This window comes from Carya illinoinensis, chromosome 13 (assembly GCF_018687715.1).
Source record: "Carya illinoinensis cultivar Pawnee chromosome 13, C.illinoinensisPawnee_v1, whole genome shotgun sequence".
Classification (NCBI taxonomy): Eukaryota; Viridiplantae; Streptophyta; class Magnoliopsida; order Fagales; family Juglandaceae; genus Carya; species Carya illinoinensis.
Window position 1 is genome coordinate 6,383,406 of NC_056764.1, and position 60,948 is coordinate 6,444,353.

General features: G+C 34.5%; 6 protein-coding genes, 1 non-coding gene and 1 pseudogene across 23 annotated transcripts; 4 read left to right on the forward strand and 4 right to left on the reverse strand.

The window, feature by feature from the left end:
• Positions 1-13,890: 13,890 nt before the first annotated feature.
• Positions 13,891-16,784, forward strand: LOC122292276 (trans-cinnamate 4-monooxygenase-like). The gene is made up of 3 exons (XM_043100529.1): positions 13,891-14,762; positions 14,894-15,027; positions 15,999-16,784. Exons 1-3 carry the CDS (start codon positions 13,978-13,980, stop codon positions 16,595-16,597), a joined length of 1,518 nt encoding a protein of 505 aa, XP_042956463.1. The 5' UTR covers positions 13,891-13,977; the 3' UTR covers positions 16,598-16,784.
• A 2,696-nt stretch (positions 16,785-19,480) lies between these two features.
• On the reverse strand, positions 19,481-19,593 carry LOC122293079. The gene has a single exon (XR_006237136.1). It is a non-coding gene; the product is annotated as a small nucleolar RNA snoR100 (small nucleolar RNA).
• Positions 19,594-20,273: 680 nt separating this feature from the next.
• LOC122292492 lies at positions 20,274-28,173 on the forward strand. 14 transcript variants are annotated; one of them, XM_043100875.1, is made up of 20 exons: positions 20,274-20,421; positions 20,549-20,709; positions 20,929-20,951; positions 21,068-21,252; positions 21,873-21,989; positions 22,111-22,153; positions 22,484-22,569; positions 22,822-22,917; positions 23,078-23,132; positions 23,233-23,332; positions 23,583-23,796; positions 24,307-24,472; positions 24,560-24,597; positions 25,066-25,138; positions 25,211-25,315; positions 25,417-25,445; positions 25,561-26,491; positions 26,606-26,655; positions 26,796-26,959; positions 27,742-28,173. In XM_043100875.1, the coding sequence occupies exons 2-20, from the start codon at positions 20,668-20,670 to the stop codon at positions 27,808-27,810; spliced, it is 2,586 nt and encodes an 861-aa protein (XP_042956809.1). In that variant the 5' UTR covers positions 20,274-20,421; positions 20,549-20,667; the 3' UTR covers positions 27,811-28,173. The 14 variants fall into 14 exon arrangements, 6 of the variants coding, with proteins under 6 accessions (XP_042956809.1, XP_042956815.1, XP_042956808.1 ...); XM_043100874.1 differs by having other exon boundaries at positions 20,284-20,709; positions 27,742-27,813; positions 27,909-28,173; XR_006236941.1 differs by having other exon boundaries at positions 20,285-20,709; positions 27,653-27,813; positions 27,909-28,173.
• Positions 27,164-30,079, reverse strand: LOC122292495 (annotated as a pseudogene).
• A 1,844-nt stretch (positions 30,080-31,923) lies between these two features.
• Positions 31,924-35,994, reverse strand: LOC122292493. Its single transcript, XM_043100882.1, has 6 exons — positions 35,737-35,994; positions 34,362-35,390; positions 33,581-33,631; positions 33,281-33,489; positions 32,735-32,855; positions 31,924-32,288 (listed from the first exon to the last, which is right to left on the reverse strand). Exons 2-5 carry the CDS (start codon positions 35,236-35,238, stop codon positions 32,751-32,753), a joined length of 1,242 nt encoding a protein of 413 aa, XP_042956816.1. The 5' UTR covers positions 35,239-35,390; positions 35,737-35,994; the 3' UTR covers positions 31,924-32,288; positions 32,735-32,750.
• Positions 35,995-39,302: 3,308 nt separating this feature from the next.
• On the forward strand, positions 39,303-47,239 carry LOC122291564 (B3 domain-containing transcription repressor VAL1). Of its 4 annotated transcripts, none has more exons than XM_043099349.1 (13): positions 39,303-39,757; positions 39,839-39,992; positions 40,908-40,989; positions 41,087-41,188; positions 41,771-42,375; positions 42,482-42,578; positions 42,657-42,831; positions 43,720-43,796; positions 43,918-44,343; positions 44,476-44,525; positions 45,435-45,548; positions 45,653-45,720; positions 46,156-47,239. In XM_043099349.1, the coding sequence occupies exons 2-13, from the start codon at positions 39,880-39,882 to the stop codon at positions 46,857-46,859; spliced, it is 2,613 nt and encodes an 870-aa protein (XP_042955283.1). In that variant the 5' UTR covers positions 39,303-39,757; positions 39,839-39,879; the 3' UTR covers positions 46,860-47,239. The 4 variants fall into 4 exon arrangements, with proteins under 4 accessions (XP_042955283.1, XP_042955284.1, XP_042955285.1 ...); XM_043099350.1 differs by having other exon boundaries at positions 39,862-39,992; XM_043099351.1 differs by having other exon boundaries at positions 39,303-39,652; positions 39,862-39,992.
• A 6,019-nt stretch (positions 47,240-53,258) lies between these two features.
• On the forward strand, positions 53,259-56,864 carry LOC122291565 (transcription factor RF2b-like). Its single transcript, XM_043099352.1, has 4 exons — positions 53,259-53,961; positions 55,557-55,689; positions 55,908-55,992; positions 56,128-56,864. Exons 1-4 carry the CDS (start codon positions 53,405-53,407, stop codon positions 56,490-56,492), a joined length of 1,140 nt encoding a protein of 379 aa, XP_042955286.1. The 5' UTR covers positions 53,259-53,404; the 3' UTR covers positions 56,493-56,864.
• A 932-nt stretch (positions 56,865-57,796) lies between these two features.
• Positions 57,797-58,605, reverse strand: LOC122291566 (non-specific lipid-transfer protein 1-like). Its single transcript, XM_043099354.1, has 2 exons — positions 58,185-58,605; positions 57,797-58,078 (listed from the first exon to the last, which is right to left on the reverse strand). The coding sequence occupies exons 1-2, from the start codon at positions 58,526-58,528 to the stop codon at positions 58,069-58,071; spliced, it is 354 nt and encodes a 117-aa protein (XP_042955288.1). The 5' UTR covers positions 58,529-58,605; the 3' UTR covers positions 57,797-58,068.
• Positions 58,606-60,948: the final 2,343 nt, after the last annotated feature.

Below are 60,948 nucleotides of genomic sequence, written 5' to 3' on the forward strand. Positions count from 1 at the left end.
TTCAAACCTAATCTTTTACTTTTTGCATATGACAAAATGAGCACAATTTACTTTTCAAATATTTCAAACAAAATCATCTACCTTTTGCATAAGTCAAAAAAAGTATCAATCATTTTTAAAAATATTCAAACAAAACATGCACATGTGAAAGATGACAATTAATCATCTTTAATATTTTCAAAGTTCAACCCTTTAATCAAGGTATGCACATGTGAAAGATGACAATCAATCATCTTTCAAAATTTTCAAATTTAATTTTCAAAATATTCATGCACATGTGGAAAATGTATTTTAATGCTTTATGATAAAATATTAATTTTGAACATTAATCCTAATTTCAAATTTTGAAAAGATTTACAACATTACTCTATAACTTTAATGTGAACTTGTTCCCTTCTTGCTTATACTTGTTTCCTTAATGTGTTTGACTCCATTGTGTAGACAACTTAAGTTTGAGACTTCTTTATTCTTTGAATTCATTTGTTATCATCAAAATTCATGTGTAAATATATAATTACACAAAGTTGAAACCTTGGGTTCAACAATCTCCCCATTTTTTATGATGACAAATATTTGATAGAACCCGAAACCTGTATTGATACTTAAGCTCCCTCTGAGAATGTGCGTTAGTTTTTCAAGTAAAAGTATAAATATAATTTCAAGCATATATAATAAGTTTAGCAATTCAAACAATGTTAATGCTCTAATCTAACACTTCTCCCAATTTTGGCATCATTAAAAAGGATCCGCAACAAGAAATAGTGTAACAGCCCGCTAGAAATTCAATTGTGAAATTTCTATTAACTTTAGGAATTTCGTGAAAACCCCATAAGTTTTCACGAATCCATTAATCGTATAGGTTTTTGTCTAACTACATAGTTAGTGTTATTATTTACTATGGTATCAGAAATGTGTTTTTGATTATTGGAGATAGTTAGAAGTGTCAAAATGTATTATGGTTTGTGCCATTAGACTCGGAGGGCTATTTAAAGTCTTATGGCGCAATAACATTATTTTCATATTTTTGGACAAAACGTCTGTTCAAAACTGTAGATATTATTGGATAAAAAAAAATATCTTGAGGTAATTTTCATAAATATTATTGGGTAAAAATATTTTGAGTTGATTTTTATAGATATTATTAGATAAAAATATCTTAAGTTAATTTTTTGTAGATACTATTGGATAGAATATTATGAGATAATTTTTTATAGATATTTTGGGTAGGAGAAAACTACACTCAACTCTCAACTCCAGCCTCATCTCTTCCATATCTCATCCATAATTATCTCCAGCCATCTCTCCCCACGAAATTATCTTCATTTACACTTTCCATTGAAAGAATATCAAACACTCTCTCTCAAACAGCTTTTAGGAGGTATTTTGCACGCCAATTTCGAAGCTGTTGTAAGTGTTTTATCATAAAGTCTCCTTCATATAAGTTGTTCCTTTTTTAGTCTAGTTTACATGGATATCTTATTTGCCCCATTTGAAAATCATTTGGTCAGTCAAATATTGTATAAACTATAGAAAGGTCATTCTAGGAGGTAAACTGGAGAATATGTTATAGTTTGGAGTTTTTGACCAAGCTAATGGATAGATATTGGTCCGAAATTTTTATGGAGTATTTTTAACATGTATATATGACTATTGGTTGAGGATTTTTGCATGATTAAAGGTTTTGATGAAAGATTTTCTTAGATTTAGAAACTTAGAAACTAGAAGAGGAAAAACAGTTTCTGTTTTGAGAAAGTTTAACTCTTTGGTGGTCTAAACCTATTCTAATGACTTTGATAATTTTATTGGAGGATCCTAAATATCTTATATACATGTTATATTATTATTATGAAGATATTTTATGTTAGTTTCAAAGATATGAAATTTTATGCAAAGAGATATTCAGATAAGCCAAAGTGTGGATATTCTTGGCTAAATTTATGTTTTGATTAATTTCTAACCATGTGATCTTGAATTAGAAGCTTGTATATGTTTTAGGACATCTTTTTAAACCATGTAATGGTTTGGTTTGAAGATCATATATTTATAAGTCATAGATCAAGAGATTTATCAAAACTAGTTGAGGAAAAAGTTTCTGTTCTTGAAGATTTTTGAAATTCTTGGAGATGTTTTGATTTAAGGTCAAAACTTGTGATTCAAGTGCTTGGATCTTTTTACAAAAAAGTTTGGTGTTGATTATTAGCTTTTTCTAAATGAATGTTTTAAGTATGGTTTTGAACTTAGGATTGGAAGATGTTTGTTGCAAAATTTTGGTTTAAAAATGAGTTTTGAAGTTGGAAGGAATTGCAACAAAAATAAAGGGAAATGGCCTATGGATGTTTCAACCATAGTGTGTTCTTCATAGTTGTGTTTTGTTTTAAATTTTTCTGAGTTGATATTTAAGTTTAGGACAAAATTTACATGAGGAATGTAAATTTTAGAAACTTTTAGAGTTAGTATGCAAAATCCTTAAGTTATGGGTAACACGGTCATTTTTCCACATGTAGAGAGTAAAATGAAAATTTTACTCTTTAAGTTAGTATTTTCCATATTTCAAATATTTAGTGATTTAGTTCTAATTTTTAGAATCACTAATTACAGTTCCTCGTGGTCGCACTTGAAGTTTTATAAGAAACGCGGAGATCGAGGTAAGTTAGCTTTTAACTTACTAGCAGTCTACTGTGTATGTGTGCTAAGTAAAGGAACTACAGTGTATGTATGTATGTTATCATATATGTCATGCCATGCCAAGTTATCACGTAATTGTCTATTATACAGAATTTATTCTGTCGTCAATTTTTATCTGTTACATAATATATTCTGTCATGTATTACTGTACCTTACAAGTACGTCATGTTAAGTATGACATCTATTACATGTATGTCAAGTCATGTAATATTCACTGTTGCAAGTATGTCATGTTAAATATGTTGTCTATTATATGTTATGCAATGTTACGAAATATTTCTATCTCAAGTTGGTCATGTATTCCAAGTTATATTCAAGTCACGTTATGTTATGTCAGGACTTCAGTCATTTCGTATTTCAGTCACGTTTCAAATTGAGTTTGTGTAGAATACATAGGGCTATAACAACTGTGGAGTATGTATTTACACGTAGAATACATGGGGCCACAACAACTGTGGAGTATGTATTTTTCATGTTAAGTCAAGTTTGTGTAGAATACATGGGCCACAACAACTGTGGAGTATGTATTTACACGTAAAATACATGGGACCACAACAACTGTGGAGTATGTATTTACACGTAAAATACATGGGGCCACAACAACTGTGGAGTATGTATTTAAGCAGTTAAAAAATAAGTTTCCGTAGAATACATGGGGCCACAACAACTGTGGAGTATGTATTTACACGTAGAATACATGGGGCCACAACAACTGTGGAGTATGTATTTTTCATGTTAAGTCAAGTTTGTATAGAATACATGGGGCCACAACAACTGTGGAGTATGTATTTACACGTAAAATACATGGGGCCACAACAACTGTGGAGTATGTATTTTTCATGTTAAGTCAAGTTTCAGATCAAGTTCATGTCAAGTCAAGTTCAGTTCATGTTTCAATTTAAGTTATGTCAATTATGCTATGTTGTACGCCAAGTTATGTTTTAATTACTTATGAATTTGATTATGCATTTATACTTTTACTGTCATGCATGCATCATTAGCTTGTGTGGAAGTTTTTTTATTAACTTACTGAGATTTGTAATCAAATCTCACTTTGGTAGTCTCAACTACCATTTCCCCCGAATGGTAGATCTTGTTACAGGACCTGAAGGAGAATCAGGAGCTGATCAACTAGACACAGTTGACTAAGCAATGGTGCGACGTCAATGTTAATATAGTAGTTAACGTAAATTACTACTTGTACAATGGAGTTGCATCTTTAGTATTTTTTGGATCATAACCATTTTGGACTAGTGTTGTGATCTACTCAATGAGTCTTTATGTATGAAGTATGTTTTAAGCATTTGGGATATTTTCAATTTGGTGCATAGTATTGCTAAAGAAAAAAAATTATCCGCTGCGAATATTGCATAATGTTAGATGCATGTTAGGAACATTGCATCTTATATGTCATGAACGGGGGCAGGTAACCTTGTGTTGCATGTTTCGACGCTTCAAATGTCCGTCCGATCCCAAACGGAATTTGGGGACGTCACAAATAGACCTGAAGAAAACGGTGCGTTAGTAGACACTGTAGATAGTTGAAAAAAAAACAAATAAATAAATTTGATCCGTTCGTGACCCGACAAGTGTGGCTGGAGATTTGAAAAAATCGCCTGATGTTGTTGACAAACGAGATTGAAGGCTCCGAGTTTCTAAAAGATTTAAATTTCACCGATCGGAAAAAAAATCACATTGCTCTTTAACTTGGATGATAGCTCGTCTGGTTCTTTATGCTATCTCTATAAAATCAGTTTTAAAGTTAATCCAATCCGCATCAAGTTTTCTTCTCATCTCTATAACTCATCTGTATTCCTTCAACATTCTCATTTTAAACCTTCTATTATTTTCTCAATGGCTCATTCTTCTAACATTTCTCTAGATCCATCCATAAGGCATTCTGCAACTCAACCTCCTGTCCTTTCTGCAGCTGCCATTGGTGCCATGTTGCAGCAAGAAAATAATAATCTGACTAATAAGTCAGATTCTGATGCTATCTATGACTTGGTGAGTCTTGGGACTCGCTACTCTTCCTCTATTGTTACTTTTTTCCAACGGCTACAAGCCAAAAATCATGAAGTTGAAAAGTTCAAAGAACAAATTGTTGTACTTCAACGAATTGTTCAAAAGTCTCACACAAGGGAATGAATCATTCGGCAGAAGAATAAACAGTTGAAATCTTTATTAGATTCTTCATTCCTCTTTCCGGTTCTCATGGATAAGAATGACATGATATTATATGAAGAGAATGAGCGTCTCAAATATGAGGCTAAGAATCTCAAGTTTATGTAAAAGTATTTAAAAAATTTATCTCTATTTTTATTGACTCTGGTCTATTTTTTAAAAGATATTCATAACATGCATCATACCTATTTCTCTTCTAATCATACATAATCTATCTTCTGATAAAGGTTTTGTAAAAATATCTACTAACTAATCGTGTGTGTTTGTGAACTCTAGTACTATATTACCTTTCTGCACATGATCTCGAAGAAAATGATATCTGATTTCAATATGCTTAGTTCTAGAATGTTGTATTGAGTTCTTTGAAAGATTTATAGCACTTGTATTATCACATTTGATTGGAATGTGATTATACATGAGTTTAAAATCTTCAAGTTATTACTTCATGTAGAGAACTTGAGCACAACAACTACCCGCAGCAACATATTCTGCCTCAGCAGTAGATAGTGCATCAGAATTTTATTTTTTACTAAACCAGGAAACTAGTGCTTGAGCTAAGAAATGACATGCTCCAATAGTACTTTTTCGATCTATTTTACAGCCAGCATAATCTGCATCTATGTAGCTGATTAGATCGAAAGATGTGTGCTTAGGGTACCATAACTCTAAGTTAATTGTACCACTAAGATATTTAAGAATGCGCTTAACTGCAATTAAATATGATTCTTTTGGAGATGATTGAAAGCGTGCACATAAGCACACACTAAACATAATATCTGGTTTACTGGCTGTTAAATATAATAAGCTATCAATCATACCTCGATATATCTTCGAGTCAACTAGCTTACCGGATTCATCTTTATCAAGTTAGTTGATGGGCTCATTGGTGTTCCAATTTCCTTAGCATTTTCCATCTCAAACTTTTTCAGTAATTTCTTAATATATTTTGATTGATTGATGAATGTCCCACTTTTTACTTGCTTAATTTTCAATCCGAGAAAGAATGTAAGTTCTCCCATCATGCTCATCTCAAATTCTTCCTGCATGGTCTTAGCAAAAACTTGACACATATTTTCATTAGTAGCACCGAATATTATATCATCAACATAAATTTGAATCAAAAGAATACCATCATTTTCATATTTAATGAAAAGAGTTGTGTCGATTTTTCCTCTTGAAAAACCTTTTTCAATCAAGAAACCACTGAGTCTCTCGTACCAAGCTCTAGGAGCTTGTTTAAGTCCATATAGTGCTTTTGTGAATTTGAAAACATGATTTAGGGAAATATGATTTTCAAAACCTGGAGGTTGCTCAACATATACCTATTCATTTATAAAACCATTTAAGAAAACACTTTTAACATCCATTTGAAAAAGTTTGAAATTTTTATAACAAGCATATGCAAGTAGCATTCGAATAGTTTCTAATCTTGCGACTGGTGCATATGTCTCATCATAATCTATTCCTTCTTCTTGATTAAAACCTTGGGCTACAAGTCGAGCCTTATTTCTAGTAATGACTCCGAATTCATCTTTTTTGTTTCTAAAAATCCATTTTGTTCTAATAATAGTATAATTTTTGGGTCTAGGAACAAGTTTCCAAACATCATTTCTTTCAAATTGATTCAATTCTTCTTGCATAACTAGAATCCAATATTTATCAAGAAGTGCGTCATCAATATTTTTGGGTTCAATTTAAGATAGAAAAGTAGTATGATTACAAATATTTCTAAGAGATGATCGAGTACTTATACCTCGTGAAGGTTCTCCCAAAATTTGTTCCACTGGATGATCTTTCATAAATTTCCACTGTTTGGTTGCATCTTGTATTAAATTTTGATAATCTTTCCTGATGGTTCCATGTTGAACTTCCTCTATTATTTTCTCTTTGTTGAGATTGAGACTTTCCGTGTTATTTATACCTCCTATTTCTTCATCAATAGATTTCTTGGAGAATTGAGAATTAGATTAATCAAATACTACATGCATAAATTCTTGTACAGTCAAAGTCTTTTTATTGAATACTCTATAAGATTTACTATTAGTAGAATACCCGAGAAAGATACCTTCATCAGATTTTGCATCAAACTTGCCTAAATTATTCCTGTCATTCAAAATAAAACATTTGCATCCAAATACATGAAAGTAACAAATGTTGGACTTTTTCTCATTCCAAAGCTCATAGAGGGTTTTATCTAACTTAGACCTTAGCATAACTCTATTTATAACATAACATGCAGTACTTATCGCTTCGGCCCAAAAATAACTAAGCAAGTTGTTCTCATTGAGCATTGTTCTTGCCATCTCTTGAAGAGATCTATTTTTCCTTTCTACTACCCCATGTTGTTGAGGAGTTCGAGGAGCAGAAAAATTATGCACAAAATCATTTTCATCACAAAAAGTTTCAATATTTTTATTAACAAACTCTTTTCTCCTATCACTTCGGATACTTGAAATAGTATAACCTTTTTCATTTTGAATTCTCTTGCATAACTTGGTAAAGGGATTATGTGCCTCATCTTTATAAGTAAGAAAGATGACCCAAATATATCTAGAGAAATCATCAACAATAACAAATGCATAATATTTTCCTTCTAGACTTGCAACTCTATTTGGTCCAAAAAGATTCATGTGTATCAGTTGTAATGGTCTAGTAGTGAAAATATATTTATTAGTTTTAAAAGAAGTTTTTATTTGTTTACCAAATTGGCATACATCACAAATTTTGTCTTTAAGAAAATTTATTTTTGGTAAACCTCTCACAAGATCATATTTTGAAAGTTTGGAAATAAGTTCCATGTTGGCATGACCTAATTTTCTATGCCATAGCCAACTAGTTTCATTTTGAGCTGAAAAGCAAATAGCATCTTGTGAGGTAATTTCTTCAAAATCGATTGTATAAACAATATTATTTCTAAAAGCAATAAAACAAATATTACAATCATGATCATTCAAAATAATGCATTTATCCATTTTGAAAGTAACTGTAAATCCTTTATCACATAATTGACTTATGCTCAAAAGATTATGTTTTAGACCTTCAACAAGTAGAACATCTTCAATTATGAGAGAAGATTCATTACCAATTTTACCTATTCCCACGATCTTCCATTTCGAGTTGTCTCCAAATGTCACTTGTCCTTCTTCTTTAAATCTAAGATCAAAGAACTTAGCCTTGTCTCCCGTCATGTGTCTTGAACATCCACTATCTAAAAACCACTTATTTTTGCTTGTGGATGACTTCATGCATACCTATAAAAATAATTAAAATGATTTTTCTTGGTACCCAAGTTCTTTGGGTCTTTTATTTATTAGTATTAGAAGAAATAAGATTAAAATATTATAAAATTAAAATATTATTAAAATATAATTTTTTTTTTACAATTTTAAAAAAATAGTATGTTGAACCCAAGGTTTCAAATTTTGTATAATTATATATCTACACATAGATTTTGATGATAACAAATGAATTCAAAGAATAAAGGAGTTTCAAACTCAAGTTGTCTACACATTAATGGAATCAAGCACATCAAGAAAACAAGCATGAGCAAGAAGGGAATAACTTTACTTTAAAGCCATAGAGTAATGTTGTAAATCTCTTAAAAATTAGAAATTAGGATTAAGACTCAAAATTAATATTTTATCATAAAGCATTAAAATACATTTTCCACATGTGCATGAATATTTTGAAAATTTTGAAAGATGATTGATTGTCATTTTTCACATGTGCATACCTTGATTAAAGGGTTGAATTTTGAAAATATTAAAGATGATTGATTGTCATCTTTTATATGTGCATGTTTTATTTGAATATTTTTAAAAGTGATTGATACTTTTTTTGACTTATGCAAAAGGTATATGATTTTGTTTGAAATATTTGAAAAGTAAAGTGTGCTCCTTTTGTCATATGCAAAAAGTAAAATATTAGGTTTGAATTTTTTGAAAAGTAAAGTGTGCTCCTTTTGTCATATGTTAAAAGTAAAATATTAGGTTTGGAGTTTTTGAAAAATGAATGATGTTGTCTTTGACAATTGAAAAAGAAGAACATTTTATTTGAATTTTTTGAAAAAGTGAATGATATTGTTTTTGACATGTGAATCTTTTTAAATTTGAATATGAAGTCTTATATACATATAAATAGATGATTTGAAAACTTCACATTTACAACACCAAGAGCATACAACATTCATTCAAAACTTTCATTCTCTCTTCTCTAATCATTGAGTCTTAATCCTTATTCATTTTGAGAGATATAGTTTGCGCTGTATTGTTCTTATTTCACTCATTGATGAATGTTTTCTGATAACCTACCCACCATCAGCTCTTGTATCAGTAAAAATGTGTGTATAATCCTTGTGCGTGTAGAAAGTGTTCTACACAGGGAATAGTTGAATCACCACGTGTAAGGTGATTGCAAGTGTAGAGGGTGTTCTACACGGATCTTTTGTAGCGGTATTGTTCAAATGTGTAATAGGTTTCTATATCCACCTAAAGGAAGTTGAATAGTGAATTTGAAGATCCTCAAATGGTAGTTTGAGGCGAGGACGTAAGCGGTGGGGTCGAATCTCGTTAACATATTGAGTTTGCTTCTCTCTTACCCTTACTCTTTATATTTATTATTGTTTCGTATTTTTTTTATATTTTATATTATATATTTGATTTATAATTATTATTTTTTTTAAATACAACTCAATTCACCCTCCCTCTTGTGTTAGTCATCTGGACAACATATTATTATTTTTTGAATTTTATTTGAAAGTTTGAGAAAGTTGTAATGATTAGATCATAAAAAAGTTAAATATTTAAAATTAAAAAATATTTATATTTGAATAATATTTGAAATGGCAACTATATAAAAAATATTGAGATAAGATAAGATATAATCATCTCACTTCTCAAACAAGTCCTAAATATTTACCTAAATTATATTAAATGGCCTTTTCAGAAATATCATCAAGTTGATCATGACATCTAGCCCACAAGTCGTGACTTTATTTGTAAAATAACTAGCACCATGCAATTTGTCAAGTTTATTGTCAACCATAGGACTAATTGGCTAGAAAACGATATAATTCCTTGATATTCCCTCATCTAAATTAAGCCTGTAGTAAATGCAAAATTGCCATAACTCATCCTCCTATTTTAATAATGAAACTAGGAGAAGGTTACGAGAAAACTGTTTATTTATAGCTAGTTATTACTCGCAGAATTTGTTATTTTTTTTTTATTAAAATGAGTCTATTTTCTTCACAAATAGTTATTATCATCACAAATATTCATTTTTCTTGTAGTGAAAGTTCTATCCTTGAAAGGAATGCTATGGTGATATGTACTCCCCCTGCGACGGCGAATGGCAGCGATTAGGCTCTTCCAAAACAAGGGTAGAATATTTAGTTTTATACTCGACCAAAAAAATGAATGATATACAATAAATTAATCCAATTTGAGTATTGAGAACTCCAAGTCATGTTAATACACAAATTAAACAAACAACTCCCCCTTAATCGAGAAGAAATGAAATAGCCAACTCCCTTGAATCGAAGACTGAAATATTGATCTTGATCAATAGTTTTAAGAAAGACAAATATGATTTTCATCTTATTATATTACATTGTCAGTCATATTGATTCACGTGATACATTAGTCGTAGGAACGTAAATGCTAAGATTTAGAATGAAGACACTACAAAGAAAAAGCCCTGTTCCAACTCTTGAATTCTTTGGAATTCACCCCATAAAACGCAGCATCTGGCCTATACCAAAAATTCTGGGTTCGTTGCACAATGGACGCCTTAGTTTCATTGCAACTGCTGGAATTCAGCAGATGTCGTGAATCGTTGGAAAAACAGATATAAAACCATCATTTTATACTAATAGGAAAAATAGAGGAAGCCGCTGCAACTGCCATGGAGGAGTACCATTTGTAATCGCTGCAGCAAATTTTTTGGATCGATTAGTAACGTCGCAATACTGAAAGGAAGCCGTTGCAATATATCAGGTTTCTCAATGACTGACAAATTTATTTCGCTGTAAGTTCTACTGCACATCGGCAGCCCATCAACCACAAGTTATATTTCGTTCGCCAAACTCTGTCCTTTCTCAACGACTAAGAATAAATGTGTTTTTGGGTTTGTGGGCAAAAATGGGTTTCTGGGTTTGTGGGCGGCATTGAAGGGGAGGCGGTGAAGCTGCGCCGTGGAGGAAGGCAGCTGTGTGGCTTGTACACACGACTTGAGTGAGATCCGTGTGGGAGAGAGTAGATCAACGGGAGAGAGACGGAGAGCTTGGATCGGGGCTCTGGACCTTTCGTAGCTGGAGGTGGAGCACGGGGGTGGCGGTGGAGCTGCGCCGTGGAGAAAGGCAACGCAAGGCTTGTACACATGGCTTGAGTGAGATCCGTCGTTGGGAGAGTAGATCGACGTGGAGAGAGACGGAGAGCTTGGATCGGGGCTCTGGACCTGTCGTAGCTGGAGGTGGAGCATGGGGGTGGCGGTGGAGCTGTGCCATGGAGGAAGGCAGCGATTTGTGGGTTTGTGGGTGAAGAGAGAGGGAGATTACCTGGGATAGAGAGAAGCTGCGTGAGAGGGGCCAGCGACTGAGGAGGTGGACGGTGACGGTGGGTCGACGACGGCATTCAGTGGAGAGGAGATTGAGCGAGATCGAGAAGCAGAAGATGAGGGAGATCGAGAAGCCGCGTGAAGAAATTTCTGCAGATCGACCAACCAGAAAGTCACGGACTCACCCGGGGGGGGGGGAGGAAGAGAAATGGGAGAAAAAAAAGTGGGAAAAAGTGAGTATAAGAAAACGTGCTTTTTACTTCGAAATTTACATAGCTGCAAAAGGATTTCTTTTTATTGTAGCGATTGTTTTGTTACAACAAGTAAAAAATGAGCCGGAAAAAATATTTTGAATATTGCAACAAACTATAACTGTCGTAAAAAGTGGAAAATTGCTGCAAAAGACTAATTTCGAATTTTGATGTAAAAAACTTTACATCAACATATAAATTGCTGCAAATAAAAGTTTTTTGCAGCAATTTTATTTCCGTCAAACTTTAAATTACTGGAAAAAGGCTTTATTCTTGTAGTGAGAATAGTATAGATATTCTTTTGAAAAACAAAGGCAAACTCTACCACCTTGCACCATTTTTTCTAACTTGTCGTGAACAATAATTGGTTGTGTATGAGCTGAGATTTCAAAATCCTCGATTGATCTAGAACCATTGAAACAGTACCAAATTTGGGCATGAGTACCGTACCTAACTGCCACAAGGCATGCCCGAAATAACATCTACGTACCCAATTCATGGATACAGGCATACAGCAAGCCTCGAAGAGTCATTGGATACAGTCTACAGGCATACCAAAAAAAATAATTGAATCCATCATGAATTGAATCAATTTTAACAAATTTTTTGAATCGATCAGTGAATTGCATCAATCCATTTATTCTAAGCGATTTTAGATAGATTTGAACCGATTCCAGCCAGTTCAAAACTATGTTTATTTTTAAATTGCCTAACAATTAAGTTTACTTTTTTCTAATTTATTGTATAAAAATATGATAAAACTAAACATATACTAACCTTTTTTTTTTTTTTATCATCGTATTCATTAAAAATTGTAAGAAAATTGAAATACAAAAGATCATGTAGTTCTTTATTTTCTTTAGTTGGACAAAAGAACTAAGAGATGAATGAGTATTTTATATTAAATTTGTGGTTGTGCATAAAATTCTACATTTGCCATAGGTTTATAACTTAATGATATTTATCTTCTTCATATATAAGGAAAAAAAATGTCAACAATTGAGGTCCAATACATAAATTACATGTGTATTGAAATCATTTAAATTCATCTCATATTTTTATTGAAACAAGTCAATAAATCTATATTTTATATATAATCATTTATAAATAATATTAAATGCTTGAATTACATTATATATAATTTTTAATACTTTTTATCAATATTAAAATAATTGATTCGAAATTATTATAAATTGTCAGATTCATTAAATCGGTCAAATTTTTTGAACCTTGAGTAGGCTTCCCATAGTTACATAATTTTCCTTGCAAAACCCAACCAGCTCCCACCATTAGCATGAATTTTAACCACAAATTCGCCACTAATTAGTGCCCGATCGAGCAACTTCTTTTTGACCAAATGAATTGAATTATGCGTGGAGTGCCCACTGCAGTCCACTAGCTAACACTTCCACAATATTCTACTTTGTAATAATTCTGACCCTCAACTGTCACACACGTGTAGGTTTGGGCGCCAAACACCTGGGTCATATTGAAATAATATTCTAATGATTCCATCCACATGTTGGTAATACTTCTTATAAATTAAATTAAGACTTCGTTTGGATCTTAGATGAGTTCATCTCAATTGAGTTTTATTTTAAATCTATTTCAATATCCAACTACACAATTTTTAAATTTCTAAATATCACTCAACTAAAAGTATCTATATGTCATGTGACCTGCAATTTTTTTTTTTTAAATCAACATTTTTTTACATTTGAGACTTATAATATTTTTTAATTTTTTATAAATATATATAAACTCATCTTAATATTTAAACACATTTTAAATAAATTCCATAAAATTTATTCTACTATTCTAACTCATTACTATTCACAAAAAATTTCAACTCAACTCACTCACCGTTCAAACAGGGGCGTAAGAGTAAAGATTCAAACTCATCATGTCGTATTAAACTATCATGATCTATTCTACCATTCCCACGGAACCGATTTGAGGAGAAGTATTCGCCCATTTTTTAACATTTGTTTCGGCCACCAACTCCCGGTTCACCTACTACGTACGCCAAGTGCCTCCTGCCTTTTTGAACACTTGCAAGCGGACATTTCATCCAACGCCATTTAAGTCCATTCTCACCAACTCCCCGTAGAAGCGCGCGGTCACTTTCCCCACCTAACGTTTCCCAATGCCGTCATAAACTGTTAGATCCATTCCATGCTGGCTGGCTGTCTATCTGCATATAAATAACACCTATCCTCACCTCTAATCCTCAGCGTCTAAACCCAACATTACTGATCTGGTATCTTTCGTTCTAGATTATCCTCAATTTATACGCAGCCCAATGGATCTCCTCCTGTTGGAGAAGACCCTGTTATCCTTGTTCCTAACCGCGGTTGTGGCTATCACCATATCTAAACTTCGCGGCAAGAGGTTTAAGCTGCCTCCCGGACCGATTCCGGTGCCTGTGTTCGGCAACTGGCTCCAAGTCGGTGATGACTTGAACCACCGCAACCTCACCGACCTGGCCAAGAAATTCGGGGACATTTTCTTGCTCCGAATGGGCCAGCGTAACCTCGTGGTGGTGTCGTCGCCCGAGCTGGCCAAAGAGGTGTTGCATACGCAGGGGGTGGAGTTCGGGTCCAGGACCCGAAATGTTGTCTTCGATATCTTCACGGGGAAGGGACAGGACATGGTGTTCACGGTTTACGGCGAGCATTGGAGGAAGATGCGTCGGATCATGACCGTGCCTTTCTTCACCAACAAGGTAGTCCAGCAGCACAGGTCCGGTTGGGAAGAAGAGGCGGCATGCGTGGTGGAGGACGTGAAGAATAACCCAGAAGCGTCGAAGACTGGGATCGTCATAAGGAGGCGGTTGCAGCTGATGATGTACAACAACATGTACAGAATCATGTTCCATAGGAGGTTCGAGAGCTTGGATGATCCTTTGTTCTTGAAGCTCAGGACCCTGAACGGAGAAAGGAGTAGATTAGCTCAGAGCTTTGAATACAACTATGGCGACTTCATTCCCATTTTGAGACCCTTCTTGAGAGGCTACCTCAAGATCTGCAAGGAAGTCAAAGACACTAGGTTGAAGCTCTTCAAGGACTATTTCATCGACGACGGGAAGTAAGTTTTAACTCATTCCACTGAATTAATGGCATGAGATCAATGGAAGATTAAGAAATAAGATCAGCAGAACTAACAAACTGAATGAAATGCTAAATTTATTTATAATTTTTCGTTTTGACTGTTTGCAGGAATTTTGGGAGCACGAAGGCCACGGACAACGAAGGCTTGAAAAGTGCCATGGACCATATTCTGGACGCTCAGAAGAAAGGAGAGATCAACGAAGACAACGTACTTTACATTGTTGAGAACATTAACGTTGCCGGTAAGTTTCACGAGCTTCCTCTGTCACTAGCTCCTTTGTATAATTGCAACTCATAATTTAATATATGCCAAGCGACTAATGGACAATTAACAGAAATATCATGAAAAATTTTATAGCCACCACAGCACGGAATTACATAAGATAATTTTATAAATTAATATGATTTAACATGATTATATTATAAAATTATTTTTATTATAACATACATTTAACAAATAAAATGAAGTGACTTCAATTTATAAAATTCCTTTTTGTATACTTTTTCGTGGAGGTAGTCGTTACATCACCGTCCTAGTGGTAGACTGGTAGTACAAAGTGACAATTTTTCTGCGACAGTAGTTGTGTTTGGTTACAAAAAATTTTTATTTTAAATATAAAATTTTTATTTTATCATTATAATTTTCTTAAATTTCTATATAAAATATAATAAATAATTTAATTTTTTTTTAATTTTTTTAAATTTTAATATAATAATAATTAATCTTAAAACTTAAAATTCTTCAAAACAGAATTGTCAGCTGTGTGGTAATAGGTGGGATCGATTGACATATTCGACTAATTGGTTGAACCCCACCTACAATCCATCCCAGCTTGTTGGTGGGACATCATGTTCATAAGTCTTTATTATTAAATAAAATATTATTTTTTAATATTATTATTATAAAATTTGATAAAATTAAATTGTTTATTATTTTTTATATAAAATTTTAAAAAAATTATAATAATGAGATGAGATAAAATATTTCTTATATCTAAACAGGGTCTGAATGTTCTAGAAAGTTGTTTATTTAAAAAAAATAGGTCTTTTCCATGGATAATATTATATATTTTGATCTTCTTTAAAAAGAAAAATAAATTAATAATATTTGATTGAATATTTTGATACTTTTGTGAGTTTCCTTTTGCTTGTACTAGTGTTATAATCTAGTTAGTGGTTAACATATAAAATCTTTGTGTCGTGGACTATGCAGCAATTGAAACAACATTATGGTCAATTGAATGGGGGCTAGCGGAACTTGTGAACCATCCTGAAGTCCAAAAGAAAGTCCAACATGAACTTGATACGGTGCTTGGACCCGGGGTGCAAGTCACTGAGCCCGACCTCCAAAAGCTCCCATACCTTCAAGCTGTGGTCAAAGAGGTTCTGAGGCTCCGAATGGCAATTCCTCTGCTCGTTCCGCACATGAACCTCAATGAGGCAAAGCTTGGTGGTTATGATATCCCTGCTGAGAGCAAAGTCCTAGTGAATGCATGGTGGCTTGCCAACAATCCAGCCCACTGGAAAAACCCAGAAGAGTTTCGACCCGAGAGGTTCTTGGAAGAGGAGTCCAAGGTTGAGGCCAATGGCAATGACTTCCGATTCCTTCCCTTTGGCGTTGGAAGAAGGAGCTGCCCTGGAATTATTCTTGCATTGCCAATTCTTGGAATCACTTTGGGTCGTTTAGCACAGAATTTTGAGCTCTGTCCTCCTCCAGGACAGTCCAAGATCGATACCTCCGAGAAGGGTGGGCAATTCAGTTTGCACATTTTAAAGCACTCCACCATTGTCCTAAAGGAAAGATCGTTTTAAGTATGTATTGTAGATTTCTCTGTGTTTTTTCTTTCCTATAATTGATGATGCAATAGTCTCCAAAGAAGGACAAGGTTTTGAATGTTGAATTAAGTTGAAAATTGTCTTGCAAACGTTGTGTGTGGGACGTGGGATTTTATATATGTGAATTAAATCATCTGCAATTAATAAATTTGTTTATCTTTCATTACGAGTGTTGTATGTTTCTATTTTCTCTTTTATTCTTCATTTCTTTTCTTTAGATGTTGGAAGCCAAATCTGTTATCTATTCTATTGCCTACTGCCGCCATCACCACACTGCAGAAGTCTCCAATAGCTGCCTGTCTCCTCATGATCTTAGCTTAGCACCTCATTTGAGATGCCAGTGGAGTTCAAATTGCTTGAGTTTTGAGTTGCAAGTGAAGCAGTTTTTAGATGCAGAAGTGATCATCGGATTAGGGAGAATGTACCCTTTCGAAACAGAAAACCAAAGGCTCTTGCACATTAATTGATTATTCCTCTTTTTATGAGAATTTTGAGTTTTCTTCAATAAAAATGACTTCCCATTTGAAAACAGAATCCAAACATTTGAAGAAAATAATAAAACACTGTAAATCTTCTATATATAAAAAGTGTGTATGAAACGAAAAATCTTGTTTTAACAGTTTTTCTTGTTTTTCCGTTAAAGTTAACACAGTTTGTTTTAACGGTTTGGCACATAAAATGAAGACATAAATGTTGAGAGAGATAGTGTTGTTATATGATTTATTAATCTCAATAATTATAATACTTAATAGTTTATATAATAATAAGTAATTAAAGATTAGTTATTATATTTTTCTCTTTCTCCTTAACATATACACGTGTATTAGGTGCATAAGACGTGAATCCCTAAATATAATATACGTATATTATACGTTTCATTAACTCAGATTATTGAGTATTTTAAATTTAAAAATCTCATATAATATATAATACAAATGTGTTTAATCAAAGTGTTTTTTTTTTCCATGGTAGTAGGACGTAGCTTCCGCTAAGTCATATTTTATACGTGGGCTTGCTATGATAGGCACCTGACAAAGGCCGTGATCCTTGAGCTAATCAAGAAAGAGTAAATTCGGCCAACAATTTTAAAATATATTTTATGATTTATATATATGCTATATATAGAAAATATTATACCACAAATTTTATAAAAAGATTATGTTTTAACTTTATGTTGTCCCTGATCGACTCAACCAACAGCAAAATAAGAATTTTAATATTGTCTCTATTGATTGTCTACAGGATGACATAAATTGATGAATTATAATACAAACATCAAACGACACATATTTTGAACTACCGTCTGTGTTAGACTTTTATTAAATTTTTCGTATACATCTTTACTAAAATTATAGATGTTATAAACATGTATTGGATTATATGATATTTTGAACTAATTTTTTTATTTTCTCCAATATGCCTTAAATTATTAAGTGACATCAATAATTTTTATAAAATATATATTATTTTTTACAAATAATCATTTCATAAAATTAAACAAACGTGCTTTACACGTTACTCCCACTTAGTTATGATTAAATATGTCTATGAAATACAGAAATAGAATCTTCGCACTTTTTTCCTACTGTATTTATTAAATATTTAGTGATATTCAAATTTAAGTAAAGAAAATTAAATAAAATCTAGTATCTACCGTAGGATTAGCATGCTTAATTACTATTAATGAAGCAAGATGAAAATTTTGTATATATTAATTAAATAATTTATAAATAGTGGTGAAATAATTTAAATTAAAATTTTGTATTATATTTTAAGAAAGTAAGAGAAAGTATTAAATAAAAATTAAAAAATTATTTGAATATAACTTCTTGTTTCAAATTTTGAAAAAATTTTATTATTTTTTATGTTTTCTTTAAAAATTATAATAATTAAATAATAACTCAAAGAAAAAATCAAAAATTTTAAATTAAAAACTTTTTATATTTAGATAAAAAAATTATAAAAAATTTTGAGATAAATGGAAATAGGTTCGCAGTCGTAACAAAAATAAGCCACCCTGTCCCTTATTCAATTGCAGATCGATCCAATCACAAATACTTGAGTCAAGGAGGGGAGGTTAAAGGGCTGTTAGGAAATGAGTTTTAGTAAATTCTGACTTTTTTCCTATTAAATGAGAACATCGCTTTTGTCCAGATTTTTCCTCAAATTATTTTTCTCTCTTTCTTTTTCAGAATTCTCTAAATTATCTACTCCTTTATATAAATAAAAATTCTATATGTAATCATTTTATGAATTTTTTATTCACTTCAATACACTTCAAAATAATTAATTATATATTAAAAAATTTTAATCCATCTAATTATATCAATAAAATGTACAAAAAATAAATAAAAATAACAATACGCAACATTACTCTTTCATTGAATCCAAATCTCCTCTCATACTCAAATCGCCGGGTGCCAAAAATGCATCCCCTTTCTTCCATAATTAACTCCAATAAATTTCCAGGTTAACTCTGCAAATCTTACGTATGGGTCAAATCCTATTTATTAGGCCTTCTAAAATCAAGATCTTGGTTCATCAAACAATTTTTTAAGAAGGACAATGGCATCTCACCAAGTTTTATCATTTGAAGCCAAAACAGGTTGCAAATTATAGGTTTCAAAATCTATAAAATTATGTCATTTGCTTCAAGGAATCAGCAACCAAAAAGAGAACATTGCAAAAGACGTACTGAAAAAGATTTTTTTTTTTCTTTTAGGTCACCGTTTACAAATGATTGAGAATTTGTTAAAAGCATCGATTTTTAAATTGTAATCTTCTGGTTAAGAGAAAATCCAGAAGCAATAATGAAAATAAGGAAAGGAAAAACATTAGAAGAGGCAAGAGAAAGTAGAGAGATGTGGATCGCAACCAGGCCCCCAAATCAAAGCCGAGAAAGCATCAGAGAGAGCAGACATATTGATCCATAGAATTCAATATCCGTGCACATTACCATGCTTCCTTCATTACTTTGTAATCCAGAGCATCGGCTTATTGTACACGGAATACTCCATAACAGAGCATTCAAAAACCTTTCATATTCCAAAATCTTTTATTTGAAAATAGCACTAAATAAATAAACAAGAACGCAGAAAACCCAACATAGAACAAGCAGCAACCTAGAAACTGCGAAGACGGAGGATGGATGTCACCAGATGGAGTTCCTGCGGCAATGTTTACTTCTTTGCTCGTAGAACTCGTATTTATAGACGAAGGGAGAGTCCTCTTTAGGGTTTCTCTCTATCTCAAGCGTTCAATGGCCCTAGTATTTGGGTTGCAGGTGTGAACGAAGGCCTAATGTCTCCTTTTAAGATTGGGTTGCAAATGTGAATGAAGCCCAAAAGAGTGAAGTTGCAATCATAGCGAGCCTGGTGACCCAAAAGAAACGACAGTCTCGAGCCCACACTCTGGGCTCTGTCGCTTGATAATTAGAATATTTTGTTTTTTTTCTTTAAATAAAAGAAGAAGAAGAAAAAAAAGAGGCGACTCTTTCCGCCTTCGTACAATAATAATCGTACTTTTGGAGGCGACGTTTGTCCTGTCCTAAAATGGTTTCGTAACGTTGCGAAAGTCTGTCAATGAATATTGCGGCGTTTCGTCTTAGCGGACCTAAAAGTCGCTACTACAGATATTAAAAAGAAATCAATATTTTTGGAATTGTAGCTAATGACGATATCACCTGAATGACAGCAGATGCAGTTCATTCTTTTAATTGCAGACGGAGCTCTCAAACTAGTTCATCTTCTTCTATGTCGCTCGGATTCCGATCTAAGTCGCTCGGATTCCGATCTAAGTCGGTTGGAAAATGACTTTCTTTGTTTTGTCTTCATATAAGAAGTAGATTATAACATCGATAATTTTGCTACGTGTTGTTCTTGTCACACTGAGGGATTTTGACTTGTTTACCTTTCTGGAGTAATTTAGTGTATCCCAGTGGAAGAAAGAAATAGTCGAGATTCTTGTTCGACAGCTTCTACCTTCAGTTAGTCTTTCCTGAAACTTTTCCTTTTCTGGACTCGTTCTCCTTCAAAATACTCACAGCAATGTTGCAATGGATGGGAGGTTCCAGGCGGAAAGTGACGACTGTAAGTGTGACTGTCACTTTCAGAGACTGCAATTAGATTTATCACATAATGTATTGTAATCACCACACTCTAATCACGCACATTGTATTCGATTCAAAAATCGGTTATCATAATCTCATAAAAAATATGATTTTGGATTTTCTGTTCTGACATGTGAGCATTGCATATCTTTTGCATGATTTCCAATTGAATTGTGCTGGAATCGGCATAAATCTCCAGTCAAGGAAGTCTATGCACAAGAGGTATATCCAGCTTAATGCATTTTGATGTTTTGTGCTTTAGTTTATCCAGTAAACGAAAGATGATCGCCGTTAAACGCGGCAAATGTGCTTGTTATGAACTTTCTTAATAATTGAAGGCAAAAGCAATACTTTGAGCAAAAGAAAAGGCAGCAACAGCAGCAGGCAGCGGGGTCGGAGAGCTATACTGCTGATGGAATGAACCTGTGCGTCCAGCATCACAATGAACACCGATCACTGGATGTTCTCAATTTGCTAAACTTGTCGACGGCTTCTCAAGAATGCAAGTCTACTTGCCCTAGTGGTAAGTAACATACTATTCAACCAATTCAAAAGTCACCAGCGGAGTTTCTCTGATTTTGTTTGAAAAAATTTTAGCATCGAAACTAACTAGACACGATGGTGAACCTTCACAAGTGTTGCTCTTTTTTTAATCGAATCAGAAATTTAATCTGCTGAATTTCTACAGATAGAAATTGAACGTATCCAGCAAGCACAACCTCAAATTAAGCCTACTGTGACTTCAGAGGCTGTGACAGTACTGTGTCCATACCCCTGTTGTTCATTCGTGGGCTTTGAGCACTAATTTACTCTCCATAACTATCGGTTGAATTTTTTTTCCTTTCTGAAACTTGCTGTTGGTATTCTTTTAAGTTAACTATTGTAGCTCTATTGCTTCAATGAACATGGAGTTTGTATTCTGATTTCAGCTAATGATTCAGTTTGATTAATTGTGCTGATGAAAATCTGAAAGAGCAGTCATGTGGTTGTATTATGGATATAGCTTCCCCAGGGATGCCATGCCCTTTGAGATTTGTTCATAGATTGTAGCTGGTGCATTCTACATTCTTGCTTATGATCCTTGATTGGAATTTATGCTCTCCCCTTATCTATTCATTCTATTTCTTACGCATACCATTCAAGGAAAGGAAGATCTAGAGGTCAGTGGTTCAGAGGTAAAGTACTACATCAAAAAAGGACCATCAACAATTCTTAACCACACAGATGCTCCGGCCAACTCTGTTGAGTGTAAGAAAGAAAGTAAGTTTTGTAATGGATCTTCACTATCATTTGAACTTAGTCCTCTTTACTGACCACGGCTCTCTGGAATTTGCTAGTGGAAATAACATGTTTTAAATGTGATGGTTATATGCTGAAACAGGAAGTCCATCACATTGCCAAGAGGAAGTTGTATCTCCAAAGAAGTGAGTGACGGATGTTTGGATACAAAGATTTGCTGTCACAGTACACCCTCCTACTTTCTCAAAACATCTTTCTTAACTCCACTTCACGAGTACTTATTTGAATTTGTTAACAACTAAAAAGTCATAAGTTTCTGTAGTAGTGTAATTACTTGAGTCAAGTAGGAGTTTGGTTTGCACATATGGAATGGCTGTTCTTGAATTTTGTTGTGACTTCTGCAATGGCATGCATAGCTGTGCTCATTTCCATCTCATAACGTACTTGTATCCGTTGAATATTTGGAAGAGTGCATGTTGTCCTCATGAGGAGTTGATGTATCTTTTGCCTTACAGTCTACTTAGCGTCCACGATGATAATCACATTGTTCTGAACGGTGCTGGTTCTAAAGTTGATCTCTGGAAGACAGCACCTGAGCACCGTAAGTAGAAAATATTCATCATCAACAATTTTTAAGGTTTTCTACCTTCCTTGCATTTTCTTTGAAGCTCACGGCTTGTCGAAATAAAATTATTGATAGCTCTAGGAGCACTTCTGTTGGTGCAGCCCTAGTTTATGGACTACTTATTTCTACAACTATCTTATCATTAGAGGTCAATATATGTGTGACTGAAATTGCATCCCCCCCCCCCCCCCTCTCTTCCCCACGGGTCTCTGTTTGTATGTATCTCAGAGCTCTCTGTTCTTGATTTGGTTGGTGATGAGGAGCCAAATGGTAATAAGGAAAGTGGCCCGATGTATGAAGCTCACGCTGCATTTTCAGTTGAAGGTAAGGTGCTGGTTTTAGGTCTGGTGGCAGGTTTTATAGTTTTCAACTCAAACAGTTGCACCTTTGTATTCAGTTTACATTATTTGCAATGTCAATCTTGAGCAGAAGATTTGTCATCTGACACAAACTGTTATTTACTACTGCATCTCTTGCCCATCAGGTTTGGGTGAAGTGGGAACAGAGACACCAGTCCATTCACCGCCACAACCTGGCAGGTAATTGCTATGTGTTGTGTTCAGTCAGAAGTGTCTAGCTAGGAATAAGAATTGGACGTTCACATCAATGCCTTAACTTTTAATGGTTGTGTGATTATAGATATTTTTCTATTGGTCGCTCCTCACCTTTGAAGGCTACAAGGCAACTCAATATGTCGAAGAACCATAACTATCTGCTGGATGACCTTGAACTAGACGTGGTGAGGACTTTTTGGAATGCATCTTTATACAAATTAAGGTGCTGAATTGCTCTAGCTACAATGGTTTTCTGAACGCCCCAATTGATCAGCTCCTAGTATGGATTTGTTTTCCTTGAAACACTAGCCCTAGTACCGTAGCTTTTTGTCATTTATTGGTGTTCCTTGATTCTGCATCTCTTGTTATTTGGTTATGGTTTGAGACTAGACCAACTAAAAAATGAGACTAATTATTGAGGCATGCTAAATGCAGGATAAAATGATGAAAGATATCAATATGCCCCCGAGTGGAAGTTCTCTTGACTTTTCATCAGGCAAAATGCATTCATATAGCAATCCCAATCAGAAATTAGCTGCTGTCAGATACTGCATGCAACATGATGGTCATGGTAGTCAAATAAATAGTTTACTTGGTGAAAGAAGTATCTTTAATGACCTTGAAAACGGCAAAGAAGATATATGGGATGGTAGCTTACAGTTTACTTTCTATTCTCCATTCTCTCACCCTTTATTGCTATCCTTTGTTGTTGCTATAACAAGTTGAAAACGATTCTGAATTTTGAAGCATATTTCGTGACATATTGTCATTTGTTTTCTACGCAAAATTCTATGCTGATCAGCATCTTCATTCATCTTGTCTTTCAATTATTTCTTAGAAGAATATTTCCTAGATGATGAATCATTCCATTACAGCAAAACCTTTTCTCTTTCTTTTAACCTTACATGAAATATGATACTGGTGGTTTGAGATACACATGTTATGATCTGTTATGTATTTCACCTATCAAAATAATTATATTATGCACGTTTTTAATCATGTCCAGAGATGAGATAGAGATGGTGTTTTACAGAGTCTTTTCCATTGTACACTCTATTAGCCTCTTTTATGTTCCATTGTTCATTTATATCCATAATGGTTTAGATCAAAAGACGTGATCAGTCTCTTTTATTTGGTTTTTTTGTCAAATGTCCCCCAGCTAGGTCTTGCTTCCTAGCTGACAACTTGCTTGATGAGAGGGAATTTGATGCATCTAGGAAGAACTGGTCACCTGAAATAGATGGTAATTCTCTGGATTTTTGGAAATATGGGAACTCTGTGATGTCAGATTATGCTTTTGAAGGCCCCGATCTACTGAAGAAAAGGTATTCTACTAAGATTGATCTTTCATAGTCCCTTATTTGAGAAATGATACCGTCTAGCTCCTTCGTGAAGTTTTTATATCTGTACAGGGATGCTACAACGGCAATGGACAGATTCAACATCATAGGTACTGTCTCAGTTAAACAATGAAACAGAACCTCCATTAACATAGTTTTTCGGAAAAATATAGTTGCAAGCATAATTGTGCACTAATCTGTACACCAATTTGATGTGATTGGTCAAAAAATAGATTTTATTGAAAACAGTGTTAATTTAAATTTTAAATATAAATAAATCAGTATTGGTACACAGATTAGTGCGCGACTGCGCTTGTATGTAGCAAAACTCTTTTTTTTCAGGCACCTTCTTCCCTGCAATCACTATTGGTAAACCTAAGAAATCGGACGTAGGATTACTCTGATAGCAGTTTGATGAGATCCTGTTATTTTGCTACAGCTCTCCTGACAAGTAACATATATATATATATATATATAATGTTTTGTATGTAAAGGCTCGATGATTTTAGACTAAAGCGAATGTATGTTCAGTTTTTCTTGGTTCCTCTCCTCTGATGCTCGCTTTATTTCGTAATCAGAGCCACCTGCTTCATTTTACAAGCACCAAACAGCAGAAAATGATCTTGACTTCATGAATTACAATGGAGCAAGGTACGGCAAGTTTGAGAATATATTATAGCTGACTTGCATATACTCAAGATTGTACCTCATGTGTGATGATAGACGCCCTACACCAGGGAGAAAGTTTGGTTTTGGGGATGTAACCAAGCAATCGGATTGGTTTTGCTTTGCAACAGATGATGGAAGAGATAATATGTGCATGCTGAGGTAGTTTTACTTAGCTTCGTTTGTTTCAAAGTGACTAAATATGTTTTTTTTTTTTTTTTTCTAGTTTTATCTGATGTGCTTTATTACTCGTAAACTTTTAGCAGCGAAGAGTCCTGCTCATCCAGTGCAGGTTATATTCCTTGATTCTGAAAATTGCATTGACAACTCGTGTTATTTTTTTCTATATTCATTATGAACTTCTTAAAGATTACTGAAGTGATCTATTTTCCCCCAATTCATGACAGTGAGGGGCGAAGTAACCAATAATTCACAGTCGAATTCAGCAGCAAGACGGACTAGAAGACGCAGCAATGCCTGTATTAGCCCTCGAAAAAAGTATGGTGTGAACAGCATTTTTGGCAAAGAGACGGGACATAAAAGCAAGGATGAAATTGGACAAGGGAATGATGTGCGAGGGTCAGGAAAATTTCCGAATGTGTCAAAACTATCCCACTCTAACAATCCCCTCCAGAAAAATTTAGGGCCAAACGATAGTTGGTTATGTGATGAAGGCTATACTACTGGGAAAGTGAATTCAGGTTTCGGTCCTTTCTCTCGAGATTCAGAGACAAAAATTCCATCCTCAGGCTCCAAGTTTTGGACTGGAGATCCTCCCAGTGAATTTCCCATTCCTGGATCAGATATTGATGCGAGATCTTCATTATTTGGTAGATCTAAACTTGGAGGAAGTTTGGCATGCTCACGCTCTGGCAGTTTCATCGCTGAAAAGTTACCGGTTCACGATTCCCCTGTATTCTCGAAGTTTGAGTTTGGGCCAACGGTGCCAGATTTGTCTCCAGATTCTAAATTGGAAGGCACAACTCCAGAATCTTCCTTTGTGGCTGGATATCATGGTGAGAAACCCTTTCCTGATATATCAACAGATGAAAGTGCTAGCAAAGATGTGGAAAATAAAGCAAAAATCCAGCCACATGACCGTGAAGAATTGGAGCTCATGGGAGAAGTTCAAATTGGCAATGGCTTATTTTCAGAGAATGAAAAGGCAATAGATGCTGCAAGTTCCGGGGGCAACAATTGTGGATGCAAAAACGCGGAAGATGAAGCTCCAGAGCCGATGCAGAATTTAAAAACAACATATTCGCCTCACCATGCGGAGCAGGCATCAAGGTCTCTTATAATCTCTGACAAACTTGAAAGTATCGTAGAAGAACAGAAGTACGTTAAACAGACTAATAATTATTTTTATTATTATTATTTTTTCCGTTCCTTACTCATGAACATTCGTATATTAAGATCTTTATCATGCTAAAGTGGTCACACTGTTTCCAGACTCCATTGCCGTAATGAATCTACAATTCCTTGTCAGAATGGGGATAAAGGTGTAGATATCTTGGCCCCTTTTCATGAACTGTCCTTTGACTTGCATTTACAAATTCTAATGCTACGTTCAGTATTAAAAAAATTGTTCAGTAATTTTCTCCCTGACGGAGGAATCTATTATACTCAAACGTTGCCGCAGATATACAAGTTATGAGGCCTCAGGAAAGAAGGCTAATAAGAAAAACCGAGAGCAAATGCGACAACTCATCTTGTCAGGTGATGATGCTTGAAAGCTACGTTCTTCAGCTTCTTTCTGTGAAGAAGGTACCGATGCATGCATCTGCACAGGATACCACAAAGAAGGTACGGTTCCTTCACAGATGATAGATTTGGCCAATCTTTGGAAACTAATGTATGAAAAAAGAAAAATTTTATTTATAAGTCTAATACATCATTCACCATTTTTTTTTTAATTTTTTTCTCTTATTAAATATGTGATATATGAATGATTAGTAAAAGAATTAAATTATTTAAAAGAATAAAATTAAATAAAATTTTGAAAAATAAAAAAAATTATGTGTCATGTGATATGTGGTGAACGAGGGTTATGAATAGCAAATCTCATGAAAAAAAATAATTACATTGAGTTTGGTACAGCCCCACGGTTCGACAAATGGTTCAGAAGGTTGCTTGTAGCATCCTGCTGGAGATGGTGCTAGTCTAATAACCAAAAAATATTAGCCTGCTAAAAAAAACCGCACCGTACACCTAATGTACATGGACAGACAGAGAGATATGAATTATGAACAATAGGAATTGGAAAAAAAAAAAGGCAAGGAGTATAATGCCCCCAGAAAATCTAGCACAAACGCAAATTAGAAAGAGCAAAAGCAGTAGAAGGTACTTCTATATATAGAGCAAATGACATCAGATCAGTAACTGAATACTAAACTAATATCAGCTTTTCTAGATAGCTTGATGTGTTGATAGTTGCAATTTCCTTTCTCCTGCAGTTCTTGTTCTTTTTCTTACATATTCTTCTACTCTTCTTATAAGGTAGGTGCTCATCTTCCCATGCAAAGCATCCCTTTGTGAGGATTGCTGAACTTTGTTAACTGACATCTTAACTTCGTAACATCGGACAGCTGGAGAGGCTTCAGCATGAATTCTTGAGCTCCTTCATCCAGGCACCTGTTCAAGCAAAGAAAACATAAGAGGTAACAAAAAAATAATTTTTGGGAAACAAGAAAATTAAGAAAACACCAAATTTTATGGGTTTCTAGTAGTGGTTGTTACTTCTTAATTCGTGTAGGGACATTCTCGGATGACACTACCACCACTGGTATATGCTTCATGGAAGGTGACTCCTGCTTGCAGAGAAAGATCTGCTGGTTAGGCAGTTATATACATATGAATACTTACTCAGTTACTCTGCCATCAGCTCTATACATTCTTCTAATAATACTCTAATGCTTTTCACTGCTATGTAATGATTAATCGAGTGGGAAATCATGAATATCTGTAGAGACTGAGATCTGATGCAATCAAATACAAATATGATGAGAAGGGTTGTGTCACCTTAATTTTTTTAAGTAGCTCATACCCTGTCATTCCTGGCATACAATAATCAGTGATTATCAAGTTCACCTTACAAACCTGCAAACCGAATATGCCCAGTGAGTCAGTACTATTGAAATGACTAATAGGAAGAATCCTAATTTTTGGCAAGAACTTTAAACACTAAGAATGAAATGAATGAGTGTAAATGTTACTGAGTTTTTTTTTTTTTTAAAAAAACAAAAGAAGAAGAAGAAAGAAACTGGGCAGGAAGAGCTTGGAGTTGAAAAGGTTACTTTACATTGTTATTGAATGTGCGCTGCCCATCACCCAGGCCCAACAACTCCAGTGCCTTTTTCCCATTCTCTGCCGTAGTCACTGCAAGAAAATAACCCATATTATGCACCACTCTTTTTTTTCAAAAAATCATGACCATCTAATATTATAATGATTACTTTACACACGATTTAATATGGATAAAATGTGGCACGATAAATTATAGCTTTTTTCCCAAATTAGGGATTAGGTTAAAGGACTAATAATTCGGAGTTAAAATGTATTTCTTTCTTCTTCCTCCTCTTTTTTTAAATGTATTTTTTTTCCTTTCTGCCACAGCAGGTAACGTTATTACCCGCCTTTTGCTTCTTATCCTCCTATAGCTAATAGCATGTGTGCCTCGTGAAAAAATAAAACGCGCGCGCGGACATACTATACAGGAGAGGACCCACGAGGGATGGTATCATGATGGTACGAAGATGCAATCTGCAGAGAATCATAAACGGTATCGCTCTGACAATTTCCATCTAGTCTTATCCAGTTTATCCTATTGCTTCTGCCTATTTGAAATGGTCGAAATGAGATCCAAAAATAATGGAAAACAAATCAAAAGTAAGTAAAGAAAAAATCTGCGCACTAATATATATATATATTAATTTAATATAATTAGTTAAAAAATAAATTTTATTATAAACGATACTAAATTAAATTTTAAATTTAAAAAATTAATATTAATACATAAATTAATAAATAATTTTATTTATACATAATAAAACTCCTAAATAAAACATTTCATTCACGGCCTAATGATCCTGCAAAAAGGGGTTTAAAAAAGAAGTAGAAAGAAGAAATGGCACGTGTTTGTCCGGGCAAAAAGTGTTCCTAAAGAAGCACGAATGCAGGATGTGCATCGAGGAGTCATCTTGAACAATAAATAAACAATGGTACATATTCTTATCCTCAAAAGATACATCCAAAAATAAAGGAAAAGAAAAAAACAGAGGAAGCTTTCTTTTGGGATAGATTCCTTCCCCACCCCACCCCACCCCAACCCACCCATGAGAAAGGTATTAGGAAACAAAAATTTTATGTGCAGTTATTTTTATATATTTTTTTTATACATTTTAATAATATGATTAGTTGGATATTAAAAAAAATTAATCCAACCATATTAGTAAAGTGCACAGAGTACGCAAAAGTGACTGTATATAACATTGCTCTTTAAGAAATACTAATAAAACAAAAACGAAAAACAGAGAACGGATGAAGGCACGAGAAGAGAGACATGAAATGTGTATTATACAACCTTTACACGAAGACTTGGTGAGTAGCTTTTCAATGAGTTTTCGGTCCACCAAACTGTCATCAACCGCTAAAACATGAGGTTTCTCATCCCCCATTGACGCTGAAGAAGAAGAAGAAGAAGAAGAAGAAGAGGAGGAGGAGGAGGAGGAGGAAGAAGTAGCCATTTTCAAATCTCTCAGCCCAGAAATATCCCCACTACAGAACTTTAAAGAAAGTCAGCCGACAGCCAAAAGACTGCTTTTAACCAACAAACAGAGGGAGAGGGAAGGGAAAAAAACGTCTCTCTGACAACTTCTACAGAGGTACGAACCTATATGAAAATACAATGCTGTGGGTTTTGGTGGGGGCCTCTGCTCTTAATAGGATAAATATTTATGCACATAAATATATAGGAACAATGGCAGAAAAAGAAGAATAAGAAATGAATGACAGAATCAAAGGGTCACAGATATTTCGTGATCCTTTTGGGTACTTGGGATATTGATTACAGACGAAAAAACAGACCCCCCCACCTTGTCTTCCTAATCCTTTCGGATCCGCATCCAGCTCACCATTTCTTACACGCCTACTCCTATTCAATTATTCTTTTTCTTTTTCTATTTTTACAGAAAAAAAAAAAATCAATCATCATACTCTTATTTTATTTTTAAAAAATATTTTAATTATAAAAAAATACATAAAAATAAATCCATAAATTTATGTAACTTGATATAATGCGTCATATTATAAGGTTACTTTTATTAAAAAGTAACTCTAACGAATTATATGAAAAAATATCAATTTATAAATTTATTTTGTATAATCTATTTGTATCTATAGTAAACGGATTATATAAAATCACATCAATTTATAAATTTATTTTGTATAATCTCTTTATATCTATAACAATTTTCTTTATTTTTATCTTATTATTTAAGATGACATATTTATCACTATTAAATTATCTTTTATTAGAATATAATAAAAGAACAATTACATTCATCGTTTTCACATATTATATTTTTTTATTTTTTTTATTTTTACTAAATTTTCTGATAAATATAAAAACTCAATTAATTTAAGAAAAATAAAATTAAAAAAATATAAATATAAATAATATATAAATATAATAAGTAGCAAAGCTCATCACAAAATTGATATCCCCGTGTGTAATCCACACGTTGCCATATTCTTCCAACAGCTCCTAAACTACTATTCAGCATGGATTTCATTCTTTTGGTTGACAATTTCTTTTTAAGTTAAAAAGAAAAAAGACAAGTGCTATTCATAAGACAGATATAAAAAGTAAATAGCATATCATAATATCTATAATTGCTTGATTATATATTTTGAATAATATTTGTTAAATTTAATTATTAAAAATGAAATATTTAATTAAAACAAAAATAAAATGTGGATCGAGGATTCAAATATAAAAAGATTGTTTCAATATCATGTCAAATCACTCATTTTAAAAACTAAAGTTAATAAAGAAAAACTGAATTTAATTATTCAATTAATTTTTTTAATAATAAAATAAAAAAGGTATCTTTATCATCACGCTTAAGAGAAAATAAAATTTTCTACAATCCAATTTGTTTCCCGATATAAATATATATATATATATATACATATCTCTATATATGAATTTAAAAAATCAGAGAAATTAAATTTTCTTAGAAAAGGTAAATAACTCGTAAAGTGGATGACATATCTACTGCATGGACAGGTAGGCATGAGATAACAACTAGGATACGTTTAGACTTTTTCCACGATCTTTTCTTTTTTTTCTTTTTTGGATCATGCGGAGGAAAAAAATTAATGTTTTTGACATGATTTAGGATATAACACTAGATATCCAACTGCAATCATGTTTTTTTTTTTAAAAAAAAATAAAATTATTTAATAAAATTAAAATACCGTCCTTTATATTAAAAAAAAAAATCTTATTTAGGATAATCGAAAGATTTCGCTACCCAAGAGAATAGAAATTGATCATAGAAAAGACAACAGATTTCGTAAGATAACCGTGGGAGATTTGTCCATCAACAAAGAGCGTGTTGGCAAATTAATATTCAGTGAGATAATAATAATAATGTATATTCCTAGTTCATGACTATCCAACAATTATTCCTAATAATGAGTAGAATTAGCATTAATGAATAAATCATCACTAGAATGAAGAATCTGTACAGTATTTGAGTCTAAAATTGCATAAATAATAAGGCAAGGTGTAATTTTGAATAACATTATACTTGAAAGGTACTTTGAATACAGATCAATGAGATTACTACACCACAAAATACAAAGGGATGAAGTATGAAGCAATGCCATTGTGATTAGACTTGAGTAGTTATTCAAGTTAACCAGGATAGAAATCAAAAAAATGCAGGTCTTACCCAGAAGATGGCAACCTGTGAATGGGAAACTTTTTAAGGTGAGGTAAAACCTAGTCTAGTGTGCAATCGCCAAGACTTTACAAAGTGCAAAAATTGATTCCACCATTAACTTAATCACGTATATCTAAAGGCATCCCCAACCACTCACAAAAGGAACCAGATTTTTCCATTCCTCCCTGCACGTGATGAAAATTCACAGAATCTCATGAGAAATATGAATCAGTCCAAGAAGATGAAAACATATAGCATAAAACTAATGATCACTCCAATAAATGAACCGAGCGCTTGAAAACATAGACCTGAGCATCATACATTTGAAGCAAATAACAACCAAATCTATGCTCACACAAGTAGAATTAATCAAAGCACTTAGACATCCAATCAGAGAGGCAAATGGGACTTGAATTTCAAGGACACTTGATGAAAGAGTTGGTGGTAGTGCAGACAGACTTGCAATGTCGCACATGAGTACTTGTAAATGATTTAGATATGGGACATGATTCATTCTCGAGCATATGGCATACAATGTGCAGAATCTCAGTCGCTAAAACAAAATTATCGGGACATCAAGCAAAAAGTTTCAATGTTATAACAGTCAATTGCAATAATAAAATATAAATACCTGGTATTAAACTCTGCTATGCCTTCTTTCTGCTGATATCATGTCTTGAATACCAATCAGCATGAGTCACACGCTGCCCATGCAATAAGTGCACTTCTTCTACTTGGTTCAACCAGATCTCCTGAAATTAAATTCCAGGTGAAAAACTGCAAAGAACCTCAAAGAATTACAAGTTACAGAAAAAAAAGGAACCAGCAACTCCGATATAGTCTCCTTGAAGAATAATTTTTTTTTTTTTTTAATAACTAATCTCCTTGAAGAAGAAAAATCAGAAGCCTAAACTGTTGTCAGGGAATTGATACTCCTCCTATGCTTGTATGGAACTTTTTTCATGCACCTGGAAAAACATCAATGCAGGTGTTTGAAGACAAACACTTTACTATCAGCTTAAAACAACATTCAACCCTCATTGGTGCAAGTTTCATTTCATCACCATGGAAGTGTATCATGCCTACCAAACAAGTATACAACAATTCATAGTTCTGATAATCACAGAGGAACTATGATGTTCTCTTTGATCAGGCAATACAAGTCCTATCAACTTACAAGATGATTCATTTCTTCGTGAAGTACTTTATCCATCTGATCAAACAATGCAGTCCACCTCGCTTGATGCATGTGAAGAATTATGCTCAAGGAAGATTCGGGAGCAGAAAATTGTTCATTTTCTTTGATTGGTGAGAACTCTTCCGATATCAGTAAAGGCAGTTCCATCTGGAGTACATCCTTAACCCTCATCCTACTCTGTCTTAGTGCTGCAAAAAAAAAAAAAAGGTTGTTACATCATATGAAATATTATAGATTATCGACTAGAGTATGACCAAGCTCCAAGAAAGTGAAATGCACCTGAAAGGCGCCCTCTAATATCCCGGCAAAGGAGTCCCAACCATTGAGAAGCTAGATTGGCAATTCGGAAGCAAGAAGAAATACAAATCAGTTTAAGATGTTCTGTACCTTAAAATGATTATTATCATAAAGAGAATTTAGTTAAAACACTATCAACCAACATTTTTAACTATCAGCATGGAGAGGTTGTGGAATGGAGTACATGCACATTTAGAAACCAGCTAGCCAGCTGAACAACTTGGTTCATGCACACATACATGAATGGGTATGATACTGAGCTAATTTGTCACTGAATTTACTTATCAAAAAAAAAAAATTGTCACTGAATTTTGTCTTTGAATGAAATCATTACCATAAAGGGGGTTTGCAGAGGGAGATAACTACAGCTTGACAGCTGAGAAGTAAATTTTATACATGATATTTTGCATTTGAGTCCTGAATTTACAAATTTAAACCTTTAAAAGTGGGAAGCATGCCAAAGTGGTGGCAGTGCAATCCAAAAATCTATCCCAGTTTTGCATTCGCTATAAAATCTTCAACCCTGTTGATATGCCACCAAAGCTTGCTAAGATCCTTCCAAATCCTCTGGATGACCCCCTGCCTGGATGCATAGCTCATAAGAAAAGATGACTTCTGTTTAATGGCAATTTCAATCACCATGGGTATTGGTATCCCTTTTATGTAGGTTCTATTATCAATCAGCATTCACTGAGGTCAAATATAAGTGACTAATGAAAAGCAATAAGCATGAGAAACAATCTTCCATTAAATCACAACTAACCTTTGGGATCAAAAGGAGAAACCACTCCATTATCTTCTGACTCTTCCTGAGAGCTTATATTCTCTGTCAACATGGTTTCATCAGCAGAGTTTGCATCCTCTGAAACTGTAGTACCAGATGACCGCAACTTTACTTCTTCCTTATCATTCCCGTGATCTTGACTCTTTCTCAAAGCTACACTCAAATCATCGACCCCTACTTTCTTTTCTGAATTCATGTGGATAGGCCTAGTTGGGTACATGGGCCAGGGCCATCCACTGACTTGACTGCCACATGGTAGAGCATTTGAACCTTCATTCAGATCACAATCCTTAATTTCCTCTCTAAACAGCATATGCTGCTTGCTTTGAGTATTTTCTAACTCCACGCTTCTAACCAAGGCCTGAATTATTGAATAAACTTGTTTCCGGTTTCTTAAGCGGTTTATAATCCCCGGATTCAGTTCATCAAGCAACCCACTTGGTGCAGAAACCTTAGGGAACCCGTCAACATGTTCTATCTTTGCAACTTTCATTTTTCTACTGGGCATTTCAGTTTTAGCCATGTCATTTTTGCACTTCCGAACATGCTTTTTTATTGTTGGTTGAGATGCAGGTAGTGAGAGGAAACCATTCTTTTTCATTTCTTGCCAAACTTTCATAGGGTCCTTTTGCTCCAAGGGAGCATTACAACTCCCATTCTCTGAAGCACCACTTGATTTCTTAATAGCATAAATTTCACGAGTATTAGATGGGTCTCTTTCTTTTATGCTTAACAAGGCCTCCACATTAGGATGAGAGCCAAGACACCACGAGGTCACACAATTTGGTTCAAGAACTTTGTCTTTCGCCTGAAAACCTGTGTTGTCAGTGAGCTGGGCTTCAAGCATACTGCCCATAAATTGAAGAGCCAATCAACACATATCAAACAAGCAAGACCCAAGATTTCTCTTGTTTAATAAGGCAAACTTGGTGGGTGATCTTCCTGCGCATTAAATGTTGATGGTAACAACAGCTATATCCAATACCTTGAACATCTCACAACTTCAAACTACAACCAGCAAGCAAAAGAGGAGCTGCTCAAATAATTAAAATACTGACCCAGAATGAATGGGGGAAGTTATGCATATGATATTAAAAAAACGTGAATCTAAAACTTATAAATTTATAGCTTGTATATTCTTGAAGTAACATGTGCGATCATTTAACCACTGCACACTTAAAATTCAATTTTTGTTATGGAAATTAACGTAAAGAAAAACAAAACCCGAAAAAAGTGGGCATTCTCCATATAGCTTACACACACACATTATATGTATGGACTAGAAAATCCCATCTATTTCTCTCTGAGATGGACGAGGAATTCTAAAATAAAAAAGCAAACTTGTTGGACTGACCTGGTGATAAAAGCTCTGGTATACCGCATACAGCAGTATATTTGGAAACTTGTATGCGCTGGGTTTTAGGGTTCATAAAAAGAGATTAAATAAATAAAGAAAAAACGAAATGCTCCTGAAGCTGAAATCGGTAGATAGATGATTAGGAGGGAAAGACGATGAGGAGAGTGGTTTGGGTCTTTCGACCTATCTTTACTTATACATATGTGATCCCGCCCCCAAGCGCCTTTCTTTCCTATTTTTAAATTTTCCCGGGAAAATTTCCTGTTTTTGGCTTGAGTAGCGACTACTAATTACATTTTCGCATGGTAATCGCGAAAACTTTGAATTCTTTTTTTTTTTTTTTAATTTTAAGTACTTTCACATGTTTTACTTTCCGACAAATCTTAAACAAACAAAAAAAGGTGATCAAAGTTTAATACGTTTAGCTTGTTCCAATTAAATGTTGTTCCACATAAAACGTTGTTGGAATTGAACCCAAACTTAATCTAAGTTTAACCCGTTCGGATAATGAAAGTATTTCATCTTATTTTATCTCGTATTATTTTATTTTTATAATTTTTTCAAATTCTCACACAATATATAATAAATAATTTAATTTTTTTAAATTTTAAAATAATAATAATATTAAAAAATAATATCTAATAATATTTTATTCAATTTTAAACTCTCATCTCATCTCAACTTATTATCCAAACAACACATAATTCTTTTTTCTAATCTATAGGTCCTTGCGATTCATCGTGCGTTAGAATTCACAGTCGAGTGGGAATTCTTTATATGTCTACCTCATGTTTGGGATGTGAGATGAGTTAGAATAATCACAAGTATCATTTAAAGACTTCTTATGTATTTTTTTTTAAATTACTCAAACACAATATATTTTTTAATTTCTTCATTTTAAAACAAAATACAGAAAATAATACTATTTTTACAATTTTTAAAATAAAACTAATCTTAAAAAATTATATTCAAATAATTTTTGAACTTTATAATATTTTCATTTAATATTAAATAAAACATCTCAACTTAAATAATTTCACTAATATTCTCGAACAATTTTATTACTATTCATAACATTTTATTCTGACCTCATTATTCAAATATGCCCTTAGTCATATTATAACATAGTTATAGATACACAATTTTTTACATGTTTATTTACACAACCATATTTTAAAATGCGGATAGTTTTATAGAGTTTTATAAAATTGTAATACTTTTCTATGCTATTTTATAAAAATGCATGACATTGTATAAAATGTTGGGAAAACAATTGTATGTTTATTGTTTCATGACTAGAACTTGTTGTCATGTTTCTCAGCTGGTAATACTTAATAGGCTTTCAGATGCCACGATGCACCTACAATAACTAAGTAAAAAATGTTGTTACATTAATTTATCCTAAGTCCATGTTATTCGGCCTCGGCCTTCACACGTACTTTTGTTTTATATTCATGTGTCACGTGGTTCTATTAATTTATTTAAATTTTAAGATATAGGGATTGTTTGAAACTTTGGACAATGAGATAAAATGATATAATTTTAGATAAAAATTAAATAAAATAGTGTTAAAATATTATTTTTTACTATTATTATTATTTTAAAATTTGAAAATTTTGAATTGAGATTTGAAAAAATTGAATTATTTATTATATTTTGTATGAGAATTTAATAAAATTGTAACGATTAGATGAGATGATATGAAATTTGATGATTTCTCAATCTAAACAGCTCCATAATGTAAGGATCATACCCTTGCCAAATGATGTTTATTTTTTTAAAATCGTGAATGCTTTAGCCACAAAGATATTTTATAAAATTAAAATTTCAAATTAATGTGTCTTAATGCAATATATTAGATTATACAGTTATTTTATTATAAAGTAAATTTAACTTATCATGTGAAACCATGCAAATTTGTAAATTTATTTTTGTAAAAAAATAATAATAATAATATGATTGTATAACTTCTCATCTCATTATACCTATGTCAAATTGAGAAATGATATTTACAATTATGAGTGTACAAGTGTCATTCAATTACTTAAAAAAATGAATAAATATGGGACTCACATAAAAAAAAATTAAATTTTTAATAATGGACCCACTCTTTTTTTAAACGACTACACGAAACTCGTACTTGTTAACATTACTATGTCAAATTTAAGGCAAATTATGCTATTGTTGTCCATTCCCAAAATCATTGAAATCAAACACAACATAATTCCTGCGTACGAATTTATCTGAGTGTGCAAATTATGGAGATAAACAGAATCATTGGGGAGTGTCATAATTAAGAAAATTCAACACATGATTTTATATAATGAGGAGCTAGCCAAGCTAAGGATGCAAATGATATTGACTTTTTTGCATTAAGATGTACACTATGTGTTGCTTTATTTTACACAAAGTCAACTTAATATGATAATATATAGCAATGTCAAACACATAAAAGAATCCGATGCCAAACTATAATGGAAAAGTTAATCAAGGCTCTATATTCTCTATCACGCGATGGAAGGCATATTACATTCATCATAATGAATGTATAATGATGCTAATTATACATTAGCAAATTTGTTATAATTCATTTTGCAATCAATCAATGTAAGAATTGTGTGACATATAAAATCATGAGTAGCTAAGTTGGTCAGGTCTTGAATTGATTCCTCAATAATCACCAATTTGGGTCTCATTAAGTTCATTGGAGACTTACCTGACTGTTAATTTCAAGGCTCCATGAGATTAGTCAAGATGCGCTCATGCTAGTCTGGACACCCATATATATATAAAAAAGAATTATGCTACACATAAGTTAGTGTGTCTACATATCGTTTATAGTATGACCCACTATAATTCATAACTTTTAAAAAACTTAAAACACTGATAATTTTGTAGCACAGTTGATATGAAAATTTCTCACATAAGTAGTGTGCTGGGCATGTAAAAAATAAGACTTGTAAAAAAAATAAGACTTGTAAATAAATTTTCTTTCAATATAATCATATTACTTTAATAAAAATAAATGTTAATTTTATAAGATCAGTTTTCACTCTATATTAAAATAGTTGTAATTTGATATTTTTTGTATTATATAAGTAACCTTTATTAGACATATAGTTATAAAAAGTTATAAATTTATCATAAATTATAGGACTTTTTTTAAAAAAAAGGTGGGGTTCATTATTTAAAGAATAATTTTTTTAATATATGTCTCATATTTATTTATTTTTAAAAAAAGTATACGTGAAATTTATATATTTTAAAATTATAAATATTATATTTTTCATAATAATTAATGATTAAATTAGTACACGTGTCGAATTGAAACGAATATGATGGAAGGTTTTGAGTTATGAGGTATTTTTTCTTAGCAAATTCAACTGTGGGCCACTGCAAGGGTCTGCATAACCAAAACCTAAAGGAAAGGAAAAATGCGATTGGAAAGGTCACGCACCCCAACGAAACCAGCGGGTCATCGTATCAGTGTCCGAAAAGTAAGATAGGAAAGAAATTAGAGAGAAGCACGGAGAGAGAGCACGAGCGGTAGACTACTTGTCAAGCGGCGTGTCTTCAAGTGTCGTGCATGCATTTTATGCAATCTGTTTCCTTTGCATGCACTCTCTCTCCTCTCTCTGTCTCTCTCTCCCACAAATCCACGTTTTCTTGGGTAAAAGACTCCTAATTACCACCGCCGTAAGCGTAACGCTCTGCTGGAAGCGCCGCCATATCCGCCGAGTTGACCACTCCGTTGTTCTTCAGCTCGACTTTCGTAGACCAGTATTTTACTGCTACTGGTTGGGAAAATAGAGTGTTACGAGGATGAAAGATAAATGAGTTGGTTTTTGTTTTCGTTATATATCTGAATGGGAGGAGCACTTAGAGATTTGGGTTCTTCGAGGATTTGGACTTGGTTGGTGTCTTTCTTAGTTCTGTAGTTTGTACTGTTTCTTTAATCACTGTCGAATCTCAGAACGTTTGCGCGGATGTACGTGCGTGTGCGACGGCGAGTGTACATGTGTGTGTGCTTTGGTTGATGATGATTTGTTTGATTAAATTTTTGGTCCTGGCCAGAAGGGGTTTTAGGGTTCTGATTTAGATTTCTGTCTTGCTCTGTTCGAGGACTTTGATTTTGGCTTAATGGGGCCCAAGAGTTGCATGAATGCTTCGTGCGGAGCTACCTCCACGCACGAATGGAAGAGAGGCTGGCCTTTACGATCCGGTGGATTCTCCGATCTGTGTCACAACTGCGGGTAATTACCGTTTTCTTCTTATGCTTCTACTTTCGGAATTCAATTTGATTTTATCTGAGGCTGATTTGATTTTTGCAAAGGGCAATCGTGGGTTTTTGTGACGTGCTGAACTTGTGTGCTATTGGGCTTTTCTCAGACAAGTGATTTGACTCTCTGCGTTGATCTTGAAGCTGTTCTATTTTTGTTAGAAAGCTGTAATGTTCGCGTTTGTTGGATTTTCTACAAGGAGAAACTAATGCCGCTGTGATTAGGAAACCTATAATTAGACAATCAAACTGATCCTTACTCCATTGTGTCAAGTAGCCAAACTAGCTATGACTTGCTCAAAATTTCTATCTTATACTCCAAATCTATGCAAATTTATCAATGGGGAAGATGAAAATAAAAGAAAATCTGCAATTGCAGCTTATAGATTGTAACCACGGCTCATAATTTAACTGTAATCAATCAGCGGCTATGTCCACGAGTTTCCGGATTTATGTGTTCCATTAGTTGCTATATGCTGAACTTAGCTAATCAGATTAGCTGGGTTTTTAGGTCCGGAAATTTCTGTGGGCCAGCTTAATGAAAATCTGTTATATTTATCAGGATGATTATATCTAATGAATGCAATATTTTCCCAATGGAGAGTCTGCTCGTGGCAAAACTTTATATGGGTTCAAATGAATCGTTTGTTGAGTTAAATCAAGACTTATGTCATTTATTTTATTTCTACTCCGTGTAAATTCCATTTTCAAAATTCAACCTCTAATTTCCATGATGACAGAACTTAGATGGTCTCCAAACTTTGAACTGTTATATTTCTATTTTAGCTTGTGACATAAAGATTGACACTAGAATATAATATTTTGTTTTCTTCATTATGGTTTCAATATTTTCTGATTGGCTTATTCTTGATGTTGTCTCTTTACTTAGATCTGCCTATGAGGATCTGGTTTTCTGTGATATGTTCCACTTAGAGGAAACTGGTTGGAGGGAATGCAGTTTATGCAACAAGGTAAGGTTAAAGTGGTGCCTTTCCTTTTTGGGCTAAAGCTTTTATTTTATTTTATTTTTCTTGTTGAGATTTTGAATTGATTTACTTTACATGGCAGCGAATCCACTGTGGTTGTATAATATCCGAGCCTTCATATGAGTACCTTGATTTTGGGGGTGTCGGGTGCAATAACTGTGTGAAAAGCTCTGGAATTTATCCGGTATGACCTACCACAATTTATCACTGTAGTGCTCCATTCAATGATGTTTACATGGGTTAAACAGTTGCATTTTATCTCAATTATTGATGGCCTTGCTTTTGGCTTGTGTTGTGTCAATATGCCTATAGCTGCAAATATGATGATTTTTGTATATATGGTACTGGTAATTATTGATCTTTCTTTAGAATTCCTTCAAATTGACAGCGGGTTAAATATTTGATTGGCATACTATTCTTTTTTCTCGCCTCCTTCTCTCTTCACCTTCCCCTTTGCAGAAATGTAAGAGGATTTGTTTCTCAACAGTCATTCATGTTTAGGGTCATGGATGTGGTTAAAATGGTCATGGGAAGGACCTTTTGCTCCCTTTTGAATTTATTTCTAACTTGATGTTTTGCTAATTGTCTGACTTGCTTACATGTTGCTGATAATATCATTTGTTGACGATGCTAACCAGCAATGCCATTTGACTCACATTTTGTCATGTATAGGGTGTAAAAAGCATTTCAGAGTGCTAATAGACTAGTTGGTTTTATGACTGTCAGACTATATCTTTAACAGAGTTTGATTGTTGTTTTTATGCAGATCTGGAGGGGTGAACTTTCTAATGGATTTGGTTTATTAACGGTAAAGAATGCTGCTGATTCACTCTCCAGTCCTTTTGAAAAAAGATTGGTCAGTGAGGATGAGGGAAGACTTATGCAGTTGTGCAAAATCATGGAAGCTGATGAACCGAACCTCTTGCCTCAATCTGAGAGAGGTGAGGCAAATGCATCTCAAGTTGGCCTAGGCTTTTCGAATGTGACTCAACCATCCATTGGATCAGCCCCATTCACCAAAACAGACAATAGTAGACAAATATTGGAGGGCAAAGATATGCATGAGTCACTAGCTAAGCCATCTTTGAATATGACCTTGGGAACTCCAAATTTTGTGTTTCCCTTTTCTGGTGGCGTTGTAGATGGAAGGGAACAGAGCAAAACACCTTCTCCCATCCAACAAGGGCAAAGATCTCGCCCAATACTGCCCAAACCCACAAAAACTACCATCACTGTAAGTTCAGAGACAAATAAAAGTGTGGCACAGATGCGAATTGCTAGGCCTCCTGCTGAAGGACGGGGAAAAAACCAGTTACTTCCCCGATACTGGCCAAGAATTACTGACCAAGAGCTGGAGCAATTATCCGGAGAGTATCCATTATTTTTTACATCCTTTTATCCCTGTTTATGATATGTATTTTATTGTTTAGCCATCGATTCAAGTGTAGTGTTTCCCTTAAACTTATTATTTTCGAAGTTTGAATTCCACTATTGTGCCATTGTTCGAGAAAGTGCTCAGTGCCAGTGACGCTGGTCGGATTGGTCGTTTGGTTCTCCCAAAAGCATGTGCTGAAGTAAGTTTAGAAGTTTTTGCTTCCTTTACTTCTCCTTTCTTTTTCCTGGCCATGTATATAAACTGAAAGTCAATGCAGGCATATTTTCCTCATATTTCTCAATCAGAAGGCCTGCCTTTAAGGATTCAAGATGTGAAGGGGAATGACTGGACATTTCAGTTCAGATTTTGGCCCAATAACAACAGCAGGATGTATGTTTTAGAGGGTGTTACCCCTTGCATACAGTCTATGGAATTACGAGCGGGTGACACTGGTATGCTTCAGGATATTCTGGCAGAGAGGACTATGTTTAGTCCATGGATTTTTTATATATCTCATGCAATTATTTTATTCTTTCTGATTGTACACTAAGCTAATTGTGAGATGCTTGTACATCATTGTATTGGGATTCACTTTTGAAGTTGGTTGGTATGGAGAGGAAAGTTTTCAGCCACACCAATTTTTTTTTCCATAAAAATTAGATTTTTTAATCCCAAATCCTTAAATAATGCTTGCATAGAAGGCTGAAAGAAAGCACTTAAGGAACTAATTTGCTGTAGCGAGACATCCCAAAATTCAAGAAATAGTTCCTTTTTTTTTTTTTGGGGGGGGGGGGGGGGGGGGGTGGTGACGGTGGGATGGGGGAGCCATCCTAGAAATTTTGAACTATTGACCTTTTTCTAAGGCAATAAAGGACTACGGCCAGCTTAACCTATCTTCTTCCTTGGTAATTACTTTTTTTGTGGAAGGGTGTGTAGTGTTGATTTTTTTAATAGTTGTATGTTTAAATTCCTTTGCAATGTAATTTAAGCGTATCTATGTGGCCTTCTTTCACTGGTACATGGCGTTCTGCAATAGGATATGGTTCACAAGATATACAAATTGGTTTAGGCACAAGTTTGTTTTGACATTCATGTTTAAATTTTCATCTCAGCGATCAAGAGGTGCATTTGTCAAAGTTCTTATTTTAGTTCTATATTAACCTGACATTTTTTGGCCTATCTTAGGGAATTTTGAGAAACTGGTTCATTTTATTTAAATGGGTGTCATTTGTAAACTTAGTCTTTTGTAAAATAGAAAAGTAAGTGTTTCATTATTCTACTTCAAAAAAAAAAAAAAAAAAAAAACATTTGTTTCACTATTTTTCTTCATTTCTGCACAGTAACATTTAGTCGGATAGATCCTGGAGGCAAACTTGTCCTGGGGTTTCGAAAGGCATCAAACACTGCAGATTCACAGGTTAGCTTTGTAGCCGTATTGTACTTTCCCAACTACATCCTCTTACTTTCAGATAACATCTTAATTCTTTATGCGTCTTGGAAACTGACATATCATTTATACGTGATTATTCAATTGACAGGATGCCCAGATGTCTGCCCTTCCTAATGGCACTCCTTCTAGGGAAACTTCCTTTGCTGGTGTTATTGAGAGTCTGCCTTCAGGAAGTGGCTACTCTGGGATTTTTCAAACAATGAAAGGAAGCAAGGAACCTCACTTAAATGCTCTCTGTGAAAATTTGCATTTAGGGGAGGGAGATATCGGGGTGAATAAATGTGATAACCATGGAGACAGGATAAATAAAGATTCACCACAGCAACCAATGCACGTTCGAGAGAAGAAGAGGACTCGAAACATTGGCTTTAAAAGTAAGAGGCTGTTAATGCATAGTGAAGAGTCTTTGGAGCTAAGACTTACATGGGAAGAAGCACAAGACTTGCTACGTCCACCTTCACGTGTGAAGCCAAGCATTGTTACAATTGAGGACCATGAGTTTGAAGAATACGATGTAAGTATATTGTGATCAGCCCTGTTGTTTGCTTATTGTTATGAGGTTGAACTTATGAATATTCAAATGGGTTTTATTATGGAATCTCTAGGTAATTGGTGTGATTATTGATTTGTTGTTCATGTAATTCAGGAACCACCAGTTTTTGGAAAGAGGACTATATTCACCGCCCTTCCTTCTAGGTAAGGATGTATGCAATATTAGTTAACAGTGCTCTATAGGTAAATTAACACAGTTCTGAGTGGATCTTCGTAGTATTTTACTTGATATTCATTGCCTTCTATTTCAAGCTTGCTGGTAGAGCTTTATTCAATTTGTTAGATATCGAACATTTGTTGTTCACTCTCCATGCCACATTGTATTGCCCACATCTCTATTTTGGGATGTCCCAAAATATTTACTCTGGAAAGTCAATGGACATTATTTAATTAATCTTCTAATATGCCAATTTGTCTTCTTTTAAAAAAAAAATAAAAAGAAGAAGTAAATGCCAACTTCTATTTGCTTTATGTGAGTTTGGATTGGGAAGGATAGTTTTAGGGCCATTTTAAAATTTGAATGTAAAAGGTGTAGCACAATGCAGCGGAAACTTTCTATGCAGATTTTTGCCTTTTCCCTTTTGGAATCTTCTCTTTAATAAAATTCTACCTTACTGAGAAAACAAAAAAACAAATAGGATTTCCAGTGGATGTGCGTCCATTGCTGGTTGAAAACTATTTCCAAACCCACTCTTTGGCCTGGGTTTGGCCCAGGCTTTTGAGAATTTCAGAAAGGGCTCCCTACAGCACGGCAAATATGATTCAGCCTTCTCTCTCTCTCTCTCTCTCTCTCTCTCTCTCTCTCTCTCTCTCTCTCTCATATGTATACTTCTATTTTGTGACGTTTCCTTAATTTTTGTTTTCCATTTCTAGTTGATTTGGAGCTCATGAGCACATGAAGAATAATATAGATCCTATAGGGGGCATGATATTCTGGACTCGAAGACCCAACCCCAATTCCTTTTCAGATCACCGTGTGCATGTTGAGGAACATGTGCACTTGATCGAGTAAGATTTTGTTTTTCTTGCACTGAATATAAGACTTTCATCCAGGGGACCAGTGCAATGGGCTCAGTGTGACGATTGCTCCAAATGGCGAAGGTTGCCTGTGGATGTTCTTCTCCCTCCAAAGTGGACGTGTTCAGAAAATGTTTGGGATTCAAACAGGTCTAACATTATTCCGTGATTCTGCTCCTCCTTTGAAGACCTTACTTGGATGAAAGTCGCTTCCTGTATAATTTGTACCCTTAACGTTTGGAATGTGCTCACAGGTGCTTCTGCTCTGTTCCAGAGGAGATCAGTCTGAAGCAATTGGTGAATCTTCTGAGAGTAAGGAAAGGTATGACCCCCAGCCTATAATCTTTTAATAATATAAGTTCTGTAGTCCACTACGTTTTGAGAATACATACATTCATTTTAAAAATTTGGTGAATGCATGTACAGTGTTTGGATGATTTTATCTTGTGTGTATTAGCTGTATATGGAGGCATGAAAAGGACCCGAGCTGTTCTAAGGGTTTTAGACAAATGTTTTCACGTGCTTATCTGTTTGTGCGCATATTATGACAATGATAATCAGATGGTCGGTATTCTTGTATGTTATACTGTGCAAACATAAGTTTGTTGTAAGTGATGAAGTCAGTCGTACGATGGATCCATGAAATAGTCATGGTGCCACTTTTTATACTGTTATTCAAAGTTTACAGTCTTTATCCATAATAGAGTTCCAAAATGCTTCCTGAATCTTTTCAGCCCTATAAATATATCTTCCTCAGATTTCACGAAGCGAAGAAGTGCAGAAAGCCATATGTCAGTCCAAGAACGTGAGCCCTCTGGCTTGGATGCCTTGGCCTGTGCTGCAGTTCTGGGAGATAATGTGGGTGATTTGGGTGAACCCTCAGTTGGAGCCACCACCAAACATCCCCGACATCGCCCTGGCTGCACTTGTATTGTGTGCATCCAGCCCCCAAGTGGGAAGGGGAAGCACAAGCCCACATGTACTTGCAATGTGTGCATGACCGTAAAGCGCAGGTTTAAAACCCTAATGCTGCGCAAGAAGAAACGCCAATCAGAACGCGAAGCAGAGACTGCCCAGAAGGATGATAACCACCTTAGGGATGAATCAAAAACGAATGGTCCATCAAGAGATGGACTGTTGCCAATGAATTATCCCGGTAATGAAGAAAGCCACAGCGGAAATCAATTAGCTGAGTTGGCTGAGATCGGCAATGGACAAATAGACCTGAATTGTCATCCCAAACGTGAAGACATGCAACTGGATCTGGAGGTACCAGGAATGAGCCTGCAGAGCCTTGTTCAAGCGGCTAGCCTTCCATTGGAAGATTTTATGAAGCAAAGAAGGATCCCAACCCTGACATGTGAGCAACTGGGTAGTCTCGATTCCTGCATACACCCGCAATTAGTTACTGGGGAGAGTGAGAGACCCGGCCTCTCTGATGAAGGGGGGCCCTGCAGCTAAGGTTTTGGGAGCTTGAGAGTATTAAAGGTGGTGGGAGGGTTTTCATGAGTTCTAGTCAGAGCACTGAAACCGTTCTTCCATGAAAGAATAGTTTCTTTATTTTTTTATTCCTTTGATTTAATCTTTTCTTCTTCTTCTTCTTCTTCCTTTTTTTTTTTTTTTTTTTGGCGAGGGTTATCACACGAGAGACTGAAATCGGCCATCTGCAGCCATGAGGAAGAGTTTGTTTTTTTTTTTTTGGTTCTCTCTCTCTATCACTTTCTCACTAAAAAGTATAGGTTGTTTTTCCCCTTCTATTTTCAACGAAGCGTTGTTGCTATCTCATCTGTATCTCTATTCTCTACACTTTTTCAATGAAAGTAATTTTGTTCGAGCGTGAATTGAATTAATATTGTTAGTTTTTTTAATTTTATACTCATCATTTTAATTCTTGCCATTTTCAATCACACATAGACATGATTGACGAATCATATTTTAAATGGTTTCTTCTATCATTTAAAATACATCTAGACAGCAATCTTGAAAAGTATATATAATTGGCATTGATGCAGATCTGATTGAATTGATGTAGCAATTGAGGGAGATATATTTTCTCCACAAGCTTTTGGACAGGCAAAGCATGAAATGCAATCTTAACAGAAGAGATACGATCAAGCTAGCTAGGATCGGTTTGCATCATGCATGCAAACTTCATTGAATCCTGACCCTTCCAGTTTATAAGATAGAGTTTTGCTACATACAAGCACAATCACGTACTAATCTTTGTACCAATACTGATTTATTTATACTTAAAATTTAAATTAATACTGTTTTCAATAAAATCTATTTTTTGATCAATCATATTACATTAATGCACAGATTAGTACATAATTGTGCTTGCAATTATATTTTTCCTATAAGATAAGATGAGTTTTGCTACATATAAGCACAATCGCGCACTAATCTGTGTACCAATACTGATTTATTTATATTTAAAATTTAAATTAATATTATTTTTAATAAAATTTATTTTTTGATCAATCACATCATATTAATATACAGATTAATGCATAATTATGCTTGTATTTTTAAGATAAGAGTAAATTAAATCTGGACAATCATCATCACGAGGATCTATCTTTTGCGAAGTGAAGTCGGCTAGATTGAATCCACTATCGACGGTGAAGATCTAAGTAGTAGTGGTAGTAATGCATGGCAACCAGTCATGCTGCCGAAGGCTAATTATTAGGTACGACTTAATTACGTACGTGGCATATATATATATTAATATTATTTTCCAGGGGTTAGTCAGCATGCAGATTTTGTCGTAGCTAGTCTCGCTCGATGAAACTGCGTGGTAGTACTGTGTTGTAAACTCTAATAATTAATGGGATTTATTGGTACTTAGAACGCGCTAATACGATAGCTAGCTACCTAAGCTTTGTTTTTCTAACAGTCTAATTAATATGTATTATCAATACAACTGTACGTACAGTACACAAGCTATACATATAGCCTCGATTTCATCCATCACCTACCTGCATAGCAACAGTACTACGTACCTAACATGACACGTTTTCACGGCCAGACTACTCAAAAAGAAAAGAAAATCATCATCTTTTACTAGCCACGTACTACTTTTTAAAAGGTCCGGCCAAACATTTGTTTTCTTCTCCTCGCAAAAATATATAAACCTGCATGCATGGCATTATGTCATATATGATATTAATGTTGTTACCAAAAACAATTGCATGCAGATCATCGACTCCAATTTCACCCTTTGAATTTTATAATATCTTAATTATTTTTTTGAACTAGCTAGCCTCTATATATATATATACACGCTCATGATCATGATCATGTAAAACCCGGACAATCTCGTCCATCTATCTCATTAATCGAGATTAATTAATGCCAAGTACGTACTTATAAGTACGTACTTACTACATATTCTTTCTTAATTATGAATTTATAAGTTCAGTTCGTTATCGTTGATTTAACCGATATCGAGAACTGGTTAGCCAGCCAGCCCTAATCATTAAAATTAAAAACCACAATTAGTGTAGGGATACTTCGGAACATCATGTTTTGCTTAATTAATTCCCAACATATATGCAGATGATCATCTGGTTCTCTTTAGATATTTTCGGAGATTTTAATAATTCTTGTTACCATGTGTTTCCTTAGTCGCAACGCGTCTAAATTCCACTAGTTCAATGTTGCCCATGAATCTTAATAAGCAATATCGTTTTTTTCTAACTTGGCGTAGCGAGATGGTAATCGATCAGATTGTATTAATTTAGTCAATCTTGACATCTTCTTTGCTGTCTTGTGGGTAGAAACGAATCTTGTATTTACAATGTCCAAGACCGGCCTTGTAGCTTGTCTTTATTATCATCGTCTCGATCCATTTTCAGTCTTAAGACTCTTAACCTAATAAAAACCCCTCGATCGCTGTCTTTTTTCAACAATTCATCTTTCATCCAAATCTCTACCTCTCTGTTAATTCTCTGATCATCAAAAACGTACAGCGATATGGGGGATGTTGCAACGTTGGCAAAGGCGAGAATGGAGCTTGAGGAGTTGTATCTGGGAGTCCCAGACGAGTCCGTCAACCTTACTTTCAAAGATCTTGCAGATGTGACCCAAAACTCAAAACCAATATCAGAAAAGAAAACACCCACCACAATGGAAGCCATTCCCGAATCCAAGACCCCGAAGAAAGGAAGATCAGCTACTACCCCAGCTCTGAGCAGAACACCCAGCCTTGATTTCAACAAAGGCTTGCAAGCAACTCCCAACCACCTGCAGTACCCTGATCACGATCTTAATCATCACGTCAAGATCAGGAATAATACCGGTAACTTCCATGGATCACCCCGTCGGGATCAGGATCTTCACGGCCACTACCGCGGGGAAATTGGCCTTCATCAGGGCCATGCAACCCCTGGTCATCGTTTCCATATTGCAAGCCCATTAAAGCTGGAGAAGTACTCAGGGTCCAGGCACGTCGCGGAAGGGAATGGACGCAGTAGTTTTGCGTATGAGCAAGACGTGAGTAGCATCAGCATGGCTTCCGTGTACCAAGAGAGAGTTCGACTAAGGCGCCCTGACATTCCTCACTCCAATATCTGCACTGTCTGCAGCACCTATATTTATATCTTCCGCCATCGATGCCTGGTACTGAAAAAGTTCACCTCCTAAGCTTCAAAATTGCAAAGATTGACTGGTTTATTATTTGTTACTTAATTTTGCATTATTCTAACAAATTAAGTAAGGTATACTACAAGGAAAACGGGCAATTGCGACCGATTTATAGCAACGAAAAGAGTATTAGCAACCAAAATCGCAATTGTCCGTTTTCAGTGGTACTAAAAATGATATATGATGATGAGAGATGATTTGAGTGAAGGTTTGTGGAAGAGCATACTGCAGGCAATGCGTAGGCATAGGCATGGGAGAGATGACAGAAGGAAGAAAGTGTCTCGGGTGTCTAGGGGAAAGATTCAGCCAAAGGTAACATATATATATATATATTATATATGCTTAATGATGATGTTCGAGAACTTTTGATTAATTATTTTTTCTAAGATTACAAAATCAACTTTATGAATTAATCGGATGATATGGTTCTCAACAGTGAATAAAGAATAAATAAATAAATAAAGAATTCATTGGCTATAATGACGGCTAGCTAGCTGGTCGATGGTCTCTCATGAAAGACAGATCGAAACAATTAATATTAATCTGGTGCTTGTTGATGGAGCATTACTTGTAGCAATAGGCCGGCAATCAATCAAGCATGAAAAACCCATAACTTCTGGTGTGTTTGACTGACTTAATTTGCCGTCTTTTCTCCGAGGTGTTAACTTGCCAGTTGGGCAACTATATATAATTTATAGGATATATCTTTATATATATATATATATATATAAATTGAGTCATTTTGAGTTCATCACCATCTAATTTAAATACAATAGTCATGTTTATCACATTTTATCATACTTCACAATACATAAAGATTTTTATTATAAAATATCATATCTTAAACTACATAAATGCTACGTTTGTGTATAGTTCTTATAAAAATAAATTTATAAATTAATATAACATAATATAATATATTAATAAAATATTTTATTATAAAATAAATATGACGTATAATATTAAATCACATTAATTATAATTTTCGTTCGTAGACGGTAGATCTACCACTTAATATGGGCTTATAAGAAATTGTCTCGCCTTGCTTAGTTTCTGAATATGGGCTTGGGGAATGTTTCTGCTGGTACATACAAAGAGCAGGAAATATAAGGTGGTGTTGGGGGTACCCTAGCACGGTGAAGCCGGCAGAGCTCAAGTGGGCTGAAAAGGGGCCCAGAAGGAGTGATGAAAGGGCATGTGGTACTCATGGGCATGAGCACAGTGGCAGGGTGACGTCCAGATCACCAAGAAGCCCAATCACTCCAAGGTCCCATGCTGGCAGTAACTCTCCTTCGTTTGTGGTGGGCTCACCCTATACCGCTCATACTCCAACTCATCATCACCTTCCTTTCTAATTTCATTATTTTGTTCATTTACCATTGTGATCTGAAAATATTGATCTTCCTGTCATTTGTTGTGGTGCTCAATTAAATTAATTCTCTTGTTTGTTTCCTTCATTCAAAAAAAAAAAAAATGATATTGATGGACTATTGTTGTCTAATATTGTCTTCTTCATTATCATTTATTTCTATCGCATTAATAATGACGTGCTTGGTGATGTCTCGTTACTAATTTACCAATAATTTGGAAGAAATAATTTGGAGGAAATACTTTAGACACCTACAAATTGATGTGACTTGATATTATACGTCAAATTATAAATTTATTTTTATTATAAAATAAATCTAATAGATCTCATGAAACCACATCAATTTATAGATTTATTTTTGTGTAATCTCTTTATGTATATAGTAACTCTTATAATTTGATCGAATCATGTGGGGGTGTCATGAAAGTGATTAGGCATTTAACAACTTCCCTAATTTTGTAGGGAAAGGAAAATAATACACATACAGTCTTTGTCAATTTTTTTTTTTACGTAATCATGTTTTAAATTAAGAGGATTTTTATAAATTAACTTATAAAAATAATCTCATTTTATAGACCAAATGTAACATTTTTCATAATTATTTATACAGTACTTTTTAAAAGAGAAATATTTTTATAAAATAGTTTATAAAAATAATCAATTTAAAATATAATTGTATAACAAATTTTAAAAAGAGTTTACTGTATCGGGAAAAGTAGCTTTTAGATTAGGAAATGTAAAATGAAACATAATCATTCCGAGAAACCTGTAAAGTTGACTACAGAATTTGACAGCCTTAATTATTTGATTGGGATTCATTAAACTAAACATCAACACACATGATTCTAACTCATGTTTGTCCCCCCAAAGTGATTGGCTTCCTAAAAGTGATTTTTCCATACAATGCAACCTCGTGCACTTCTGCCAAAGTTGGAGAAGTTGGGACATTCCTTTTAAGGGTATGGGAATACTTTATCTATTTGTAAGGGAAAACCGAAATACAACAAAGATTACAAGGAAAAGAAGTAGGCATATAAGTCTAACGGTCAATTTTATTAATAGAGTACATTAAGAGTATACAAAAATAATTGTATATAAAATTTTTATAAGTATAAACTCATTATAATGCTTCATTCTCTACATATTTATTTGTTATCATGGAAAATTAAAAAACTCAGAGATTTTAGATTTTAGAAAAATTAAATTTAAATAATAAGTTTTCATTTAAGAAAAGGTCCGTCAATTATCCAAAAAATAATAATAAAAACTCTGAGAATATAATTTTTTTAAAATTTCCCCACTTGGAAAATATTTGGACAATAAAAAGAATTTACTCTCTACCTTCAAACAAGGTTAAACTTATTATCGCATGTCAAAGTGAAAATAAGAATAAATATAAGATAAATGTTACGATATCTCATAATTTATACTTTTTACTTGTCTCTTTAATGTCTCATCATAATGTGATGCTACGTGATTTATTAAAAAAATAATTTTACTTATCATTTTTACATATTACATCCTGCACATCTTTTAATTATTATTATTTTTCATAACAAGTGTGCAATGTATAGATAATGAGTAAAACAACTCAAATAGTTTAATAATAATAAATCAAACTAAAAATTTAAAAAATATAAATTAAAAGACATAGTAGCATTAATCTAAATATAAATATTAAAAAAATGGCTGTTTTTCAAAGTAAAACTTATAATTTTTATTAAATTTTGTTATGCATTTACAAAATTGAAGGAGCATACTTTATTTTAAATAAAATGTAAGAATGTGATGAAAAGGAAATAAAATACGAAGGAAAAAGAAAATAATGCCTAACATAACTGATAACAACAGTCAGATGAGGTCCCTCCGTTTTCTTATATCATTCTCTTTCTTGCAACGATGAGAAGAGGAGAGAAGAAAACGGAAAGAAAAAGGTGTTGTTTTTGACGCGCACATTGTATATGGCTATGGCTATGACTTAGAGAAATTCTCAATGTCAATGTCCACACAAATGCAAGATCAACCCTCAAACCCTACTCCGAATCCCATTTCCAATTCCACTTTCATTCCCAATCCCATTACTCCCCACAACAATGCCGCTCCTCCTCATCCGCAGACGACGTCTTCCATGTTCGAGAACATGAGGAGCGGGGGGACCCAACACAGGAGAGCCCATTCGGAGGTTAGCTTCCGGCTGCCTGAAGACATGGCGGATCCCTCGCCGTCCGATCCGTTCAACGGAGCCGGAGCCGGAGGAGGCGGGTCTTCCACGGCTAGCCTGGAGGAGATGGGATCGGAGGATGACCTGTTCTCGACCTACATTGACGTCGAAAAACTCGGTACGGATCAGAGTGGCGGAGAAGGAAATGCGGGAGGAGGAGGAGAGAGAGGTGGGAATCGGGCGAGGCATAGGCATAGCAGCTCCGTCGATGGGTCCTCCACTACGACGTCGTCCACCAGCGTTTTTGGGGAGATTATGGAGGCCAAAAAGGCCATGCCTCCTGATAAGCTCGCTGAGCTATGGACCCTCGATCCCAAGCGTGCCAAAAGGTTTCACTTTCTCTCTAATTATTATCTTAAAGCCCTCAATCTAGAAAGTGAAAAATGAAATGTGGGAGTAGAGAGTAATTTATCGTGTCTAATCAAAGTGAAATCATTGTTTCGATCTAATAGCTGAGAATTCTAGAAAATCTGAACCTTTTTACTGGATTAGCCATCTGTTTGGTGCAACTGCTCGGTTTCGTGTTCATTGAGCTTAGATCCCACTTCCGTTCTGAATTATGTATTTTGTATGTGATTGTGGCCCAATATGGTCGTATTTATGAACTTATAAAAAAAATTATGATCATATTTATGTATATTTTATTTGGAATTTAGTTAGTCACCTGTGTCATCGAGTAAAAGACAACCAAATAGGGTTTTGGTTAGATCTCTATGTTCCTACGGAATGCCTTTGTTAAGTCAGATTTTTCTTTATAAGCTACAGTAGATGTTCTTTTTATCATTTTGATCGGTAAACAAAGGACAGTAGATGTCTTTGATTGGGCTACAGGGGGCATTAATTTGCTGCTTTTTCTTTAACCTTGCATGGTCTTTCGAATTTATCGTTTGGGATATATACATAAATGTGTGCATTTAGCTATATGTATATTTGTCCAACTTTTCAAAACTTGACACTGACTTTTGTCACTTTAACTTCACTTCATGAGAGATCGCATTGATGACCATTTCTTCCAGTACCAATAAGGATGAGAAGGGAGTCTCATTACTTGTAACTCACTACTTTGAAGGAACTCGTATATAATTTGAAATTAAGTTCATAGAATAGTTGCCCTGATAGTTTTAAAATATACTCCATTGGTTCTTTTTTTTATAGGTAAAATTTGCTTCATTGATTCTCCTACCGCTTTTTCAAAGTATTCTAGTGTATATAACTCTTATTTCTTTTACAAAATCTTTCTGCTGTAATGCTGTTTGACATGCCAATTAATCATTTAGTTACCCAAAAACACACCTTCTTTCCAATGATATGGCCAATTTCTTCCAATCCCCCTCAACTGGTACATCACTGTATAGGGGTATGGTGATTGGTCTTATGGTTTATAAGAAGGGAGTTAACAAATAGTTTTTGAAGAGTTGAGGATTTTTCCTTGAAACTCCTCTTTGTATAAAACGTGGATATTCTGGTTTGTTGGTCGAGGTTATGGGGTTGGCTTCTTTTCAATATTGAAGAACATTTAGCCAAACTTACTATGAAGTCCTATGAGGAAATGCAACGTTTTGTCTTAATGACTTTTACGCTACTTTCTGTAGTGCGTAGTTTGTAATTAGGCTCTTTCCTGTATACCTCATGTGTACTCAGGCTTTGTCTATTTACATGGATTAATAAAATCTTTTTTTACCTATAAAAAAAAAAGGAAATGAAACGTTTTGGAATAAAAAATTTCATACTCAAATGAACTTGTATAGCCTGAATTCTTGCGGTATTGTGAGTTATGCATGCAAAAAAACTCAGAAACAGTTACTTTAGAAACACACACAAAATATTAGGATACATATGTCTGTGTACATTTCCGCTCATTTTCAATTATCTCTATTGTTGGTGTTTTGGGAGCTTTAGCTGACATTGTAGTTGATATATGTAGGATATTGGCGAATCGCCAGTCTGCTGCCCGCTCAAAAGAGAGGAAAGCTCGCTATATACAAGAACTTGAGCGCAAGGTTCAGACCCTACAGACAGAAGCCACCACTCTTTCTGCCCAACTCACCCTATTTCAGGTTAGTCTTGTCAATTAGTAACATGCCTAAGAGCTATTTTGACTGTCATGCGTTGTACAGTGGAACCTGATTAGTCTAATTATGATTTCATCAACTGGCATGCATATTTTTTCATGTTAGAAGAAAGCAAAACCGCACACCATACACACACAAACAAACATACATACCGTTGCTTGGGCAATGATTATGACCTCTTGACTTCTTTTCTTCTTATATAGAGGGACACAACTGGTTTGAGTTCCGAAAACACAGAGCTTAAGCTTCGGTTACAAGCTATGGAGCAACAGGCTCAGTTGCGTGACAGTAAGTGTGATATTTGAAAAAAAGTTTTCTTACTTTTTCTTAGCGATCTCCCTTCATCAAAATGCATTTACTGGAATGCTGTTTTTCTTTCCTGGTCCAAAAGTTTGTATTAATTTTTCCCATAATATCGTACAGCTCTGAATGATGCACTGAAGAAGGAAGTTGACAGGCTCAGGATTGCCACCGGAGAAATAATGAGCCCTTCTGAATCATTTAACTTGGGAATGCACCAGATGGCATACACCTCATCGCAATTTTTTCCTCTTCCACAACACCCAGGACCTGCTGGGTGCCAGAACATGCAGTTGCCATTCAATCATTCCCACTCTAGCATGTCAACTCACCAACTGCACCAATCACATTCTCATCCGCTCTCAGAAATGATGCGGAATGACCCTCTTGGCCGATTGCAGGGGCTTGACATTAATGGCAAAGTATCATCTCTTGTGAAGTCTGAAGGCCCCTCGCTTTCTGTCAGTGAAAGTAGCTCCACATTTTGACACAAGCTGGCTTCTAAGCTGCTGACCTGCTGACTTGTTTATGGCACGCCTTTCTAGTAGATTGTTTATAGACTTGACATCTAGTCATCTAGAGAAGGTACTCTGTTATTCTATTATTTATTCCATTTGTGCGATGGATTGATTCTTAATTGTTTATTCTTAGGGTTGTTCCCCAAAAAGGGGTAAGCTCCCTCGGGTTAGTTGCTATGTTCATGTCAAAAAAAAAAAAAAAAATTGCTATGTTCATGTCATTTATTCAGAATGGGATTGAAGGGTCAATCCCATTGGGGTTGGGACTTGGGATGCTAGCATCATGTCATCCTATCCTTTGTATTTGGTTTGAATTTGATACCATGTGAACTTTGTCGCTAATTCTTCTTCCTCACTCAGATGCATCGACTGAAACAAGATGGACTTTTTCCCCCCTCAATTGATACCTGTTTTTTCCTTTTCGTGCTACTTTTACCATTGTGCACGATAATCTTTTTAGTACGCGTTTCTAAACTTAACATACAGGCCCGTGGTTGATTGACTATGGGTTGCCAAGTTTTATGTACGGGGCACTCTACCTTGCAAACTGCGCGAAGTACCTTAGTTCGTCACCATATTGATATCTGAAGCTGACCACTTATTCTCATTCATTTTAATCTCAGTGGAAGCATCGTGTCCTGCAATTATCAGACTAAAGTGTTGCTTGCTGATCATCCATTGAATGGTTTGGCATAGATATGTTTAACAAAATATTGTTATTTGAAAGTATTATTTATCGTTCTTTTAACTATCATTTATTGATATAGTATTAAATAATTGACAATTATTACTTATCTGCAACCTATTGATGCCATGTCAAAAAATAATGGTTAAAAGTTGAATAATAATATTTTTCTTGTAATGTGGGATTTTATGCTTTACGCCATTTGGTTTAATGCTCACAAACTAACAATCACAAAATATAGTTGCTGAACCCATATGACCGCCTCCTTTGTCCACGACCACTTGGAAAAGACCAATGGTTTTTCTCTCTTTCTTTCTTTCTCTCGTCTTTGCTTTCTCTCTTCATGTTTTATTGGAACTTCATTTTCTAAGATTTTGAGAAAATTGTATCAAGTAAACGAACAGAAATTATGGATTTTGTTTTTTGGAATTTATTTTCTTTTCCAAACAAACGGAGTCTGCAAAAGCTCCCATGACAAGATGTTTGAAGTGTTAGTATGGTTATATTCATGTTCCTTCCCTTATGACAGCTATACTAATTCCTCTCATCTATGCACACTTCTTAATTGAAAACTTGCTGAGACAGTAAATTGATCTTTTTGAGATGCGCATGTTTATTTCAAAAACTATCTAAGCAGGGAGCACAAGAGCTAATAAATTTCTTGCTTGCATGTTAAAAGTTCAATAGATTGAACCGTATTCTGCAATCCTTATACAATATGACATTATATTTCTTTTAGCGTTTACAACAACACATCGATGTGCTCAGAACACATGGACGCTCACGCTAGCTTCCTGGGTCTTTATTTCCATCCTTATTTTATTAGAAGATGCAATAATATATAGACATCCAGTAGGCGGCTCAGTCCACCCTGCAAGAAAAGAAAATCAAATCCATAAAATTAGTACGTTCAATCATGTAATAATACAATATTAAGAAGAAAAGGAAGAAGAAGGGAACATGGATGATAGAATTACTTGGAACAGTCAGTAGTGGGTGTAATTTTGTAGGGACAAGTGGTGCCACAGGTCTCAGGAAGGGTCCCGACCAAGTCGTAGTTGATTCCCGGGATACCCGAAAGACCTTTCATGATGCAACTGCATGCGGCTCTGTCATCAGCAGTGCCGTTGGAAGCGGCATTGAGTGCTTTGATGCCATCACAACAAATTGTCGGCACGGTGCCTCCGAAAATGGCATACCCGATGCATGGACTCAGCAAGTTTGTTATCTCACCGCATGTTAACGTTGCATCGACATGAGCAGCAACCACCAGCATCACGCACACCAGCATTGCCGTGCATGCCATCTTCAAAGCTGCCATCTTAAGGGCCTACTTCTATCTGAGTTCTCTCTCTCTTTGGGTCTGGGGATACACACATGAAGCATGGGCTATGGCTATTGGGTATATATAGAGCAGCTTCCAGACTTTCAGGAATGCCGTAAACACTAAAAACAGTACAAGTAACTCTGTCATGCATGCATAGAGATAAGGCTTACTTTTCTTCAAGGGCTTATTTCCCCGAAACCCCCCATCCCCACAAATCAAGGCTGCTTAATGATAAGAATGATGTCACCTTCCAGCATGCATTCAACTCACGTTAAATTTTTTTTTGTTTTTTTTTCCCAATGACAGACAGTGGCAATTTGGATTTTATTGCCAATTATTTCAAGGATCACATTAAACTCTTTTTTTCCACATGAATGTCCAATATCTGGGATATAGAAACCTTTGTTTTTCTCCCACATTTCCACTTGGTGGGACTCTGAACCAGTGAACCAAAAACAAGTTTCAATTTGATTTGGAGGATAGCCCGCCCGCCAATCTTGTCCTGTCAAAATTTGTGTTCCTTCAAACTTCTCAACCTAGGCAGTAGGCTCTTAAGTCTTAACTTTCCTCAGCCTAACACCATTGCAAATGTACTCCATCAACCCCTTTGACCATGTGCTCCAAACAAACAGAAGAGAAACGGAAATGCTAAACCCACTGAAGTTGGATCCCAATAGTGTGTCCCGATGCAGTTTTTTCATTACTTAATGATTAAAATAGTGTTTTTTAATGATGATGCGAATTTTTTTAAAAATATTTAAAGATGTTAAAAAAATGTAAGTAAAAAAAAGGCAAAAGAATAGAAGAGATGAAATACACTTGTCGGGAACCAAGTGTCTTCTCTCGGTAGCAATTTAGAATGAGCTTCCAGTTTCCTCTACATACCTTCATTTGGAAGCAAGACAATGAGAACTAGAAAATCTAAATAATTCTTGAAACTTCAATCCATTAGAAGTCCTACGAAATTTAAAAAGAAATTCTAGTGATATCTTCTGTCGATCAGAACAAGCACATACTTCTGCACACCAGTCCTTAAAGTTTCTTCCTCCAACTGTTGTTTTTTTTTTTAGTAAATAATATTTATTAGTAACGTTTTTGTTTAAGAGGTTATTACCGTTACTTAATTTCCTTAATTCAGTCTTTATTTCTCTTCTTTCGGGTGTATGTACGTGTATAAAAGGTGATTTTATAGCTGTTTGCCATCTTTTAGTATTTAGCCGTTGATGTGTGAAAGCTCATTAAAATATCCATTGGTGGTGGCTGATTTATTCTTTCAGTTTAGAGTTTTAAATGTTGGTTTTTTATTTCTTTCTTTCAATTGTCCTTCCGTTGAAAAACATTATTGTTTTTTATCTTTTCATTCAATAGCCCAGATGAACCTTTCTAAAATGAACAACCGTCAGTTAACCTTTTCTTTTATGGCTCTTTACTACACTACACGTTACCAAATGCAATAAATTAAGTTTTTGTTTAAATTTTGATGAACGTGAGCGTTCGTCGGATATATGTGTTCGTCCTAGTGTGGTGTGTCTTTCTTTCATGTAGAGGAAGTACGTAGATATCTTTTTTAGAGTATTTTTCAGATAAAAGAGAGGTGTTCTTTGAGTGGAGCTTTGAGCTCAATCACTTGTACAGAGTTGGTTCGGGCTATACGACGATCAGTTGGGCTGTTGTATCCTGGAGGAGTCAAGTCAAAAAGAATTCTGCTGCACAGGTGAATTTGAGAGTTTGTACACCGCAGAAGGCTTGAATCTCCTTAAAGAAAGCGAGATTTTCGTGCCTCAGTCTAAACTGGCTTCGTTTATATTTTAACTTTATTGTAATTTTTATTACATTATTGTGTAATTTCACCAACAATTTTAAGGAGAATTCAAACATGGAGCCTACAACTGAAAAATCCACGGAAAGTATTGGAGATCTTAACAAGCCCTTCCGCTTCAAAGGAGCCAATTTCAAGAGATGGAAGTGCAAAGTGCTCTTCTATCTAAGCCTTCTGAATGTCTCTTATGTTCTCATTGCAAAGAATCCTAGAAAGATCACCACCGAGAACATGACTGAAGTACAAGTGAAAGCTCACGAAGAAAAGATTGAAAAATATACCAAAGATGAGTATAACTGTCGATGCTATCTTTTAAATTGTCTTGCTGATCAATTTTATGATTACTACAATACTACTTACACTTTTGCAAAGAAAATTTGGAAAGCTTTACAGAGTAAATATGATACGGAAGAAGCCGGAGTGAAGAAATATGCGGCAAGTCGCTTCTTTCGATATCAAATGATTGATGAAAAGTCCGTCGCAGAGCAAGCTCAGGATTTTCAAATGGTTGTAGCAGAAGTTAGATCTGAAGGCATCAAGATTGGAGACAATCTAATTGTTTGCGGCATCATCGACAAGCTACCACCTTTGTGGA

Coding starts and splice junctions, on each gene's coding strand:
- LOC122292276 (XM_043100529.1), top strand. CDS start 13,978: ATGGATCTCCTCCTGTTGGAGAAGACCCTGTTATCCTTGTTCCTAACC. Junction 14,763..14,893: donor TATTTCATCGACGACGGGAA/GTAAGTTTTAAC, acceptor GACTGTTTGCAG/GAATTTTGGGAGCACGAAGG. Junction 15,028..15,998: donor TGAGAACATTAACGTTGCCG/GTAAGTTTCACG, acceptor TGGACTATGCAG/CAATTGAAACAACATTATGG.
- LOC122292492 (XM_043100875.1), top strand. CDS start 20,668: ATGTTGCAATGGATGGGAGGTTCCAGGCGGAAAGTGACGACT. Junction 21,253..21,872: donor CAAGTCTACTTGCCCTAGTG/GTAAGTAACATA, acceptor ATACCATTCAAG/GAAAGGAAGATCTAGAGGTC. Junction 24,598..25,065: donor GGACAGATTCAACATCATAG/GTACTGTCTCAG, acceptor TTTCGTAATCAG/AGCCACCTGCTTCATTTTAC.
- LOC122292493 (XM_043100882.1), bottom strand. CDS start 35,238: ATGGGCAGTATGCTTGAAGCCCAGCTCACTGACAACACAGGTTTTCAG. Junction 33,490..33,580: donor TATTAGAGGGCGCCTTTCAG/GTGCATTTCACT, acceptor TTTTTTTTGCAG/CACTAAGACAGAGTAGGATG. Junction 32,856..33,280: donor ACGAAGAAATGAATCATCTT/GTAAGTTGATAG, acceptor ATTTAATTTCAG/GAGATCTGGTTGAACCAAGT.
- LOC122291564 (XM_043099349.1), top strand. CDS start 39,880: ATGGGGCCCAAGAGTTGCATGAATGCTTCGTGCGGAGCTACCTCCACG. Junction 42,376..42,481: donor CTGGAGCAATTATCCGGAGA/GTATCCATTATT, acceptor TTATTTTCGAAG/TTTGAATTCCACTATTGTGC. Junction 42,579..42,656: donor TCCCAAAAGCATGTGCTGAA/GTAAGTTTAGAA, acceptor AAGTCAATGCAG/GCATATTTTCCTCATATTTC.
- LOC122291565 (XM_043099352.1), top strand. CDS start 53,405: ATGTCAATGTCCACACAAATGCAAGATCAACCCTCAAACCCTACTCCG. Junction 53,962..55,556: donor GATCCCAAGCGTGCCAAAAG/GTTTCACTTTCT, acceptor TGATATATGTAG/GATATTGGCGAATCGCCAGT. Junction 55,690..55,907: donor CCCAACTCACCCTATTTCAG/GTTAGTCTTGTC, acceptor CTTCTTATATAG/AGGGACACAACTGGTTTGAG.
- LOC122291566 (XM_043099354.1), bottom strand. CDS start 58,528: ATGGCAGCTTTGAAGATGGCATGCACGGCAATGCTGGTGTGCGTGATG.